This window comes from Ovis aries, chromosome 20 (genome assembly GCF_016772045.2).
Source record: "Ovis aries strain OAR_USU_Benz2616 breed Rambouillet chromosome 20, ARS-UI_Ramb_v3.0, whole genome shotgun sequence".
In the NCBI taxonomy this organism is placed as follows: Eukaryota; Metazoa; Chordata; class Mammalia; order Artiodactyla; family Bovidae; genus Ovis; species Ovis aries.
Genome location: NC_056073.1, coordinates 35,143,981 through 35,205,507, shown reverse-complemented (window position 1 = coordinate 35,205,507; position 61,527 = coordinate 35,143,981). Strand labels below are relative to the sequence as shown.

General features: G+C 37.9%; 1 long non-coding RNA gene across 1 annotated transcript; it reads right to left on the bottom strand.

The window, feature by feature from the left end:
* Positions 1-29,543: 29,543 nt before the first annotated feature.
* LOC132658269 (uncharacterized) lies at positions 29,544-39,235 on the bottom strand. Its single transcript, XR_009597654.1, has 2 exons — positions 39,157-39,235; positions 29,544-29,891 (listed from the first exon to the last, which is right to left on the bottom strand). It is a non-coding gene; the product is annotated as an uncharacterized LOC132658269 (long non-coding RNA).
* Between the last annotated feature and the right edge of the window lie 22,292 nt (positions 39,236-61,527).

Below are 61,527 nucleotides of genomic sequence, written 5' to 3'. Positions count from 1 at the left end.
CACTGCAGATCATAAAGCCTTTGTGGGGCTACAGTGAAACCCGAGACACTTGCTCTTGTTTTGCTATCACCACCTCTGATTTTTGAACCTCTGGGGGTGTCTTATCAACAGAAGTCTCATCTGAAATGGCTGCTGTTAAAATGTCCATGTGTTGCATTTGAAAAGATATTTTTATTATTTGTTACCATAATGGCTGGAATTTTTGACTACTTTTCCTTTCTGTAGGAAGTTTTACATTTTAAAATGTCAGTGTTTGTATTAAAGTTATAGGGACTTTGCATAAGAGTTTTTTAAAATTAATGCTTTGATCAAATTTTGTAACTGGAAAATAGGATTGGGGTGACCTGGTTTCTCTCAGTCCTTTTGCTTGGTTACAGAGTGTGAACCACATCAGACAGTGATCATTCTGCTCCTTATACAATTCCTGGGAAGTCAGTCCACAGTCTCCTTTAATGATTCATCAACCCCAGGACTCAACAACCCAGATTGTTGAAATTTCTTATTATATATACCTTGAAGCTTGAAGTCATTCCATGTTTTTTTTTTTCCATTATCCGTGGAATTTGAAACCTCTTGAGTCTAATAATTCCTAATACACTTTAATGTGATTATTAAATGATCTTGAACATAATTTTCTAAAGGTAAGCCATCTTAAACATTTAGCATTTCTCATGTCTTCCTTTCTACTCTGTCTTTTGTATATTTCAGCATATGAATAAATAATCATGATTGAAATTATTTCAAAGCTTCTTAATTTACAAAGCAATTTTTATATCCATGCTGGTCTTAGTCTCATTGTGATAAACAAGGAGACAAGGGTTTCATGCACTTAGGGAAGAAAGAAACCTGGGAAGTAAGGAAGGAAGTTAAGGTGATATGTAATGAAGGGTTGGATAGAGCAGGAAATGGAGGTAAGAACATGAAATAATGGGATGCTTTCGTATTTCGGTGGCCAAACTATGTAAGATAGATGGGTCTGCCAAGAATAGTTGCCCTTTTCTGATTCACTAATTTTTGTAGCAAAATCAAAGCCTCATATTTTTTGCAGAGTCTTGCCTGATTGAATCCCATCCTGACAAAGTTGGCACACACCTCTGCACACAGGTGTGTACACAGACCTTGACAAGTGAAATGAGCCGATTTGCATTGTGGCTACCAATGGCTCTTTGGTCTGCCCCTCTTTCCCTTCAATTTTCTGTACTCTTCCTGCATGTTCTACCAGGTAGGATGTGGGAAATGGGTAGCTCCAACACACACATTAAAAGTTGTAGGGATAAAGTTGACTCCATTACAAATTAAAGTTATACTGCTAGTTCAGCTGTAAAGAACCCACCTGCCAATGCAGGGGACCTGGGTTCAATTTCCTGAGTAATGAAGATCCCCTGGAGAAGGAAATGGCAACCCATTCCAGTATTCATGCCAGGGAAATCCCATGGACAGAGGAGCCTGGTTGGTTACGGTCCATGGGGTTGCAAAAGAATCAGACACAAATTAGTGACTAAATAGAAAAATCAGGGAAGTCTTTTCCCCATCATTTCCTCCTTCTGATCACTGCTGAATATGATTTAAAAACTGGAGATTTGGAGTTATAATTGAAAATCAGAAATATATATTAATTTTCCAATTGAAGGAGGAATCCGTTAACTCAGTCCATGAATGTTTAAAATCTTAGAACTTCATTAAGTTGTGATGACTACAGTGAGACAGTCAAGGTTGAGAAATAAAAGCTCAGCCTTCTCTCCCCAGCAAGACAGCTGCCAGATGACGCTGTGCTGTGAGCTTGTTCTCTTGGCCTCTGTTCTGCTCGTCTTCTGCATGCAGAGCAAAAAAACTTAAAAAGCTATTAGGGTTTGGGAGGGTCAGATACCCAATGGCAAACATTTACCCCAATCCCACAAAGAAAGCAACCTTTTTTTTTTTGAAATTGGAAACTGTAAGGAAAGATTTATGGACCTTCGGATTTATAAAACCATCTGGTGCTTTGTAGTTTGCAGGCTGGTTGCTTTGAGAGTTCAAAGTTTGGACTGACCACACCACTATTGTTACCACTACCTCCTCCTTCCTGAATAGTTCAATTTCGTTTCTACAATGATACCTAAGAAGCTAGTCTTTTAAACTTATTGGACAACTTGTAAAAATCAGTAGGATTTAGGAGAATGTACCTGTTGCTTTTTAAGGTCATTTTTACTGTTTGTCCCTTGCTGCATTAAAGGAGTCCAGTTGGTGAACTCTGAGTTTCCACTTAGCTTAGCTTCCTTGTGGGAGCACTGCGTAATTTGGGTTTTGTTTTGGCAGTTGATGACCTTTGACCCCTCTCAGTAAAGTGTTTAGGTTGAAGAGGACTGAAAAGAGCTTTCAGATGGGATATTTCCAACCTCTTCCAAGCTAGAGCAATCTTCCCCTCAGGATAGCAAACCCTTATATAGAAATGGTTTTCAGCCTCTACAGTGTTCTGGTGGAGCAAGTCAGATCAAAGGCTTGATATTTGAAAAATGCACATTCACATTGCAGAGCCAAAAGAAAAAATGTTATGCAAGTCAATAATGTCACTTCAAAGTGACTCAAGTGTGTTCTCAATTTCAAAAGAAAATGGAGAAAATGAGAACAGGGTGTATAAGTTTTCTGTGCCTGATTCTGTTTGTAACTGCAGTGAAATCTCAACTATCCCTTTACTGCTAGTGGCAAGTCCTGAAGGACTCTGGGTGTAGGGCAATCTGCTTATTAATTGCCTGTACCTGTGATAATCTTGTACACTTAGATTATAAGGGTGACAAACTTTGATCCACCTCACACTTTTGGAATGCAAATTAGTTACACTTTATTAAAGGAATAGCATTTTAGGGAAGAATATAAAATGAGAAACAGAGATAATGTGGATTAGCCCTTTAAATACCTTTAGTCCCAGAAAATTAGTGGTATTCATACGATTTTTTTTTTCTGTTGTTGTTATAGTATTTGTTGAGTACCCATTTTATGGGTGTCTGTCATTCTCCTAGGTACAATATAATTGTATCCTTAGATTACACAACATTTTAGGGATAGGACTGCTTTTTTTTCTTTGCATGTTCAACATGCTTTATGATAACATTAGAAAAAGTCTTAAGTGTGCATCTATGCATGCAAATGATTTAACGTATTGGTACTTACTTGACATATGTATCTTACATACACTATCTAATTTGCTAGAAACTAAATATTAACCAATTGTGATGAAAATTAACTCTCCTGACAACTCTTTCTTTCCCCATATTCTTTTCTGAAATGATGATGGTGAACTATAATATTGTGGAAGTCTGTGTTCAGAATGTAAAGCTCAAAACATGAGCCTCAGAGATTGAATCTTGAGGTCTGATCTGTTCCTTTACTTTGCTTAACCCATTAGACATTATGTCAGTTGTTAGGCAAGGCAACATTTTTCCTTCCACAACAGTAGCTCTTATTTTGCTTCTCAAACTCTGGTAAATCTACTTGTTTGCATCCTCTTTCCAACACAGTGCTAACATGTCAAAGTTCATATGTAGACTGAGATGAAAACTGAATTGTGGATTTTAAATGATACTACACAGTCACTTGTTTGGAAAATGGGGAGACTCCAGATTGAGCAGATATGATACACAGATATTTGTCTAAACTGGTTCTGGATCTGACTCATCTGTGACTGAATCTTGGTTACCAGACCTGCATTTCATTTCTACTTAAACTCCAAAAGTGCGTCGGAGATTTTGATTAGGTTCTTTTGAATTTACTTTTAGTTACCCCTTAGACACAGTTTTTTTTTTTTAATTTTAGTTTTTTATTTTTTAAATTTTAAAATCTTTAATTCTTACATGCATTCCCAAACATGAACCCCCTCCCACCTCCCTCCCCATAACATCTTTCTGGGTCATCCCCATGCACCAGCCCCAAGCATGCTGCATCCTGCATCAGACATAGACTGGCGATTCAATTCACATGATAGTATAGAGGAAGATGTGTAGACACAGTTTCTAGACTAAGGGGAACCTCCCAACACTTTGCAGAATGAAATTGCATCCCCTAAAATGGTTCCTCCTTGTATTGCTCAGTGACTGATTGGTGTAAGAAAGCAGGCTGACTTGGGCTGTTTTCTTTCCTACTGTTTTGTAGTCAGTATAAAAGCAGAGGGCTCTGTAAGCATAGTTGAGTGAATACACAGCTAGAGGCTCAAGATTTTAGAGTCACCTTTTGCTTACTCACTTCTCCTTTCCTGTCCTCATATTGTATCTGTCATCAGTTTTCTCAGACAGTTCCTCCAGAGAGTGGGCGTTTCTACCTGCCTCTGATGCAAAATGCACTGAAAATAGTTTTGAGCTTTGACAGACATATCAACTTCACTTTTTCTAACTAGCAGCACCAAATACATTCTGACCTGGAGATTACTAACCTCATGTTTGACAACTGGGGTTGATCCATGGTTGCCATCACCATTTAGAAAAGTATATTTGAATATATCACATGATGTGAGTTTCAATTGCAAAGTTTTGGGAGTCTTCAGAATCCATCTGTTGTCATAACTGAGAAATTTAGAAAATGTTTGAAACGGTATATATGCAATTTTATGTACTGTTTTACATATAGGTATAATTTATAAATATAAGCTTAAACATATATGGATGTGAGAGTTGGACTTTAAAGAAAGCTGAGTGCTGAAGAATTGATGCTTTTGAACTGTGGTGTTAGAGAAGACTCTTGAAGGTTCCTTGGACTGCAAGGAGACCCAAACAGTCCATCCTAAAGATCAGTCCTGAGTGTTCATTGGGAGGACTGATGTTGAAGCTGAAACTCCAATACTTTGGCCACCTGATGCGAAGAACTGACTGATTTGAAAAGACCCTGATTCTGGGAAAGAATGAAGGCAGAAGGAGAAGGGGATGGTGACACAGGATGAGATGGTTGGATGGCATCACCAACTCAATGGATATGAGTTTGGATAAACTCTAGGAGTTGGTGATGGACAGGGAGGCCTGGCGTGCTGTAGTCCATGGGGTTGCAAAGAGTCAGACATGATTGAGCATCTGAACTGAACTGATGCACATATATATATATATATATATATATATATATATATATAGCAAAGTTTTTTTGTATTAAATACTTTTTACCTTTATCAAGAAAGGGCAAAACAAATTCAGTCTTTGATGTTATTGTGTTTGGTCTTTCCTCTTAACCTTCTGAATCAAGTTATAGTTTTCACTCTAAATTGAGTGGAATCCACACCAAGTTTGTTTTCTCCCTCAGCTTATTAAATACTTCATCACAGGGTCATCTTCATGTATTTTCTGACCTCTAAATTTCACCAGAGCAAACCCATAGTTTGCCTCAAAACTATCATGAGAGTCTGCCAGCCTTGGCCTCTTGATCATTTGTTTGAGATTTTTATACTAACCACGCATTTCTGGGTAAGTAGACACATATATCCATGCTTTTCTGCAATATTATGGTAAAAGCTGTGGTCATTGGTTTTCACAGGGAGTGGGGAAGCTATATTTTTAGTATTAGAGTGACCCCTGGGGCCTGGGTAAAATGCAGATTGCAGAAAAGAAGACATGACCATTCCAAGAACTTTGGCCTTTGACCCAGAAATATATCCTAATGGGTCTCTGGCTGAATTTCCACAGTGATTCTTAGCACAATAAAACTGACAACCATGAGTTTTTCTGAAATGTTTATACTGTAGTTTCTTAACCACATGTGAACACCATTGAAGCATTTAGAAATATTCTTTGGATTCTCAAAGTTCACAAACATTTGTCTGACCTTGAAAAAGGCCACAGGCAAATTATATGGAATTCGGAATCCAGAATAACTGAATTAAATGAGATAATGTATGTGATAATTCTCTGTGACTTGTAACTACCAGACTGATGTTGATCATTGGTATGTACAGTTTGATTATTTTCTTTAGGTTCCATGGAATAAGAATTAGGTTAGGTCAGATTATTTGGTTTCTGTATGTGTCATAGTGAAACATAAATTGAATTAGGTTCAGATAACTGATTCTGTTCTTGCTTTGTTAAACCAGTTGTCTGTTGGTTCTACAGTCCTTCTGCCCCTATTTCTGGGGAATGTTTCTTTCTTCTGCTTTCTTTCTGTCTCTTTCTCTTAGAAATAATCTATTCCCCACCTGAGTCTATGTTTTAGAGATGGGGCTGACCCTATTTCCTCACTCCAGGGATGGCCAGCTGTTTTGATCTGACCGCTCAGGATTCACTTAATTTGTTCGTGGTGGGCTTGTGAGTAGTGCTAACTTAACTTGCCTCTGGGACTTTGCTAGAACTTTTGGGATGAGTAAAGATACAGCTTCTAGTAGTTGCATTTTCTATTCTGTGGGGACAGCCTGCCTGTCAATCGGGAGCTAAGGAGAGGGTGGAGAAAAGAGACACATTCCTGATAATAAAGGTTGGACTCCGCCTCCTCCCATTCTCCAAGTCAGTCCTACTGAACTCCCTGCTCTGTGGTCCAGAGAACATCTCCATCTTTTCGTCTGTTTAATTTGCTTCAGAGAAGCTTCTGTTCCTGTCAATGGAATGTTCTGGTTTCTTCCCACCATCATTCACTGGCTGCCTAGTGTTTGTGTTACGTGGAACTTGGCAGCCATGTTTCCTCAGGTTCAGTGTTTTCATGTGTAAAAATAAATTGAAGCATTTAGAAATCAAACAAACAGTATACAGAAGTGAAAATATTTCAGGAGTGTTATCAAGTTATGGGAGTTGGGTGCTATAAAATGAGTTGTTATCAGCCTAGATCCAGAGAAATGGGAGAAGGGGACATCCGTGGAACTTAAGCAGAGTCCTGCAGAGGAGGACACTTTGAAGAAACTGTGATTGTATCTGGGAAAATTTAAGAGGAGGGAGCCAGGGGAATAAGTTCACGGATCTTATTCTGTTTCCTTCCATCCATCTCCTGCCAGGGCTTCCCATTTGTTAATCCCAACAGGAAGACAGAAAGTGAGGGGGCCTGTTGATGTGGTCCCTAGGCCATCCCACAGAGGCCATAAACATGGTGGAGAAGGAAGAAAGTATATCCAGAAGGGCAAAGACAAGCTATCTGGCATGGCAGATAATCTTGGACTTTTCTTTCTGTTCTAAAATTAAATGAGAATGAATAAAACTCTAGAAGGACATGAGATTGGGATTCGTTTGAATTAATGTACACATATGAGTGAGAAAAGAGGAGGGAAATCTTACACCCCCCCTTTTTTTCTGCACATTTATTATTCCAGTTCATTAAAAGCATAACTAATTAGGCCAATGATGTTTTACTGTTTCAATGACATGGCAAAAGAGCTAGGTAATTTGTTAGTTAAATTAGATAATAAATTAATTCAAATTATTCTTGAAAGTTGATTTTAAAAATTAGAATAGGACTTTGTTGATTTTGAAAATAGATTTAGAAAAGTACTTTTCTTTTGTATGTAGTAGGGTTGCATATCTTTAACATGTGCTTGAAAAAAAATCAGAAAAAGTAGACTCACAGATGTGGAGAACAAACTAGTGGTTAGTAGCAGGTGGGGGTTTTTTTAGGGATGGGGGGGTTACAAACTATTGGATATAAGGCTGAAGGATGTTTTGCATAACATGGGTAATGTAGCCAACATTTTGTAGTAAATATAAATAGCAACCTTTAAACACTGTATGTATATATATATATATATATATATATATATATATATATATATATATATTTAAAGCAGAAGACATACAAAAATTTATTTTTAAAAAATCACCACTAAATGGAGCCCTAGTGTTTCATCTGGTTTCTTCACTAAAGAGGTAGGAATTTGTCTAAATGCTTCATAAAGCCTGACCATGTTAGGCTTATTGCATGACCACAAAGTACATATAAAACCACAGATACCATTCTTTGTGTGTGATTTAAAGAATGTTCAAGAGTAAGTTTTTCTCCATACAAATTTTCCCCACTTATTTAATTCCTGAATAACATAGAGCTCCACTGTAATGGCACAATAGAATATTTAGAGTTGTTGTTCCATCCTAAATTGTGTCCAACTATTTGCAACTCTACAGACTATAGCATGCAGACTCCCCTGTGTTTCAGAATATTCAGAGAGAATAATTTTGTATAAAGATATGGAGGTCTTACAAATTTAGAAAAAAGCCCATTCAACTCCCGTTCTTTTGTTAGAACTGCATCCTTGTAGATACGAAATCTAAATGTATGCATGTTAACCTATAATACAGAAACACCACCCTCCTCCTTGGTGATAGTGATGGTCTGTGTCTATAGTTAGGGAAGTACAACAGGCTGCTTCGGTTGTGGGATGGTTCTCCTGTGCCTTGCCTACCAAGGCCATCTCCATCTATGCCTTGTACCTTGTACCTTGTCTGTGTGTCAACTGCAATTCTATAGCACCCCCGGAACTTTGTCTTGGCCACTGGAGGTGCAGACTGCAGAGTCTCAAGATTTTATTCCATCCCAAAGAGTTTCATCAGAAAGATATAACCCATAGGAATAAAAACAGACTCCCTGGAAAAGAATACAAACCGTGATCAAGATCATGGTCTTGAACATCTTCATAAATTTAAGAGAAAAATCTCACCAAACTGATTGATATATATTCTCAAATAACATTTTTTATTGGCTGCCAGCATGTACAGGTGGAGCATTCATAATCTGGAGATCACAGTGTAGACTGTTTCCACATACACAGCTTCCTGCCACATTCATTTCTATTTGCATTGGTGAACTGCAGTCTTTGCACCCAATGGTAGAGTGCAAAGAGAAGGGATTTGACCCAGAAAAAAATTCAACCTCACATCACTTGTAAGAAGTGTGAATTGTTATTTCATGCTAAAGGTAGCCATTTTCATTTTTTTGAGTTTCTGCTATGCACTAGGCAATCTGAGAGATGCTAAATGTAGTCTACATTGTCACATTTATATTTTTATTCACACGAGCATACATGGCAGGGGTGATTCTCTAGTTATCTTATAGCTAGAGAACTTCTTTCTCTCTTGCTTTCCTTACCCCTCCTATATATTAGACTTTGTTGTAAGTTCTAAGCATTCTTTTTCTTAAATCTTTTAAAGATTTCTTCTTTTTCTTTCCAGACCTTCTACCACAAACTGCTCCATCAATCTCCTGGGTGATCCCCAGTCCCCGAATTAATATCCCTGGAATCCCCTTCTGCTCCCTCTAATAATGGCTCTGTTCTTCAGTAGGACTTTGTTTTAAGCATAGATGTATAATCGTGTCTGCTCCTAAACCCTTGGAAGGCTACCCTTTTCCCTAGAGAGAGCCTACTTTTATTCCTGCTGTTCCCTGGGTCTCTCTTAGGTCTGGCCTTGCCTGGGCTTCAGTTCCACTCCTGCCCCGTCCTCTCCTCTCTCCAGTCCAGCTACACCAGACCTGACCAGTTCCCTGAACATACCATGGTCCTGCACTGTCTTCCTTGCCTTGATTTGCTCTGTTGAGAATGTTTTTTCCTATAGTTTGTTCAGCTTCCTCCCATGTATCTTTTAGATTGTTAGCTTCTGCTTCAGTTCCTTGGACAGTGACTCCTAACCCATTAGACTAGGAGCCGAGTTCCCTTGCTCTCTGCTCCCACAGTGTGAATCCTTCCTGTTTCCCCATCTCTTCATGTCTGCGATTACTTGTTCAAATACCTGTCTTTTCCACTCGAATATAATCTTAATGAAATCAGTGACCTCATCTGTCCCATTTATCAGAGTATTTTCTTTCTGTAATGTAGAATCTAGTGCTGGGGAAGCATTCAGTAAACAGTTGTCAAATACATAAAGATTTTTTAAGAAAACAGAAGACTGGAGAGGTTGAATCTCCTGCCCTGATTCATATAAGTTATACCTCTGGCCTTACCTGGATTAGAACCCATGTGTGTTTATCAAGAGAGTCCAGCTTTTCTCCATTTGACTGCTACCTCGTGGAAGGGCTGGTGTGACTGGAAAGGTTCATTTATACTGTTTCCTGTTTTCTGCCCTTGGAACAGTACTTTGAATCCAGTTTTATATAATGGAAGGTTCTAAGATTTTTGTGATAATAGAATGTATACTTTAAAATAGTATTTTGAAAATTATAGATGCCTGCTTAGTGATATTTCTACATGTTTTAGAAAGTTATATAATCTAAAACCTTCTTGTGAAATCTATTATTAACTACTTTTAATTTTCATCTTTAATTTTATGTTAAAATTTAAAGTAAGTTTTTTTTTTTTTTAATCATCTTCTCAGGGCTTCCTTGGTGGCTCAGATGTGAAAGAATCTACCTGCAATGAAGGAGACCTGAGTTCTATCCCTGGTTGGGAAGATCTCCTGGAGGAGGGCATGGCAACCCACTCCAGTATTCTTGCCTGGAGAATCCTGATGGACAGAGGAGCCTGGTGGGCTACAGTCCATGGGGTCACAGAGTCAGACATGACTGAGCAACTCAACACAGCACAGCACAATCTTTCTTAAGTACAGTTTTTCCTGAAATATTGCTTATAAATCACAATATTACTTGAGTATTTCCTTTTACATGTGGAATACCAAGTGGAGAGAGGTAAGTTGTTGCCATATAACAGTATTTGTTTTTGTTGATGAGGGGAGAAATTCATTTGTTGACAAGCCTTTGACATGTGGCAGGTAAGTCTGGTTCCTGGTTTGAGTGATCTGTGAAATTTATTAATTCCAAGTCCAAACAATGGTGAGTAATAGCAGTGCAAACCTTGGCTCTGGTTTTGTTTAGCTTATTTCTGCTGATATTTATAAATACCTCTTTGAAAGTGAAAGTCGCTCAGTCGTGTCCAACTCTTTGTGACCGCATGAACTATATAGTCCATGGAATTCTCCAGGCCAGAATACTGGAGTGGGTAGCCTATCCCTTCTCCAGCGGATCTTCCTGACCCAGGAATCAAACTGGGGTCTCCTGCATTGCAGGCAGATTCTTTACCAACTGAGCTATGAGGGAAGATCCAGTCATTAGCAATTTATAGATTACAGATTTCTTGAAACCAAAGAATGTGAGGGATGTGCACACATCCCTTCATTTCTCCTCCAGACTTTATTTTTTCAGGCATCTCTAATAAGATGAGAATTTCCTGAAGACATAGAAGCAAACATCTAAGGCTGGCTCATGGTGGGAGAGTAGGTATTTGTTTGCTTTAAATTTTCAGGAGTCATTGACTTTTGATATGTGCTGCCTGGCGCTTACCTGCTTCTGTTTGGTGCCAGTTCTACTCTGGAGGGAGGTTGCGGACAGAGCGGGTTTTTGAAATCCCATGAACCTAGCTTTCTCATCAGTGAAAGTTTGAAAAACAGTAGCTGTGGAGATCTTCTTTCAAATACAACTGGAATATCAGTGGAATTGTTTTTTCCTGGTAACCAGCATATATTTTGTAACTTTCCTTTGGACACTGTATGGTTTCCAAATTAATTTCATCATCCTCGATGTAGAATTTGTGGTGTTTATTGTGCAACAGTAGCAGTGACAGTCTTTGCATTGTTTGATTTTTGATAGTGAAAAAATTCATCCCAGTGCTACTGCTCTTTGCTCATAAAACTGACCAGTTATGATTGCATTTGTAACCATATGTGAACTTAGAGCTTTCTTCAATCTCTCGCTAACTCTTAAGAAAGAATTTCTTAGGTAAAGACTGCAGAACTAGACATTTGAGAAATGCTGCAGTGTTTCAAATGACTCACAAATGTAGAACATTTTCTGTTGTAGTTCACTTGAAAGATGAACTTGGTTTTGAGTATCAGTAATGGAATTTTAAACCTTTGAGATACTCAATGAGATTCTGTAATTTCTTTCATTAATTCATGTCTTTTGCAGTTTTAGATCTAGGAGGAATAGTCTTCAGAGGGAAAAACCCACTGAAAGTGTCATTTTCACTAAGCAGTGAAGAGTTAGTTTATTTTCAAATAAGTAAAGATGTTGGATGGGATACTCTTTACAAAGACTTTCAGTATGTTTCACAAATCAGTTCTCAAAAATGTGAAATACATATATATTTTTTTGGGGGGGGGAGGTGAAAATTCTAAGTTGTGAATTCCAATTGCCTGGAACAAACTTCCACTGTGTTTCTACTGCAGTGGCATTTTTAGTATTCTTAATTTGTTTGGTGGACCAAATGATTTTACTCATAGGGATAGTCACATGAGTGCTCCCTGTAATAGACAACTTTGTTTTTGAAGCAAATATGCATGTTGTAGAAATCTGACAATGAAGAGACAGAACAAAGCAGATGTGTGAATTGATCATGAAACATAACTAGAACAATGAAGTTATTCACATCATTATTTTTATGACAGCCACTGTAGACAGGTTTTCTCAGGATATTTCCCCTTGAATATAGAAATGAGTGATTTTCATGCTACTATATATGGGGCAACTCTATTGCTTCTTACTATCATTCGAAACAGAAGATCCACAATTCTTGGGTGGGAGACAAGAAAAGTCATGACTAGACTCACGATTATTATTTAGGTTGTAGTTAGATAGCATTTAGTATGGATGAGGCTTTGGGTTACGTTAGATAAATTAGTTTCCTCACTGGGTGCTATGGGTTAAGTTCTTATGTTTTCTGAAAATTCTTACGTTGAAAACCTAATGCCCAAGGTGATGGTTTTAGGAGGTGGAATCATTGGAAAATGATTAGGTTATGAGGGCAGAGCCCCCATGAATGAGATTAGCGTTCTTTTGAAAGAGGCGTGAAATACTCGCTCATCCCTTCTGTCCAGGGGTGGAAAAAATGTCTGTGTCCTTGAAGAGGCTCTCACTTAACCATGCTGGCACCCTGATCTTGGACTTCTAGCCTCCAGAACTGTGATAAATAACTTTGTTTATAACTCCCCCCAGCCTTTGGTATTTTGTAAAAGCAGCCAAAATGGACTAAGACACTAGACATGATTAAATGGGGGGGAAAAAATTGTCAAGCTTGTTTTCTCTTCCATAGTCGTGAAAGTGGAAGAGGTAGCATAGATAGTCAATTCCAGATAAAGTGGCACATGATAACATACTCCATAGAGCTGTAAATTTCCTTTTGTAGTCCTGTGACATGCTCACCTGGGAAGGCATTTTCTTAGATGTAATTGACATTTAAACCAAAAGATTGTGAATAAAACAAATCACCTATAATGTGGGTGGGCTTTATGCAATCAGTTGTGGGCCTTAAGAACAAAGATTGAGGTTTCCCAAAATAAAAGCAACTCAGCCTCAAGAGTGTACCACTAACTGGTACCCAAATCTCCAGCCTAGTCCACAGAGATGGAGCAACTAGACACTAAGGCCTGTCACTGGGCTCTCATCTAAGTCCTAACAGAACTGCTCTTGATTTTAAAAACTTATTTTTACTTCTCTAGGCCTAAGTTTTCTCAGCTACACAGGAAATTAGATTAGAAAATCCTTTACATTTCCAAAGATTATGCAAATATCTGTATAAAACATGATCCCAAGCTGAAGATTTATTTGTGCCTCTCTCGAAAAGAAAATTATTTCTAGTGCAGCTTCCCTGTTAAGAACTCTTACACTCCTTATTATGTGCGCTATCTCATAGTGTATTTCTCTAGCTTAGCTTTAAGAAAATTCCCTTGATAGAAATAATAACTTGATTGTTATGGAATACTATTTTTATCTCTTTGGTCTTCCACTGAAAAGCATGAGTTGTAATTAATGCACTCTAGTGAGAGAAATGGCACCCCACTCCAGTACTCTTGCCTGGAGAATCCCAGGGATGGAGGAGCCTGGAAGGCTGCAGTCTATGGGGTCGCTGAGGGTTGGACACGACTGAGCCACTTCACTTTCACTTTCATGCATTGGAGAAGGAAATGCCAACCCAGTCTAGTGTTCTTGCCTGGAGAATTCCAGGGACAAGGGAGCCTAGTGGGCTGCCATCTCTGGGGTCGCACAGAGTTGGACACGACTGAAGCGACTTAGCAGCAGCAGCAGCAGCAGCAGTGAGATAAATTGGTTGAAAATGTCAGCATGTCAACTTGAAGTTTACTAGTTTAAAAATGGGTCTTGGTGTATACAGAAGAGGTATGATTTGCATAGTTTTGTTTCTTGCAACAGTGTTTTTTTTTCCCAAATAACATATCTGTCCTTTTCTTATTTGCCTGAAGTTATATAGAATACATACTCTTTTTGAAAGGGAAAATTGATAAAAAAGGAACTTTTATCTGGAATAGTAGTTAAGATTTTGTCCAATTGTCATCTAATCCAAAATATAAATCTCACTGTGGGACCATCATCCCTAGGAAGGTGAAATTCCCACATAAATTTTCCCTAACATCAGTTTGGCCATCATTCATTTGATATATGCTCCATTGAAATGCTCATGTTACAGAGGAATATAAAGAATTATGACTTCTTTGAGATTCATATTCCTCATTTCTGAAATGCTTTTAGTTATAATATTTACTTCAGAAAGAACTAAATAAGCTGGTCTGTGAAAAATACCAGTTTCTGGCATGGTTGAGATACTCAGTAAATAGTAATTTCAGTACAGCTGGTGTGGCCTTTGTAGCCCTAAGGGAACTGAACTAAAGTAGTGGGAGTAGGTGTTGTTCAGATCATTAACTGTGATATAAGCCAGAATGTGGTCAGTGAGATAAAAATGATGAGAATGAAATTAGGAAGCCATAAGGAGGGATGGTACTTTTCATCTAGGAAAAGTAGATAACAGTCCATCAAGGAGGTGAATTTCTTTTGGACCGTGGAAGAGAGGTTAGGTGTTTGTGTGCAGTGTAGGAATATTTGATTTGTAGGCTCTCATTAAAGTATTTTTATCAGTCATGATCTGAGAGTACAGCTAAGAAATTGAACTCCTGTGGTAAAGTATAAGAATCCTATGGTAAAAAGTAGATTCAAGTGGCAGATTCAGAGCACTGTCTCTATTCTGTCCTGTTCAGCCTTTTTGACAGTGACTCGATTATCACATTATCTTAGGATGTGAAAGTGGGAAATCTAGTGTATATGAAATGTGGAAGTGAAAGTGTTAGTTGCTCAGTCATGTCCGACCCTTTGCGACCCCATGGACTGTAGTCTGCCAGGTTCCTCTGTCCATGGGATTCTCCAGGCAAGAGTACCAGAGTGAGTAGCCATTCCCTTTTCCAGGGAATCTTCCTGTCCCAGGGATTTGATCCCAGGTCTCCTTCATGCAGACAAATCCTTTACCATTAGAGCCACCAGGTATGTGGAATAAGAGACTGCAAATCCAATGCTTTCCATTTAATAAGGTGACAATTAAAAAAGCAAGTGCATCCACAGTTCTGTAATTATGTCCAAATGATCAGGCTTAATGGTTTGGGTGGGAAAAAAAACCTCACTGATTTTGGTTCACTGTAAGGTATGGGAGGCAGCATCTAAAAATTCAGGGAAATTTTACTCCGAAGGAATAAAATGGATTCATTCAACAAGCGTCTAATGAAGGTCTGCTGAATGCGAAGAATGGACAGCAGTGAAGAGTACGCATGTGGACGCTGTAACTCAGGACTTAAATATTAATAGAAAAGCAGACATGAGATAAACTTCAAACTTAAATGTTGCACCACAATTGGGATAAACACAGAATGCCATATGTTCACATAACAAGGAGACCTGAGCTGTGTCGGAGTCAGGAAAGGAAAGGCTGCTTTGTAGACGTGGTTTTTACTGAGATCTGAAAGATGTCGGGGAAGGAGTCAGGTCAAAGACAGAGGGTCTTCCAAGTAGAGGAAAGGGCATTTATAAAGAGCTTTAGCCATATGTGAAAATATAGAGTGAGAAGAAAAGACACATGAGAATTGAACCTTCAAGTAGTTTAATCTACTTGGTAAAATTTATGATAACTAGACAATGAATACAAGGTGGAATATGGTCAGTACTGTGAAAGAGATAAGAATGAAATTTTTCAGAGCATAGGAGATATTCCATTTGTCTGGGAATTTGGTAGAGATTCAGTTAAACTTAGGCAACTTGGTTTCTGCTTTTGCCATTGAGTTTTATGAGTTTAGAAAAGTGATTTAATCATTCTTGGCTTTATTTATATATCTCTAAAATGGGAGGATTGTCTAGTTGATTTCCAAGGTTTTTCATTTTCTGAATATCCAGTTAATCCCACTGGGCAATTATCTGGAATAAAAGCCCCTTTTACCTGCCAAGAGTAATGACTGATGTAGCTAAAAAAAGAAATTATATAAAAAAGTATTGAAATCATTGATTTTTTTTTCTTTTTTCAATTTCATTGAAATATAATGAACAAACTTGCAGGATATTTAAAGTATACATGATGATTTAAGCATGTATATATTATTAAAGAATTCCCCCATCAGGTTAATTACACATCTATTAATATCACCTCACATATTTACCTTTTTGAGATCTTTCTTGGTGAGAACATTAAAGTTTTACTTTCTTGCATGCCTGCTAAGTCACTTCAGTGTTGTCTGGCTCTTTATGACCCCGTGGACTGCCTGCCAGTCACCTCTGTCCATGGAAATTCTCCAGGCAAGAATACTGGAGTGGGTTGCCATGCCCTCCTCCAGGGGATCTTCCAAACTCATGCATCAAACACATTACTTTTATGTGTCCTGCATTGGCAGATGGGTTCTTTACCCATAGCACAACCTGGAAAGCCCTTTACTCTTTCAACAAATGTCAATAATACATTACAAACCATAGTCACTATGTAATACACTAGATCCTCAGACCTTATTCATCTTAGAGGTTAAAGTTTGTACTCTTTTATTAAATTCTTTCCTTTCTCATTGATTTTTTAGCATTTATTTTTATGTGATCTGAGACATATTCTTGTTTATGGTTTTGAGTTCAGGAAAAAGGATATTCCCTTGCTGTTGTAAACACTTTAGTGATAGGTCCTTAAGGAACCATCTTTATCTAGCAACTCCACGATCACTTGTATTATTGTCTGAAAACAAGATGATTTACACAGGTAAGGAAAATAAAGAGAGCTTAGTGAACTTAAGCAGTTATTGGAAGTTGTATCAGAGTTAAGGATAACTGAAAAGGAATAGCAAAAACTTGCAAGAACAGGGAGCGATGAACACATTTATGCCCACAGGGCAAAGGAAGAGAGTGGACCTTGCAACCTCTAGAGAGACTTGTATATAGCTGCAGCTGAAGGCGAGAGCCTCTGACCAGAGCTCTGGGCTTTGGTGAAGAAACTTGGTCACCTCCCAGCAGAAAAGGAGTCAGAGGAAACAATCAAATAACTAATCTCTTTCTCCACTGATTCTCCAATCTCTTGCTAGTGTCTCTCCTTGGCCAAACTCAAGGTGAAGTCAGAGCCCAGGAAAGCCAGAGGGATGCAGTCTGGTCTGGTCAATCTCCAAAGGTTCATAACATGAATGAAAAGGATCAAGGGTGGTTCTAGAGGGGCATATAAGGAGTATCCAATGTACCCATCATTTCTACATGGTATAAATGTTTTCATTATCCTATAAATGTAGTTGTAGTTCTTCATAGACATTTAGAATGGCTCTTGGCATTATTAACTTAAGGGTTAATAACCCTTAACTTTAAGGGTTAACTTAACTGTTAACTTTAACAGTCAGTTTCTGATCTGACCTAAATTTGGACATTTGCCACAATAGTGCTGTTAACATAACGCTGTTACTAGGACCCCAACTGACTGTAATGCTGATTTACTTAAACCCTTTGAAAAAAATAGGTAGTGTAACCTGACTTAGGAAGGGACTAGAAGCTATCAAGATGTGTTTTTATACACTGTTGGCTTCATTTGGCTGACTTACATGTGTGAGAGTGAGGACTTTTAAGCCCAAGTTTGTGAGTTACTGATCTGTAATTTTCTGTTTTCATGCTGCCTTTGTCTTGTTTTGGTGCAGGGCAATACTGGCCCCACGGAATTATTTTAGAAGGGTTTCCTCCCTTTTGTTTTCTCTAACAGATTATGTCAGCTTGGTCTTAATTTTTAAAATGCTTGTTAGAATTCTCCAGTAAAACCATCTTGGATTAAAGATTTCTTTTTTGAAATTTTTTATGTTACAGTTTCAGTGTCATTAAAGGTTATAGGACTATTCAGATGATCTACTTGGATGGGTTGTGATAATTTATGAATTTTGAGTAACTGTTCATTTCTTCTAACTTGTCACCCCCATGAATATAAAATTATTTATAATATTCTCTTGCTAAAATTCTTAACTTTTGTAAGATCTATATGATATCCCCTGTTTCCTTCCTAATATTAGCTGTTTGTGTAGTCTTTCTTTTTGTCAGTTTTGCTAGAATTTTATTAATTTCATTTTTTCAAAGAAGCAGCTTTTTGTTTTATTGACTTTTTTTTTGTTTTCTTGTTTTCAGTTTCATTAATTTTTACTTTTTTGTTATTTCCTTCTTTGTGATTGTGTTCAGTTCAGTTCAGTTCAGTCACTCAGTCATGTCCGACTCTTTGCGATTATGTTGGGTTTATTTAACTCTTCTTTTTTAGTTTCTTGAGGTGTGAAATTTTATTATTAATTTCAAACCCGATTTCTTATGGATGTAACCATTTAGTGCTAAAAACTTTCTCAGTGCTGCTTTAGCTACATTTCACATATGTTGATATGTTGTGTTTTTGTTTTCATTAAAGCTCTGTGTATTGCTGAATTCTATTGATATTTTCTTTTTGACCAGTGGATTTTTAGAAATCTGTTGTTTAATTTACACGTTTAGAGATTTTCTTATTGTCCTTACATTATTGATTTTTTCCCCATATCATACTTAGAATACATTGTTTTATTTCAACACTTTAAAATCTGTTGAGCTTTGTTTTGTAGCTCAGAATATGGTCTATCTTGGTGAATGTTTCTTGAGTAAAAGCTTGTATTTTGCCAATGTTGGGGAGAGCATTATATGTATGTGTGTGTGTTCATGTTTATATATACGTGTATGTGTCATTTAGGTCCTGTTTCCTTGTGACCTTCAGATCTTCAATATCCTTGCTGATTTTCTGTTTAGTAGTTCTCTATTCTCTTAGTTTCTGAGAGGAATGTTAATGTTCTGAATTATAATTACAGATTTACTTATTTCTCTTTTGAGTTCTATCCATATTTGCTCATTTATTTTAAGACTGTGTTGTTTGATGCATACATAGGATTATTATGTATGCCTGTTGGATTGAGTCTTTTATCCTTATGTAATTCCTTTGTGTTCCTCTTTGTCTCTAGGAATTGTCTTTGCTTTGAAGTCTACTTTATCTGATATTAATCTATCCTTTTTATCCTTTTATTTTCAGCATATCCATGTCATTAGTGAGTTTCTTTGAAACAGTATGCAGGGCCTCATGTTCTTCTTTTATTCACTCTGCCAACTCTATCTTTTGATCAGTATGTTTAGACCACTTATATGTTAGGTGATTAATGATATGTTATTGCTTAAGTCTGACATTTTATTATTTGGTTTTGTTTGTTCTTCTGGTTCTTGTTTCTCTGTTTATATTTTATTCAGTTTCTGTGTTACTTGAACCCTTTTTAAGATTTTAATTTATTTCTGTGCTTTTGAGTGTCTCTCTGTTCTACGGGTCTATTTCTCTGTCAATCTTTCAATCGTATCTATGATTTATCATAGCCTGTTGGTATCAGTATTTTACATTCCTTGATGAGGAATGGAGACTTCCTTCCATTTAGGGCCTTCCTTACTTTTAAATACCATTCTTGTGAGTTACAGATGATATAATTTTTGCTGCAGTCCTTAAGTATGATTAACAAATATGAGGAAAAGGACAGTCTATTGTATATACTCAGTTCTTTCCATTGTCCTCTTCTCCCAGTGTTCTGAGAGTCTTTCTTTTGCTTTTCCCTTTCTCTGTGAAGACTTTCTTTAGCCACTTTTAAGGGTAGAGATGCTAGTGACAAATTCTTTTAGTTTTTTTCTTTATTTGAGAATGCTTTTATTTCTCCTTCATTCCTAATGGATAATTTAGCCATGTAAAGAACTTGTAATCGACAGTTCTTTTCTTTAAGGACTTATGACTTTCATAAGGCATCCAGAGTTCATAAGAGACATTCACTGATATAGGAGTTGATGTTTCCCTACAGGTAATACATAATTTCTCCTTGGCTGCTTTCAAGATTGTTCCTTTGTCTTTGATTTTCTGAAATATAGTTAGGCTGTGCCTTGGTGTGGGTTCCTTTGGGTTTATCCTATTTTGAGTTGCTGTGCTTTTTAAATCTGCATGTTTGTATCTTTTCCACATTAAGAACATTTTCAGCCATTATTTCTTTTTGTAATCTTCAGACCTGCTTTCTTTCAATTTTTTTTTTTATTCTGGGAATGTGATGAGATGAGTTTTGGATTTTTTATTGTTATCTGACAGATCACTATTTTAAAGATGCTTATTCCTTGGAAAGAAAGTTATGACCAACCTAGTCAGCATATTAAAAAGCAGAGACATTACTTTGCCAACCAAAGTCCATCTAGTCAAGGTGTGGTTTTTCCGGTAGTCATGTATGGATGTGAGCATTGGACTATAAAGAAAGCTGAGCGCTGAAGAATTGAGGACTCTTGAGAGTCCTTGGACTGCAAGGAGATCTAACCAGTCCATCCTAAAGGAAATGAGTCCTGAATATTTATTGGAAGGACTGATGTTGAAATGCAACTCCAATACTTTGGCCACCTGATGCGAAGAGCTGCCTCATTGCTGCCTCATTGGAAAAGACCCTGATGTTGGGAAAGATTAAAGGCAGGAGGAGAAGGGGACGACAGAGGATGAGATGGTTGGATGGCATCACCGACTCAATGGATATGAGTTTGAGTAAACTCCAGGAGTTGGTAATGGACAGGGAGGCCTGGCATGCTGCAGTCCATGGGTTCACAAAGAGTCGGACACGACTGAATGACTGAACTGACAGGTCACTAGGGTTCTATTCTTTTTTTTTTTTTTCAGTCTGTATTCTATTTATTATTCAGATTATATGAATTCTATTAATCTATCCTGAAATTCAGTGATTCTTACCTTTAGTCATCGCCATTCTGCAAATTTTTTTTAACGCATATATATGGAATTTATTTTTTTATTTAAATTTTATTTTTTTTACTTTACAATACTGTATTGGTTTTGCCATACATTGACATGAATCCGCCACAGGTGTACATTAGTTCCCAACCCTGAACCTCCCTCCTACCACCCTCCCCATATCATCTCTCTGGGTCATCCCAGTGCACCAGCCTCAAGCATCCTATATCCTGTATCGAACCTAGACTAGCAATTAGTTTCTTAATGATAGTATACATGTTTCAATGCCATTCTCCCAAATCATCCCCCCCTCCCTCTCCCACAAAGTCCAACATTGTAACTTTTATGTATGTAATTTTCATTTCTTTTTTATAACTTCTGTTTCTTTGATAAGATTTTTTTCTCATTATTTGAAGAGAATTTGTAATTTATCTTGTGTGTATTAATGATAACTGCTTTAAGACTTTTATCAGATAATTATATCTGATTAATTTCAGTGTTGATGTTGGTTGGTTGTCTTTTCTCAGTCCAGTTTTCAGTTTCTTGATTCTTGATATGACAAGTCATTTTCAGTTTTTGCTTTGATATTTTGTCCTATGTTAGATGAATCTGGGATCCTATTTAAATCTTGTTTTACCATCCTGTTTAGGTTTATTGTGGCTTTCCAAACTTAGTTTGAGGGGTCTGTTTCTATAAACTTTTTTTTTTTTTAAAGCCTTTGCCATGTTATTTTGATTCGTTTAACTAATCTAATGCTGCTTGGATGTGTCTGAGGAAGAAAAATGGGTTTCCCCAGTCTAGGCCATTGGGTTTCTCTAGATGAAACAAGGCAGTTCAGGGTATTTAGGGAAAAAGGGACTTCTTGGGCCAGACTTGTTGGTGCAGGATCTCCCCTCCTAGTGCCTCCTAGTTGCTCAATGTTTCTGGACAGAGGCAGGAACTTTTAGGCTCTTGAAAACAAAGATTTTCCATGCGCTCTGCCTGTATGGTTGAGTCCCTCCTGCTGGTTCTACACACCCTCTCTTGTATTTCCAGTGCAAAAGGGAGTTTCAATCTCGTGGAGGCTTCCCTGGCCAGGTACATGTTCTAACAGAATCGCCCCTGCTCTGGGGGACCACAAGTGCTTCTGAGGCTGGTCTGTGGTTTGTGATGTTGTCACATTAAAGGTGCTCTCTGGGGGGGGGGGGTGGGCTTCCCTGGTGGCTCAGACGGTTAAGCATCTGTCTACAATGAGGGAGACCCGGGTTCGATCCCTGGGTCGGGAAGATCCCCTGGAGAAGGAAATGGCAATCCACTCCAGTACTGTTGCCTGGAAAATCCCATGGACAGAGGAGCCTGGTAGGCTACAGTCCATGGGGTCGCAAAGAGTCGGACACGACTGAGCGACTTCACTCACTGGAGGGGGCACACAGGCAATGGGGGCAAAAAGGCTTCCAAAACCTGGTTGCTTTATCATGTCTCTTGCCGTGCTGCATGGCAGCCTTGAATGGAATGCTCCCCCAGGACACTACTCCCTATCCATCCTTCTGATGACTTGGCCCAACCCATCTGGTATTCCTTCACGTTCATTCCTGGGGAGGAAGGGCCCTTCTCAGGCTGCCTTCTGATGCTAGGTTGGAGGTCAGGAATGCAGGGTCCGGGTTGCTTTCTTCTGTTGGGTGCTGCTGTGTTGCTCTTGTCCTCAGGCTCTAATAAACTAGTTTACCCTCTTCTTACTAACTATCAAAGGTCTCCTTTAGTGGCCTCTTGTTATTTCTGGAACAAATAGAGGAGTGGGCACAGAGAGATCAAGTCCATCATGTCTGAACCAGAAACACAAGGTCTGTTTTCAAACCCAGGGAAGAGATTTCAGTGAGGGAAGTTGTGGAGGAAAGTGGAAGAGAAGTCCACAGTAGGCAGGAGATGAAAGTCACGTCGCCCTTTTCTTTGGAAGTCACAGGAAGCTCAGAAAGTATTTACTCTAGGTGATATGTACATTCGATTCTGAGTACACTTTCTGTTTCAGCGAACTGTGAGTCTTCTTTATTTTTTCATTAATTTTCCTTACAAATGGGTATGTATAATGATACCCATACTACATTTATTCTTCTAGGTCAATTGTTCAAATTATGACTTGAGACTTAAACCCATGAAAAAAAAGAAATCCATTTGGATTATTTAGCAATAGATGAATTGATGGAATGATAAATGACCAATGATGATTACTTGAGCTTACAAAATTTCATATATGCATATGAAGAGAGATGGGCTTTCTTGGTAGCTCAGATACTAAAGAATCTTCCTGCCATGCAGGACACCTGGCTTCAGTCCCCAAGTCAGGAAGATTTCCTGGAGAAGGTAATAGCTACCCATTCCAGTATTCTTGCCCAGAGAATTCCATGGACAGAGGAGCCTGGCGAGCTACAGTCCATGGGGTTGCAAAGAGTTGGACACAGGTGAGCAACAAACTCTAACATGAAGAGAAATATTCACAGATAATTTCATTCCTGGTCCCTTGTGGTATTCTGAGAGCTTTGAAGTAAATGATATGTAAAATAAATTGTTTTATTATGATAAGCTACTGTGGTATAACTATGTCTGTACATTCAGAATCCATTATTCCAGTGGCCTTAAAAATGAGTGTCCTTATTCTTTTGGGAAGGAAATGTTAGCATTGCTATTTATTTTTAGCTCACTGTCATTAACTTATATTTTATGTATATTTTTAAATGTCATAATATATTAGAAGAACAATGCATATATAATATTTCTACATAGTATAATTTGGGGCACTGATAGTGTATTGTCAGTAAACAGAAAATTATCAAAATTTGCTACATTAAATGTTACTTAATTTGAGGGAATTTATCCCAAATCATTTGTGAAATTGGTTCAACTGAAGGGAGGCAGAATGTTCAGAATATTCATGTTTGTATGAGTTTTCATAGAGCCTGAGAGATGGAAACATTTTTGAATTTGGGCAGAAGAGCAAGAGATCTGACTGGACAGGGGAAACCTTGGATTTGGGATGCAAGAAAGCACGTTTGCTACACTCAGGAGGCTCTAACATGTTAGGTGATCTTTAAATCACCTCTTTTTCTTCACCTTTACTCCCTAAACCCCTTGCTCTGCTTTACCATTTCTTTTCCCATAATACCGATCACCTGTTAACATACCATATAATGTTAACATACCATATAATTTGATTTATGTTTGTTGTGGATTATCTGTCTCCCCCCACCTAGAATATAAGTTCCATGAGGACAAGTGTCTGCCTGCTTTGTTTACTGATGTAAACCAAGGACCTGTAAGAGTTCCTGAGTCAAGGAGGAATTAAGTGAATATTTGTTAAATGACCAACAATGGCAGAGTACCTTGTTGACATGTAGGTTTCAGAATTTAGTGGTTTTTATTATGGCACCCCACTCCAGTACTCTTGCCTGGAAAATCTATGGATGGAGGAGCCTGGTAGGCTACAGTCCATGGGGTCGCTAAGAGTCGGACATGACTGAGCGACTTCACTTTCACTTTTCACTTTCATGCACTGGAGAAGGAAATGGCAACCCACTCCAGTGTTCTTGCCTGGAGAATCCCAGGGATGGGGGAGCCTGGTGGGCTGCCATCTCTGGGGTCGCACAGAGTTGGACACGACTGAAGTGACTTAGCAGCAGCAGCAGCATTAGCTATTGTAACTAAACTGTTCTGCAGTTAATATTACAAGGTTAGGATGCTTTTCCATTTTTATATCAGCATAAAGTACATTTGGAGGTAAAGATAAACATGAAGATGCTTAGTAGAACGTACCTTTGAAAATAAAGCCAGTAACTTTTAGTTGATTTGCTTTCTTTATCCAAAATATTAGTATATTCCTTAAAAAAAAACTCCATATATATGTGTATGTATATATATTTGTTTATGTGTAACTTAGGCTTCCCTGATGGCTCAGAGGCTGAAGCGTCTGCCTACAATGTGGGAGACCTGGGTTCAATCCCCAGGTTGGGAAGATCCCCTGGAGAAGAAAATGGCAACCCACTCCAGTACTCTTGCCTAGAGAATCCCATGGACAGAGGAGCCTGGTAGGCTACAGTCCATGGGGTCCCAACTTAGCGACTTCACTTTCACTTTCACATTATATATTATATATATAAAACATAACGGTAATGTGCCCATTATACATATATAACATTGACATATAACATGTTACATATAACGGGTGTACAGCATATATGTATATATTGTATGTATATATTGCAAAATGATCACCACAGTAAGTCTGGTTACCATCCATCACTATACATTTATAATCTTTTTTTTTCTTCTGATGAGAACTTTTAAGATTCTTAGCAACATTCAAATAGGTGATAAGCATTTTCCTTTTTTGACTTAGTGTAGTTAAATGGGACAAGTGGCTCTGAATCTTAGCACTGAAGAATCATGTTTAAACTATAAAGCTGAATAAGACTTCTCAGTGCCAGTTCATATAGAGCTTCTTGAAAATCCACTCCCTACTGGTTCCACCTAGCTGCCATCACACTTGGTCTGGTGTGCAGGCAGAGATTTGTGTTTAAAACATTCATTCCCCCCCACTCCCCACTTGTCCATGCATTTCTTCCTCAACATCTTGCATTGCCTCATTTGTCTTTCCTGTCTTCACTACCAAATAGGTTATAATTACGGCAGACGTCTAAGTAGCTAGAGTCGCTTCTGCTGCCTACTGGGCATTTTGGAAAGAGGCTCGGGAGGAGTCCTTTCAATATTAGAGTTTTACTTTTAGGGGATTAGAAAGCTTTTCAGTTTCAAGAGTCCATCAGTATGAAAATTATCTTAGGACTGAACAGTTTTTAATTATTTATTTGATTAGTGATTAGCTGACCTGCTGAGAATAAGACAATGAAGGGGTAGTAAACAAGGGTGGATTCTAGCAAAAGGAATGAGAAACTCTTGGAGGAAGTGGACACATGTTTAAGGAAACATTACTTATGTTTTGTTTAGGTTTGGCGGTCAGGCTGGCTCCATAATGGAATGGGTTGTTTTCATTTTATTCCCATTCATCCTGTATGCTTTACAATGTATGTCTTATTTAAGTGTTGAAAAGGACCAGTGACTTACTGCTTGTTATCGCTGGGTAGTCCTGCTTTGGTTCTGGTTTTCGGTAGAGTCTAGCAGAGACTTGAGTGTACTTATTGCTGTGATTTGCTGCAGTGACTTAACATTTTTTGATGATTTCTGGTACAAAGTCAATGAAATACGGGAAAACAAGTTCGGATGCTTTTGGACACAACCTTAATTATCCCCTCCCTTTTCTCTGACTTTGCAGTCATTTATTTACTCATCTAGGCCCATGTTCTTGAATGCCGTTTTGACTCTTACGTCTGCCTCATTCCTTCTGTGTGGTCAAGGCCTAATTCTTTTCCTGTATCTCTACACCCTTTGCTTCTTTCCCTTGGCAGAGCCCTTTTCGATTTTCTTTTAGTGTCATAATATTCCCAGCTGTTTCTAGGCTGCTTCTTTTTCTTACCAGCCCCAACACCCACAACCCCTCAATCCAGGGTAAGATTTCTCTTATCTGATTCTGAACATACTGCTCTCTTGCACTAAAATGTCCTGGTTCCCTGTTGCCTTTAGAATAAATGTAAACTCTCCAAATTGGCATAAATTATCCCCCCTAATGTAATGCATGAGTAATCTGTACAAGATTTTCTCCATTCTAACCCTACAGTAATGTATATAGCGTATCATGGGAGTATAATCATGAGAGATACTACATGTTTATTAGAAAAATGAACATTTATTGTGTTTTAGTCAAACTTGAATATTCACTGATATTTTATAATGCTATATGTATTAATATCTCAGTTCCCTTGGTCCAGGATGTAGGCAATACATACATCATAAGATGATCCTAAATGAATTGACAGACATGCTGTCTTCCTCCTTTTGCATATTAATATCCTATCAGCCTTTCAAAACTCCATCAACAAGCCAATGCAGTTGTGTAACTCCAAAAAAATCCTTGTTCTTACATCCAGATGGCTTCTAACTGAACTTCAATGCACTGTAGCACCTTCTTTGGCTTCACCTCTTAATCGATGGCACCCCACTCCAGTGCTCTTGCTTGGAGGATCCCATGGACGGAGGAGCCTGGTAGGCTGCAGTCCATGGGGTCGCGAAGAGTTGGACACGACTAAGCGACTTCACTTTCACTTTTCACTTTCATGCATAGGAGAGGGAAATGGCAACCCACTGCAGTGTTCTTGCCTGGAGAATCCCAAGGATGGGGGAGCCAAGTGGGCTGCCGTCTATGGGGTCACACAGAGTCAGACACAACTGAAGTAACTTAGCAGCAGCAGCAGCTTAATCCTTACTTTGCTCTACCTTATAATATAGTAATTTGTGTGATTAAGTCATCCTCTCTTTCTCCAAAAATTGAGAACCAACTTCTGGAAAATAGAGATTTACTTAAACCTCAAATGTAAGTTGATGTTTCTCTGAAACATGATTTACTAATCTATGAGGTCAGTGAACTTCAAGGGTTTTTCATTTGTTTGTTTCCATTCGGTAACCACTGTTACTATTCTTGCTATAGCAGAGCCATTTCTTCAAATGTAATCTTATGAAAATCTGAGGAAGAGGATAAAATAATGCACTCTGGATGAAAAGGGAGTGATTGTTAAAAGTTCCATGAATATCTTCTTTTCAGCTACTCCTTGCTGAATCTACAGAACACCTGTGACTCAGCTCAGTATTTTCAGAAATCTCTCGTATTTTGTTTATATGTCATGGTCAAGCACAGAGAGGTCTTTCAATATCACTACCTCTGTCCTTGATCTAAAGCTTTAAGTTTGTGCTTCAAATAAACTTTATATCAGACAAATACATGAAGATGAGTGTGGGCTAATGGTGAGTGTATGTTTCCTACAATTGCCTTGTCCCTCTTTTTGCCTAATTTCCTCTCTAATAAATACCATCCTCTCTGCTGGAAATATCTAGACATTGGTAAGCAGGTAACAGAGTAGAATTAGATGTTTTCAACAGTAAATGATTTGGAAAGAAAGTGCATGCAGGTTTTCCCATGGTCTTCAGCCTTTTAAAAGAAGAAAGTGAAAAATAGGAGAAAGCTGACATTTTGCGTGCATGCAGGGGCCAAAGGGGAGATTGATAGATTGGTTTGGGGCAGAGTATTCTGTCATGTTCTGAAAGGTTTGGGTCATCACAGCTAGGGGCAGGAGCAGGACTCAGGCAAAAATAACCCTGGGAAGATCTCCTGGAGAAGGAAATGGTAACCCATTCCAGTGTTCTTGCCTGGAAAATCCCATGGATGGAGGAGCCTGGTAGGCTACAGTCCATGGGGTCGCAAAGAGTTGGACATAACTGAGCGACTTCACTTTCTTTCACTTTATGAAGGAAGAGGATTGTTTTGCTGGACAGTGTTCCTCTATGAGTGTGAAAGGTTTCTTTGCATGACAGAAGAAAATTACCCTGGATTCTGAGCTAAAGAGGTGCCAACTTGTGAATATCCCTGGGAAATCCAAGGGTACCCCACATGAGAGACACTTGTCCATCAGGGGGAATTCCAGATAAGTCCCTCTTGGTCATGAAAAGGCTCCAGTAGCACCATGTAAGTTAGTGATGTCAGAATTCTTCCATCTTTTCACCCTCTATCCTGCTTCCAATGTGGCCGGAGGAATGAAGATCCAGAGAGGGAGGTGGAAAGAGCCTTGCAGAAATGGACATATCTGCTTTCCCTGGTAGGTTCCCTGGGGCTCAGTAGGGGAGAGGGAAACATTAGGCTGAATACGAGATGGGGTTGATACCTTACTGAGTGGGCCTTGTTGAACCCAGAGAGACAGAAAGTATGGAATGGTTGCGAGGTGAAGCAGAAGATGAAGATGCAGTGGAGTGTGGCTGAAGGCAGCCACTGGAGGAGGATGAGCCAGTTCATGTTTGTGTCTGCTATGGTCTCAACCTTTGTGTCCGCCAGAAATTTCATATGATGAAATCCTGATTCCTGTGGTTATGGTATCTGTAGGTGGGGCATTTGGGGGGTGATAGACTTATAAGGATGGAGCTTCCTGAATGAGATGACTGCTTTTATATGTAAGACACACGCAGAGTTCCCTAGCCCTCCCCACATGTGAAGATACGATGAGAAGTGTGTGACCAGAAAGGGCCCTGCCTGATCACGCTGTGGAAATCTATTTCCATTGTTTATAAGTCTGCGATCTTTTGTTATAGCAGCCCAGAAGGACTAAGACACCATCCTGACAATCTTTAGACAGTTCAGTAAACTTCATGCTATTTGGGTATACTCGTTGGAAAGCATTTATACTGTCTGGTGTAACACTGTGATAGTTGGCTGATAGTTCGTGACTGGCTTTCATAAAGAATCTTGAGAATTCAGTCTTCTTGGTAGTGTAACTAGCATGAAGACTAATTATCTAATTCTTTGATTCTAATAACTTGACCCAGAATAATTGACTGTGATTCTAATGTAAGCTGTTAATGGTCTTCTTTGTAATGCCAGCTTCTGCTATTTGTGACAAATTTTAATAAGAATTTCTTTCTCTCAATGGTAGGAAGGGGTTTTCTTTTGAATTTATATTAAAGGAAGATAAGAAACATTGACAAATTGTTCTTAGATTTTGACATCGCTACAAAGTCTGTTTGTTTTTATTAAAATGAGATCCATTACACCCAGGCATGCATTAAAAAGCTATAAAGCTCAATGAAGCTTACAGTGGGATGGATCACTAGAACCATCTCAGAAATGAATGGGATGGATGTGGGCCTAGCACTTTTTGTTGTAGACTCAGCACACCAGGAGCTTGGTATAAATGTCAATTTTATGTGAATCCCTGTGCAGGCAGTGGAACAGAATAAAAATGCACAATGATGTGTCTCTTCATTGTCCGTCTGCAGGCATGGGGGTCCTGACCCACACAAAGTCAGGGTAGATCTTGTTTGTCTTGATTTCAGGATGAACCTAAACACCCAAAAGACAATGACTTCTTATGAGTTTTATTAGTATTTGTTCTTCTTTGTTCCTTCTAATTATCAAATTAAGTTTTGAGGAATACATATGAATATAAAGCTCTCTAGATATAGATTTTGTAGTTAGCCTAAAAGAAACCTGTTAGGAACCTAAAAACTATAAACATAACTCCATTTTGGTTTTGACTTTCTCTTTTCTTTCTTCGAACTCTCATCCTTTGTTTTCAGGAGGACAGAAAGGATATGAGTGGAATTTTACTAGTGAATGTACTGGGATATACTTTGAAGAAAGTGCTCATCTTGGAAATTCTATTCTGTAGTTCTCTCACCCTTGAAAATGTTTCAACCACCTGTGCCCAGGAAGAGAAAAGCTTTTGGTGGAATTGTGTGCAATGCAGGGAAGGCTGCACATGTCAAATATTGCAGCAGAATTCTGATCCACTTACAGTAGAATCTATCAGTGTGAATGACTAGGCTCTTGCTTTATGTAATAGCAGTCTAGGATATAGGAGGCTGTAATTTTGTTCTGACAAAGTGAGATATTTCAAAACCCATTCCTCATTGCAGAGTTCACCTCTTTCATTCAGGAGAAAAGCAAGGAAGCCCTCAGCAGGGTGCTCACCTTGCAGACTGCCCTCTTTATGACTGCTTCAAGTTCTTTCAGTTTTTTTGCATTCTCCCTGGCCCTTGATAGGATAGCGTCTGAGATATTTTATACTCCACACGTCCGTGACTAGGTGATGCAAAGGGTCATTTCAGGAACACACTATAACATGAGTATCAAACTCTTAAGGACTTCATGCTGAGCAACCATAGGAAATAATCTCATTAAAATCAGCATAATTCAGTGCATTTGGTAATATGTGATTTTTGCTCAGAGTTCAGTTCAGTTCAGTTCAGTCACTCAGTTGTGTCCGACTCTTTGCGACCCCATGAATCGCAGCATGCCAGGCCTCCCTGTCCATCACCAACTCCCGGAGTTCACTCAGACTCACGTCCATCGAGTTAGTGATGCCATCCAGCCATCTCATCCTCTGTCGTCCCCTTCTCCTCCTGCCCCCAATCCCTCCCAGCATCAAAGTCTTTTCCAATGAGTCAACTCTTCGCATGAGGTGGCCAAAGTAGCTGGCCTCAAAAATTCCTGGCTATTCATTTGTGTATGCAATTATTTTTGAAGGTGGTAAAAGTTGCAAAGTTACAGAATGTAGACTACTGTTTATACTTTGTGAATTATTAAAAAAAATCTGGCATATTTAATAACTAATCCTTCTGATGGGTTCTAATTTAACATGAAGAATTTTATTTATCCCTCTGAAATGTGGCCATTTACTCAGTGAGTTATTTTATATTTGAATGCTTTGCTTGCCCAGGGAAAGAAATCTAAGTATTTTGTTGGAACTCAGTATGTGCCTGGAGAACCTGACCCAGGAAAGACGGTTTCCACTTGTGCCTCATTATTTTCACCCAATGTTTCATTCATATTAATGAATCAGATCAGTCATCAATGTGTTCAGTTTTGAATAGTAGTTTGTTTTATGATATTAGAACAAAGCAGCAATGAAGAAGTCATGAGACTCCTAAACATGCTTTCCTCAATCCATCCCAATAGCATCCCCCAAGCTGATATCAGAGCAGTCTATTTTGTTGACATGTGTCTGGGCAGAAAATGGCACAGCGTTGTCTTTAGTAATAGCATCAGTGGGATTCACAATGGAGGGTTTTGCCCCCTAGTTCACTGCTACGACCATTAGGCATTAAACTCCCAGCAGCTGAGCCTCTCTAATTAAAATACTTGCTTTCTTGAAGTCTATGAACTAGTCTAGTGGTAAAGGAAATGAAGAATGCAGAAGAGGTGGATAGACATTGCAAAAGAAATCGGATGGGACATGAGAGTAAGGAGCTGTAAAGAAAGTCAGACTGTATAGTGAGTGGCAGCATCGTTTTCTTGGGGGCATTGTAGCTTAACAGTTAATAGTGAGAGCTCTGAGTTAGATGAGACTCAGACTCAGTGCTTACTACCTGTGTGACTGGTGTAAATTCCATCACTTCTATGAGCCTTGGTTTCCTTATCTCAGGATTGAATATAGTATTTCACATAAAGTGCTTTGCAAATTGTGTGGCACTGTAATAGCTCTCAATAAATTTTAAATTTATTTTAAATTCATTAAAATAAGTCCTCTGCCTCCTCCTTCCTTCCTTTTATCATCCTCATTATTAATGAGCTTAGCAGAGGAAAAGAATGCTGGTATCATTAACCAAGTTGTAGGCAGAGAACAGATTGTGTCTGAGGGGAGATACATGTGAAAATATTTTAAGTAATATTAGGACTGTGGTTAGCATAAGGAATCAGAAGGGAAAGATTATAATGATAAAAAGTTGGAGCTGGGATAAATGATTGAGACTTGATATGTAGACTATGTTGTCATCCCAACAGAGGCAATCATTGCAACCTTGAGGTGCAAAACATAATATTTTGTAGGACGTTTTAGAAAGGAAATTTATTATTAAGAGTATGAGGTGACAGAGGAGTCATTGAAAAATGAAGAATAAGTAGTTTCAGAGAAGTAGGAGCAGAATCAGGTGAGCCTTGAAAGTTAGAAGCGATGGCTCAAGTGGTGGCATGTAGATGTGATGCCCAGGTAGGAGTCTCCAGTAACAGGGATTACTCAAAACTGGGGTGTTTCTTACATATCCATGAATTTTGCAATCCTCATTGTTTTCCAGATAGAGATTCCATTGAGTCCATGCCTTCATACAGTAAAATAGCTGCCATCCTGGGTCTAATGCATTGCTTGCACTAAGGTTGTCTGCATGGACAATTTATAGATCTGTTACTGATTTTTGCTGCTACAAATCTTTAGTCATCCCTTGATTTTACTCATACTTCATCAGCTACATAATGTAATTTCTCTTCAGTTGCTTACTGTTCATCTGCCTTTCTCTGCATGTGTGGTTACCATTACTCTAATAATCTGAAGTCAGATCACACAAGTGTGATATCTCAGTTACTCGGGTGAAAAACCCGGATGAAAAGCTCCCGTGGGTGTGTTTCACTTGTTCTTTTTCTTCAAGGATAGAGAGGCCGGAGTTGTGGCAGCTGTTGGTGGCATTGATATAGTACACTTTGCCCTGGGCACACTGTTTATTCTTGAAGTGATCAAACAAATTCAGAATTAGACTTATTTGGACATTCAATAAATGTATGCATTACCAGAATATTAACATGTTTGATAGATATATAATTTTTTTTAATGAGGGTCATGTAAAAATGGAGTCATTCTTTTTCTGACTTTTTCCTTCCATGATCTCTAGGAACAAAGTTTTCTCATCCAACTTTTCTAAGTTCAACCTCTTCCCTTCTTTGCTCTTCTCTTTCTCTTCCCTTCCCACAAGTTATTATTTGGATAGCAAACACTGAAAATGCCCCAAATATGAACTATTAAAGTGTTTTATGTATTTTTTAGAATTAATTTGTTTATTTTAATTGGAGGCTAATTACTTTACAATATTGTAGTGGTTCTTGCCATACATTGACATGAATCAGCCATGGGTGTACATCCTGAACCCCACCTCCCACCTCCCTCCCCATCCCATCCCTAAGTGTTTTATTATGTCATCTCTTTTGGTTTTGAAACCAAATATAGCACATATATTTACCTATATTAGGCCATTTAATTTCTTTTTTTTAAATTTTATTTTATTATTTTTTTAATTTTTATTTTTACTTTATTTTACTTTATAATACTGTATTGGTTTTGCCATACATTGACATGAATCCAACACGGGTGTACATGCGATCCCAAACATGAAGCCCCCCATTTAATTTCTTATTGTGGATTGGAACCAATATATTCCCTAAATAGGAGTTATAAGCTTATAACTTTTCTTTGACTAATCTCTTAATCCACTCGCTTATAACTTAGTGTTCATCATGAATGCAGAGTACAATGTTGTTGATGCTTATAAAATGGTAAGTCAGAAAAACTTGGCATAAATTCTGCAAAATACTAAGCAATGGACTGAGAATAAGAGTAGGAAAATCTAGATAATGCATTGATAAAGAAAACTAGTTTTAGCAAACGTTGTGAACATTTAAAGCTTATTTGGAACTTTTGGGAAAAAGAGGAATAGTTAAAATGGAGGATGAAAGAAAAACTAGTGAGTAAAAAGAACTACATGAATTTAATAGAAACACTGAGCACCATTTTTCATCAGTTGGCTGCTCTATTGTGGGCTCCTTGATTGACCTAGAAGTATTAACATACAACTTTCAATGTACCTTCATCAGAAAGAGAATAAATGCTTCCAATTCTAAACCAACCATTCTCTGGTAGTTCTAAACCTAAATCTTAGGACAATAATTTGTAGCATTTAAAAACTATCATTATTTGTTTTTGTGTCATGGAATCAATTTTGTTTAACATATTCCATCCACCTAGTTCAGAACTGAGGCGTAGTTCTTATTTATTGACTATTTACTGTGGGCTGGGTGAAAAATGCCCAGAAAGACATTGAAGGACCAAAATATCAAACATGCTTCGTTTTCCCCATTCCACCTAAGAGTGCTTTATGTCAGGTAGTTTATGGACTAAATGTGTCTTTCTCAGATTCAAGTGCTAAAGCCTCAATCCCGAACATTCTGTGTTTGGAAGCTGTTCTTTATGGGGGTTCTTGTTGTTGGTCAGTCGCTAGGCTGCCTCCGAATCTTTGTGACCCCATGGACTGCAGCATGCCAGGCTTCCCTGTCCTTCACTATCTCCTGGTGTTTGCAAGTTCATGTCTTTTGAGTCAGTGATACTGTCCAACAATTTCATCCTCTGTTGCCCCCTTCTCCTCCTTCCTTCAATCTTTTCCTGCATCAGAGTCTTTTCTAGTGAGTTGGCTCTTTGCATCAGGTGGCCAAAATATTGGAGCTTCAGCTTCAGCATCAGTCCTTCCATTGAATATTTAGGGTTGATTTCCTTTAGGATAGACAAATTTGATCTCCCTGCTGTCCCAATGACTTTAAGAATCTTCTCAGGCACCGCAATTCAAAAACATCAATTCTTCAGCACTTAGCCTTCTATATGGTCCAGCTTTCACTCCTGAAAAAACCATAGCTTTGACTCTACGGACCTTTGTCAGCAAGGTGATGTCTCTGCTTTTTACTATGCTGTCTAAGTTTGTCATAGCTTTTCTTCTAAGGTGCAAGCATCTTTTAATTTCACAGCTGTAGTCACCATCAGCAGTGACTTTGGAGCCCATGAAAATAAAGTCTATCACTGTTTTCATTGTTTGCCTATCTATTTGCCATGAAGTGATGGGACCAGATGGCATGATCTTAGCTTTTTGAATGTTGAGTTTTAAGCCAGCTTTTCACTCTCCTCTTTCTCTCTCATCAAGAGTCTCTTTAGTTCTTCTTTGCTTTCTACCATTAGAATAGTGTCATCTGCTTATTTGAGGTCATTCATGTTTCTCCCAGAAGTCTTGATTCCAGCTTGTGATTCATCCAGCCCAGCATTTCACATGTGTGCTCTGCATGTAAGTTATATCAGCAGGGTGACAATATGCAGCCTTGATGTACTCCTTTCCCAATTTTGAACTAGTTTATTGTTCCACGTCTGGTTCGAACTGTTACTTCTTGACCTGCGTAGGGGTTTCTCAGGAGACAGCTGAGAAACGTGGTCTGGTATTCCCATCTCCTTAAGAATTTTCTACAGTTTGTTGTGATCAACACAAAGGCTTTACCATAGTCAATGAAGCAGAATTAGCTGTTTTTCTGGAATTCTCTTGCTTTATGATCCAGTGGATTTTTGCAATTTTACGTCTGGTTCCTCTTCCTTTTCTAAATACAGCTTATACATCTGGAAGTTTTCGGTTCATGTATTGCTTAAGCCTAGCTTGAAGGATTATGGAGGTAATTAAGGTTAAATAAGTTCAGCGTGGAACACTGATCCAGTAGGATTAGTGTCTTTATGAGGAGAAACACCAGAGTTTTCTCTTTGTCTCTGTGTCTTTCCATCTGTTTCTCTTCCCCATGCCCCACTCTGTGAAGCCAAGCTGGGAAGAGAGAGTTCTTACCAAAACCTGACCTTGCCAGTACCCTGATCTGGAACCTCTAGCCCCCAGAACTGTGAGGAAATAAATTTCTGTTTTTTAATTCACCGAGTCTATTGTATTCTATTACAGTGCTCTAGGTTGACAAATACAGGTGCTTAACATTTGTTTTGGAGATTTAAAAAAGAAAATTGAAAAGCTATTGCACACTTTAATAATCTTTGAGATTTCCCTAAAACTGAACCTTTCTTTTATTTCTGTATCTCGTATGCTGACACCTTCTTTGATCTAGAAAGTGTATTATTTGAAGTTTGGCTGATACAGCCTTGTTTTTTAAAGGATAGTATAGCCCAGTCACTTATATGAAGGTTCCTTCTGGAAATAAACAAGATGTACAGTACTTAAAAATTTGAGGAACATTTCCCTGGAGTGCCTATAGGCATTGTGGGACAGTCTGACAGCTTAGGAAAACCGGTCTCAAAGGGACTTCAGGCAGTTGTCATCCCTGCTAGGAGAGACAGGCGTGGAGACCACGTCCTGGTACAAGAGCAGATTTGACACCACCAGGAGCAGGAGCAGACGGGACCCTGCTCAAATACAAGCACGAGCCACTTTGGGATGTTCTGTTCACCCGAAGTTATCTAAAGCTATCTGGTCCAGGGAAGCCTTATTTCTCCTTATTGCCCTGAGCAGGATTTGGTGTTGTAGTAGCTGGGGTGGGGAAGAAGCAACATCTTCCACTGTGTAAATTTAGATGGATGATTGTATTTTCACAAATATAGTTGGAGAGCTAGGTTACTCCCTGCATTTTTGTATTGTTCCCAGAAGTGCTTCTGTGTTCTGCAAACATTTGGAGCTTAAATTAATTTTGAGCCAGAGTGTTTAGGTCCTTCTTTTAAGATAGTTTAATGTTGAGACTCTGCAGATTCTCAGCAATGAGGCTCTCTAGGAGTCTGCAAATTTTTCACTCTACATTGATTAATGCTTCAATTTTAGACACCAAAACGACCAGAAAGGTACAGTGGATCTGTGTGGTTGAGGGATTGATCGCTACTGTTGATAAAAAGAGAATACTAAGAGAAAAAGGATACCGTAGCTTGGATCTGCTAACTCACCTTAATAACCCCATGCATTTCCTTGATACTTTGCCAAAAGCTTTAAAACATTTAAAAAATTTGTGTTTCATAATGACCCTATGAGATAGACTTGACCTTCAGTGTTGTCAAGAGGGTGAATGATATTCCCCTAGTCCCCTTATTAGCAGATGGAGGTGACTGGGTGCTAGTACTGTCATCTTTTCACTCCACTATGTCACACCACACATACACGTGGGCTCTTAGTCTTCATGTGTGTTATAGGGCCCACATCAGTAGCTGTGATGACTCCATGCTTACAGAGGTCATTGCCATTACTAGCAGAAAAAAAAAAAAGTGTGTCTTTTATTGCATGACAACAGTGACTCTAGAAAGTTGAGTTTATCCACTTGCTCTCCTCTATCTATAAAATATTCACTTTTGAAATCTTTTGCAATTATCAGAGATGACATAGTCACCAATTTACTGTCTCAGCAGATGGACAGATAAGAACCATTAACAAATCAATAATTTATACTTACAAAAGGAAGAAACAATAATTAAAATAACTTTCATCACTTTTACTGCTCCAAAAGAACAGAAGGAATATAAAATATTAAAAGGTGTTTATGAAAAAACTCATTTCCTATGGGATCTTCAATAAATATAATTGTCCAATTGAAAACTAGGCAAGTACTAAAGATTTATAGCAAAAACATACTTAACCCCAAGTACCTGAAAATATGTACAAGACTCTTCAGCATTAAATGTAACTAACAAAGGTTTTAGCAGCAAAATAAGATGATTCATGTAGCAGACTTTCAATTATTCAAAAACATGTTTCCAAAGAGTTTATTTTAGGTCCTTTATAGTCATGTAACATAGCTGATTAGATGTTTTATCTCCAAGTATAAATAAAAAGTACTCTGCAGATAAAGAAATTGGGATATCTGTATCTTTATCATCTGAAGGGCTTTTCACAGCTTAAGATGAGATAAAAGAGAAATGTTTTTGTTGTTTCATAAAATTGTTTTAATACTTTCTTTGTCTTGCAGTTTTTTCCTTTTTATTAATGTATATTGGACTGGAGTTGCTTTACAATTTTGTGTTAGTTTCTGCTGTACATCAAAGTGAATCAGATATATGTGTGTAAATATATAGAAAGGTAGATAGATAGATGGATGGATGGATAAACTCCCCTCTTTGGGGGATTTCCTTTCCATTTAGGTCACCACATAGCATTAATTAGAGTTCTGTGTGTTATACAGTAAGTTCTCATTGTTGTTTAGTCACTAAGTCATGTCAGACCCTTTTATGACCCCCTAGACTGTAACCCACCAGTCTGCTCTGTTCATTTCATTTCCCAGCCAAGAATACTGAAGTGGGTTGCCTTTTCCTTCCCCAGGACACTATCTCAATCCAGGGATCAAACTTGTGTCTCCTGAGTCTCCTACACTGCAGATGGATTCTTTACCACTGAGTCACCTGAGAACCTCCCAAGTTCTCATGCATTATCTGCAATTTCTTTTTCTTGGAAATGTCAACTGAGAAAGTAAAGGCAATTAGCTATTACGAGCCTGTTTTTACTTGTAAGATGTCATTTGGCCTCAACCCAGTTGACAAAGTGTTGTAGGAGACAACCCGACTGTCATTGTCTGTATTATGGCTTCAGAGTTAAAAGTTTCATCAGATTGACTCTTCTTGGCCACACCACATAAGAGACGAGCGAACTAGAAAATGTTTGTTTCTACTTTCTGTTGTTGTGATGAATTGGACTCAAGAGACACTTTTGGTCTTATTTTTGACCAAGGTTTTTCAGCTTTGGCATGGCTGGCATTTTGAGCTGGATAAGTATTTGTTCTGGGGGCTGACTTGTGCATTAGATGTTTAGCAACATCTCTGTTCTCTGCCCACTGGGTACCACTAGCACCCCTGCCCCATATTAAGACAACCAAAGCCATCTCCAGACATTAACCAATTGTCTCTGGAAGACATTCCTCCATTTGAGAACCACTGTCTAATTGTACATAGAACCACTGTCTTATACAGTTGACTTCTAGAGCAGCGATTAGCTAGTTCTTCCAAACTCTGTAATCTTGAAACTTCTGGCTAAGAGAATATTTCCTAAAATTTCTAATTAGCACATACCATTCTGTGACGAACCTTTGTTGTCCATGGTGGCGATGATTTGGAGAAACACACTTCACCAGAGAAGATCTCGTCCTACATCTTTCTCTTCCCCAGATACTGGCTTTATAAGGCTTTGACATCTGCATGAATATATTTAACAGGCATTCCCTTCCCTTTTGCCAGTCATCCATTTCCATCATTGAGATTACCCCCATAATTTCAAACATCGAATGCTATTCTATTTCTTATTCATATTCAGGAAGACATACTGGCCAGACATGAATACCTAGGAAGGATTTTGATTAATTAGACCAAAAGGAAATGAGAGATAATGAAGCTGAGATCTGGAGTCTAGTTTGGGTTAGAGGGCCTATAAAATTAGAGCAGTCATTTACTGTAACATTTACCTTCATTTCTCTGTGGTTTCTTAGATATAACATTATCTTTCATGTAGATGTTTCATGTATTATCAAAGTATTTTTTTCTCTTTCAGAATTGCTGGGTGAGGTTAAGATTTGAAAACTTATGTGCTACATACCAAGAAATATAGAATAATGATGAGGAAGAAAGATTTTCAATTCATGTTATTCTCTTAATACATTTCCCTCATTTTTTCTTGATTTTTACACATTCAGTTTTGTCCTTTTAAAATGATGTATCTTGGCAGCAAAATGTACATTTTCATTTGTCGCTTTTGATTTTAACATGTATGTAAATTTATATTTTCATCCCCAGTTTACAGATCGAAAAACAAAGGATTGGAGAGATTCAATGTCAAGGATATAGAGGAAGTAATTAGTCAAGATAGATACTGAAAGGTTTATCATTTCAAGAGGAATCAGGAGGGATGTGAAGAGAGCTGGAAAATGAATCCTTTAACATACATTGCCCCATTTTCTATGATGCACAAAATAGTCACCCCTAACCTAGCAATCTCTTCAAGAAAATTAGAGATACCATGGGAACATGTCATGAAAAGATGGGCACAACAAAGGACAGAAACAGTATGGACCTAACAGAAGCAGAAGATATTAAGGAGAGGTGGCAAGAATACACAGAAGAACTGTACAAAAAAGATCTTCATGACCCAGATAACCGTGATGGTGTGATCACTCACCTAGAGCCAGACGTCCTGAAATGTGAAGTCAAGTGGGCCTTAGGAAGCATCACTACAGACAAAGCTAGTGGAGGTAATGGAATTCCAACTGAACTATTTTGAATCCTAAAAGATGATACTGTTAAAGTAGTGCACTCAATATACAAGCAGATTTGGAAAACTCAGCAGTGTTTTCAGCAGGCCACGGGACTGGAAAAGGTCAGTTTTCATTCCAATCCCAAAGAAGGGCAGTGCCAAAGAATGTTGAAATTACTGCACAATTGCACTCATTTCCCATGCTAGGAAAGTAATGCTCAGAATTCTCTAAGCTAGGCTTCAATAGTATGTGAACTGAGAACTCCCAGATGCTCAAACTAGATTTAGAAAAGGCAGAGAAACCAGAGATCAAATTGCCAACATCTGTTGAATCATAGAAAAAGCAAGAAAATTCCAGAAAAACATCCGCTTCTGCTTTATTGATTATGCTAAAGCCTTTGACTGTATGGCACAACAGACTGTGGAAAATTCTTTAAGAGATGGAAATACCAGACCACCTTACTTGTCTTCTGTATGCAAGTCAAGAGGCAACAGTTCGAATTGGACATGGAAAGGCAGACTGGTTCAAAATTGGGAATGGAATATGTCAAGGCTGTATATTGTCACCCTGCATATTCAACTTAAATACAAGTACACCATGAGAAATGCCAGATTGAATGAAGCACAAGCTGGAATCAAGATTGTCAGGAGAAATATCAATAATCTCAGATATGCAGATGACACCATCCTTATGGCAGAAAGCAAAGAGGAACTAAAGAACCTCTTGATGAAGGTGAAAGAGGAGAGTGAAAAAGGTGGCTTAAAACTCAACATTCAAAAAATAAAGATCATGGCATCCAGTCCCATCACTTCATAGAAAATAGATGGGGAAATAATAGAAACAGTGACTGACTTTATTTTTGGGGCTCTAAAATCACTGCAGATGGAGAATGAAGACAATAAAAGATGCTTGCTCCTTGGAAGAAAAGCCATGACCAGCCTGCTGCTGCTGCTGCTGCTGCTAAGTCGCTTCAGTCGTGTCCGACTCTGTGCGACCCCATAGACAGCTCCTACCAGGCTCCTCTGTCCCTGGGATTCTCCAGGCAAGAACGCTGGAGTGGGTTGCCATTTCCTTCTCCAATGCATGAAAGTGAAAAGTGAAAGTGAAGTTGCTCAGTCGTATCCGACTCTTAGCGACCTCATAGACTGCAGCCTACCAGGCTCCTTCATCCATGGGATTTTCCAGGCAAGAGTACTGGAATGGGTTGCCATTGCCTTCTCCATGACCAACCTAGATAGCATATTAAAAAGCAGAGAAATCACTTGGCTGACAAAGGTCCGTCTAGTCAAAGCTATGGTTTTTCCAGTAGTCATGTATGGATACGAGAGTTGGACTATAAAGAAAGCTGAGTGCCGAAGAATTGATGCTTCTGAACGGTGGTGTTGGAAAGGACTCTTGAGAGTCCCTTGGATTGCAAGGAGATCAAACAAGTCCATCCTGAAGGAAATTAGTCCTGAATATTCTTTGGAAGGACTGATGATGAAGCTGAAGCTCCAGTACTTTGGCCACCAGGTGCGTAGAGCTGATTCATTAGAAAAGACCCTGATTCTGGGAAAGATTAAAGACAGGAGGAGAAGGGGATGACAGAGGGCGAGGTGGTTGGGTGGCATCACCTACTTGATGGACATGAATTTGAGCAAGCTCTGGGAGCTGGTGAAGGACTGGGATGCCTGGCATGTTGCAGTCCACAGGGTTGCAAAGAGCCAGACATGTCTGAGTGGCTGAACAACAGCTGTAGGGAGTTTACTCTGATGAAGAGACACAGTAGTTTTCAACAACAGACATATAGACACACACACACACACACACACACACACACACACACACACACACACACACCCTGGTTTATAAAGCAGTAGAACAAAATTCTAGACAGTCGTGTCCACTTTCCTCAAGAACAAGGGTGCACAAACTATTATCAACTTATGATAGCTTTAATTCTCTGACCTCAAGCCACTTTAGGGCCAAGGTGACAAAAATCCATCTTTCATGGCTCAAAATTTCCACTTGCCTTTTAGAGATTTCCTGAATGAAATGACTGTCATGAATATAAACCAAGTTGTGATGACTTTCTTTAATTTTTAAGTCTGTGCATCTAAAGCAGCCTGTGACCTTTAGTTTCAATTTTACCACATGTTCGCAGAGTAAATTGACAGGTGAGGTGATTTTTTAAAAATTATGTCTTTCTATGGCATTCACTTTTTCTGTAGTTGCTCCTGCTATACTTATGCTTTAGCAGTTTTCTAACTAAATGCTCTTAGGGGACTTAGAAATCTTGACAAAGACTAACATCACTTAAAAACTATCTCCCTGATTGCCTTAGCTTTGCAAGACTAGATTTTGAATCAAATGAATCAAGTATGAGCGACTCATTTAATTCAAAATCTAGTATTGCAAAGCTAAGCAATGAGGAAAATGCTATATGATGAAACTATATGATGCTATATAGGCTCATACTTCATTCATGTGATTCAATATATAGTATCGTACTTGATTTACGTGCTTGTCAGGATTTTCTTCACTCATGCTCAGCATCCAGTTTTTTCCCCCAGACAGTGAAAATCTGAGTTGTTGCAAACAGTTCCATGTGGTAAAGAAGTTAACGCTGCCCCAACTGTCCCTCCTCTTCTGGAAACTTACAAGTAGGTGAATCTGCCCTAAGAACTGACAACTTAATCTTAAAATTTAAAGGTGTTGCCCTTTTTGTAGATAGCCAGGAAAAGAGTAATCTAAAAAAGCGTAAGTTGTGTTTATTCAGTGGGGGCCAACTAATTTATTTGACTCCAAAGAAGTACTTGTGTCTCTGTAAAATTTCTTGTGTGCATTCTTGCTGCTTCACAGCCCCATGTTTCTTGTTAAAGGGATATTGCAATATCTAAATAACCCTAAAGGCATATTTTATGTAAGAAATCATGGCTATCTTTCTTTCCCATATGTCACCTCCTTTCCACCTTAAATTTTGTTTGTGCTCTTTTGCAAACTTTTCTCTATATCAAAACCTGCCCTTACTTTAGAGCAGTCAAGAAGTTTAGTAAGAATGGACTTGTCTGTTTCTACTTAAAAAATTCATTCATTGCCATTTTTGGTCTGAGGGTTTAGGATTAAACCTGAAGACTGATTTCTGTCAAAAGCTACATAAATAGATCAAATGATGTTCAACGCTTCATGATATTTTTAGTACCTGAAACTAATAGACAATTTTGCCTTTTTTTTCTAAATGACTCTAATTTTTAATACTAAGGAGTATCATATTGGATTTCATATGCAAGTAGAAAGGGAGCTTGTATATTCTTTATATTTTCTTTTGTTCATCATTTTTAAAGTTTGGAATAATATTTTTCTCCTGTCCTTAATGATGTAAAAGTATTTAAAATACTTTACATAACTTGAAGGTTGTCTGCCACTGGATATAGTGGGAATATTGAAGAGCTAAAGAAATTAAGGTTTTAAATCACTGGAATAAATGGATCAAAAGGATGTTTCAACTTAGATCAGTAATGAATTTTTTTATTACTACTTTTTGGTTTGAATATAGTTGATGTACAAAATTACTTTCAGGGGTACAACATAGTGATTAGATTTTTTAAGTTATGCACCATACAAAAAATTATTATATTATTGCTATAGTCCCTGTGCTATGTGTTACATCCTTGTGACTTATTTACTTTATACTGAAATAAATAATATTTGGAGTTTGTACCTCTGAATCCCCTTCACCAGTTTTGCTTATTCCCCCAACCCCTCCTCTCTGGCAACTATTAGTTTGTTCTCTGCGTCTGTGAATCTGTTTCTGTTTTGCTATATTTGCTCTATATGTTTTCACTTATATGTGGAGTGATGGTTTTTAGTAAAGTTAAATTTGGAACTGACTACAGGCATAGTGTTTATGGATTTATAAATTTCAAAACTTGGACTAAAAGATCAGACAGGAAATCCAATCTGGACTCTGTTCGTTGTAGTGCATTAGCAAGTTAGTGACACGCCCGCCAGCACCGTGTCAGTGCTGAGGCCAACCATCAAAGGCCGGAAGTGGGCAGTGGCCCAGTTCCTGGAAGTCTGTCCCTTCTCCCAAATGCTTAGAATAATCCTCCCACTCTTTATCCTATGAAATTACCTAGACCATAAAATCTAACCAGTCCCTATATCTGAGCATCCCACCTTCTGAGATGGTCCGCTGTGTGGATTGTATTTCTCCCTAAGTCAATCCAGTTCTTACCTTAAAGAAAAATCAGATATATGTTGTTTGAGTTTGTTCCCTCCCCAACTTTTTTTTTTTTTTTTTTTTACGATTTTTGTTATTGTTGATTTACAATGTTGTGTTTCAGGTGTACAGCAAAGTGAATCAGTTACCCATAAACAGATGTCCAGTCTTTTTTTTTAGATTCTTTTCCTATATAGCATTGCAGAGTATTGAGTAGAGTTTCCCTGTGTGGTTTCTGATTTGAAATATCAGAAAATATAAAGGGTACACTGGAGAAAAGATGGACGTGATGGGGCTTTCTTGAATTACACTGTTTTCCGAATAAACAAAAGTAATTATTTGATTACATCCTGCTATTTACATTACCTTCTCTTTTGTTAAGACATACCTTGCTTAACTCTTTGTTAGGGCTTTGCAAATCATCACCCTCCCTAAATAACTCTAGAACCCAAGTTCTTAATCTCAACAGCGTCTTGAGGGCATTTGCTCCTTAATATCAGAAAGCAGTAGTAGTAGCATTTGAAAATTTCCTCTGTAATTCCTGTTTTTCTCTTTCTCACTGACAGAATATTCATATCTTCTGAGCGGGATCCCTGAGTTCTTTGTATTACTTATTCTATGAGTTTCTTATCACGTTTGTTTTGAAGCATCTATACTTTTGGATTTCCCTGATAGTTCAGCTGGTAAAGAATCCTCCGGCAATGCTGGAGATCTGGGTTTGATCCCTGGGTTGGCAAGGTCCCCAGGAGATGGTATAGCAAACCACTCCAGTATTCTTGCCTGGAGAATCTCCATGGACAGAGGTGTCTGGCGGGCTACAGTCCATGGGGTTGCAAAGAGTTGGACACGACTGAATGCCTAAGCACAACATACTTCTGGACAAATTTTAATGCCTGATATAAACACAATGCCAGATCCAAGGGTGATGTGGCTAGAGACTTCACAGAGTCTCTTCTTAAGATTAAATTTTTTTTCCAGTAAAAGCATCACATATTTGGCTGAATGCTAATGTTATGTGGGACAGATAATTACCTTGTAAACCATTCCTCACTAGATATTGTGTGCATGTATTCCTTGTTTATTGGCAAGTGGATTTGAAGCATGCCTACTTCCAGTGAGAGAGAGAGGGAAAGAAAGAGATTGTGTAATAGGAAATGGGACTCTGAGCCATGTCTTTTCCAAGGATAATTTAAAATTTTATAATTAGTCTGGGTACCACCAAACAGAACAGGAAGCTATAGCAATAGACCTGGGTCCTTGAGGCTCCCTCATCTGATGTATTTCATTTCTTTAATTGTTCCATTGTGGTGAGACAGTGGGGGTTCAGAGGAGGGGCTGAAACCATCAAGAGTAGTCAGAGTGCTTGGGAAGTGAGGGCAACAAATTTCTCCCCAATTCTAATAAAGTGAGCAATGAAACAAACTTTATTTAAAAAGCTAGCAAAATTGCACATCTGTCAAAGGTGAAAAGAGGTATGAACATGTTACTCTTTTCAAGGTTCAGAGCAGGGAATCAATATATACAGTCAAGCTGATTTTTAAAAAAGAAAAGATGTCAACGAATGATGTAAAGTTATCATCACAATCACTGGAAAACGGAGAACAGATTATAAACCATTTAGTTTCTCAGAAAAAAGGAACTATCACACACACACACAAACACATGGCACACACAAAATATATTTTCCATTTGACAAAAGATAGAAAAATAAGCCAAAACCCCCATAAAATTAGAGATCAGAGTAGAATCAAAGATACAATACCTTATGGGATAAGTTTACATATTAAAGGAAAAAAAACCCATGAATTTAGGGGTTGATTTTGGCCTCTTCCCGTAGAGGACATTCACCTGTGTTTGGACATTTCTGATTCTTGCAACTGAAGATGGCAGTGCTCCTGGCATCTACTGGGTGGAGGCCAGAGATGCTACTAAATATCCCACAACACACCACAAAGTCCCCAGATCCAATCACTATGCCATCCAAAATGTCAGTAGCTCCAATGTTGAGAAACCTAACATTAAGATCTAAAATGAAATGGCTAAGAAAAGTTAAAATGTAAGTACCAAAAGCCGCAGCGAGCAGATTATTTAAAATTGCTGGACAGCATTCCCAGTGCTCTACAGTAGAGCACTTCTTGTTGGTTCTTTTAAATATAGCAATGTGTATCTGTCAATCTCAAGCTTCTTATACTTTTATCATAGCTTGACACTTCTTTATATTAAAGTTCTGTTTGATCCACAAAAATGAAAATAAAATTGCTGGAGTAATAAACTGACTAACAGGCAAGGTTAAATGTAAGGCAAAACACGTTACAGCAAAGGGGCATACTTTGTGATGTTTTGAGTACAGTCTGCAATGGAGACAAAAGCTGTCAACTGCCTTTATGCATTTTATGGCAGGATCTGTACCCATGGCTGATTCATGTACATGTATGGTAAAAATCACTTCAATATTGTAATTAGCCTCCAATTAAAATAAATAAATAAAAAATAAATAAAAGCATATACTAAGAAAGTGTGAGGGAAATGAACAAAGATTTAGGAGCAGGAGCTGATATGTGTGTATGTAGTTCAAACAGCTATGAAACATATATGATAAATGACATTATTCTTGGCCATAATGAAAATGTTACAGTTTTCTAAAAGTTAGAATGTAGGACAGAATATATAAGTAGTTGAGGGTTTTTTTTGTTTTGTGTTTCCTTACTAGTCACCTGTGATTTTTAAACTGCTGAATCTAAATAACCTGAGTCCTTTGCAATGTAAACCTTTGCTTGGCCCTCAATCCTGCCACTGGCATTCTCCCCACTGGCTGGCACGTTCAGTGTCATGAGTTTACCTGTCATATCCATGAAGATGATCCAAACTCTATTTTTCTTTTCCTGACTCTCTTCTGAGCTGCCATCTACTTGTGAGACATTTCAACCTATATGTCTTCAATCAAGATATGCTGAATTATTGAAAGAAAACCTTTAAATCTGTTAAACTACCCTCGTCTCAGTCACCTACACTGAACATCTCAGAGTTGTGTCTCTTCCCTTTTCTTTCTCTTTCCTGTCTCTCTTGACTCACATTCAACCAGTTGGTATGTTGCAATTCTTCCTCCCTAACATCCATAGCATTTTCTTTTCTCTTCTCTCTAGGTTATCTTGACCTGAATATTTATAATAGCTTCTCTTCCATTTTCTCCTGATTATGTCCATTTCAATTTCAGTCTGTTTATCCATCAGGAAGACTAATCATCCTGAAGGACAACTTCTGAACAATCTGTAATTTGTCTAAATCATAGTATTTGAGATCAGAGGACCCATAGAGTTCATCTAACCAAATATCTCATTTTGCAGGTGAAGAAAATGTGTTGACCATATGTAGTTATTAACAGAACTGGCACAGGAACCCTAGTTTTTTTTCTGGTCATACCATTAATATTTTTTTTCCTTCTATAATCATACCTGTACCCACTGAGCTTCTTATGTAGCTGATGGTGAGTCTTGCTGAAGAGATATAGATGTGACATTAAAGGCAAATTAAGAAACACATTACTTCAAGGGAAAATGCCAAGGTAACTGGGTTCCCAAAGAGGAGAGAGAAATAGCATGTTGACACTTTGGAGTCACTAAGGAAACGTTACCACTGCCAAGGAGAATTTGAGAATGATTCTAAATTATATTATAAAACAATCCATTTGTTTGAATATGTCTTAATGAGTTATGTAGATAAGAGATGAAAAGCTAGTGATTTTATTTCTTCTTCAAATTGGCCTTTGGTTTATCTGCCATTTTGGTCTCTATTATTCTTTTATTAATGCAAGTCTTGCATATGTCATAAAACCTTCATTTAACTTTTTCATTTGACAATTCTACATCATTAGTACGGTGAAAGTCAGAGAATTCTTAAAAAAAAAATAGAAGGTTATCTGTCGGCCACTTGACAGAAGCAATAGTATTATTGCCATTATAGGTGATGTGGCATTTGAATGTCCTCTTTTTTACTGGCCATTTTGTACTCATATCTTATAAATTAACTTAGTTGAAGAAAAATAGGATGTTTCTTCCAGAAAGGGAGTTTCACTTCCTAGAGAAAGATAGAAAATGAGTATAAGCTATAAGTTTCTTTTAGTAACTGCAGAATAACAGCTCGACTTTACTTTCAGCTGTACCTGACAAAAGGGATCATGTTCATTTGTATCAGTAGAAAATCATGGATGCATATGTGGGCAACAGTTATGAAACTGTGAAAATGTTTTCAAGTTTGGTTTATACAAAGTGTTCTCATTCTGGGTCCCATAAAGCATATAGGAACACGTATTTTATCATTTAAGAATATTTTTTGAAGATAATTCTATGAAATAGTTACATCTTCTAAACACTTATGTGCATAAGTGAAGTTTCAAAAATTAAATAAGGTTCATATGGGTCCATCTAAAGAGAACTTTAATCTCAAATATCCAGACAGAGAGTTTGCCCTTGTTATTTTTTTCAAGCCATCTCAAAAAGTACAGTCATCCTTCGTTATGCAGGGGGCACTGGTTTTAGGACCTAATGGATAGAAGATCCACAGGTGGTCACATCCCTGTGTAAAATGGTGTTGAAATAGAGTTGGCCCTGCAAATCTGCAGATTCTGCATCCCCAGCTGTGGAGGGCCAATTGAATTTGTTGCATGTGCTTGTCTAGACCTGTATCTTATTTTTGTGCAGAAACTTTAAAATTTTTGTTTACTTTACACATGAGCAAATTAAATAGTTAAAACAGCCAATCAAACGCTTGGTGGGCTTTGTAGCTTCTAAGCAACTGTTAGTGAAATCACTAATAATTTTGACTTTTCAAATACCTTGATTACCCAAACGATGATTAAAAGAGTGAAACCATCTTTTTTTCTTCCAAGGAGCGAGAGTCTTTTAATTTCATGGCTGCAGTCACCATCTGCAGTGATTTTGGAGCCCCCAAAAATAAAGCCTGTCACTGTTTCCGTTGTTTCCCCATCTATTTGCCATGAAGTGGGGACCAGATGCCATGATCTTAGTTTTCTGAATGTTGAGTTTTATGACCAACTAGACAGCAGAAGGAAATGGCAACCCACTCCAGTGTTCTTGCCTGGAGAATCCCAGGGATGGGGGAGCCTGGTGGGCTGCCATCTATGGGGTCGCACAGAGTCGGACATGACTGAAGCGACTTAGCAGTAGCAGCAGCAGACAGCATATTAAAAAGCAGAGACATTACTTTGCCAACAAAGGTCCATTTAGTCAAAGCTGTGGTTTTTCCAGTAGTCATGTATGGATGTGAGAGTTGGACTATAAAGAAAGCTGAGCACCAAAGAATTGATACTTTTGAACTGTGGTATTGGAGAAGACTCTTGAGCGTCCCTTGGACAGCAAGGAGATCCAACCAGTCCATCCTAAAGGAAATCAGTCCTGAATATTCACTGGAAGGACTGTTGCTGAAGTTGAAACTCCAATACTTTGGGCCACCTGATGCGAAGAACTGACTCGTTGGAAAAGACCCTGATGCTGTGAAGGATTGAAGGCAGGAGGAGAAGGGGATGACAGAGGATGAGATGGTTGGATCGCATCACCAACTCAATGGACATGAGTTAAGCTCCAGGAGTTGGTGATGAACAGGGAGGCCTGGTGTGCTGCAGTCCATAGGGTTGCAAGGAGTTGGACACGACTGAGCGAGTGAACTCACTCACTCACTCACCAGCTTTTTTAGTGCTCTGATCAACATCCTATAGTATACACCCATAGGGTAGATTTTGTCAATGTTATTTGAGTATTTTAACATTAAAAATTCAGTAATACACCTTTATTCACTGTATTTAGGGGGTGAGCCATTGATGCTTGTGCATGTCTGTTCTGAATTACTCAGATAATTGTCATCATCTGACCGTGTACCACAAGAATATATTACGTGAAAAATGTATTTTAATTCCTCATCAGTGTTTTAAAGTTTTTTTAGAAAAATGTGTCTTTAAAAGTACATGTAGCATTTTCATCATACGGAAGCATTTCTAGCAACACAACTCAAAACCATAAACATGGTGCCTTTGGAGCTTTCAGTGACTCTGCAGAAAAAATCAAAGATATGAAAGGAGAAATGAGGTAGCTTTTGATGGATTTAAAATTTTATATAACATGTATGCAAGATAAAAGATGAAAACTTAGATCTAGATAACATCTAATCACCCCAGGCCCATAACCAGTGATAACCACTGCTTCCTTTAAAGGCTAATTAAATTATAAACGCACACCTGCAGAATATTTGTGTGTTTAAAAAATTCATTAAAAGTGAAATATACCTTCCTGTTTGGCCAATTCCTTTATGAATATATTTGCATTTAATAATAGGAGCCCACCTTTAGAGCTTTCTTGCTCATTTTCTCTGCCTTTATCCTGAGCAGCCAGATTTCTAAGGTTAAGACCAAAGGCTTTGTGAAAATGTCATGTTTGTCCTCGTCAAAAAAAAAACAACAACAAAAAAGTCTTTTCTTGAAGTTTACATCGCTGTCATTCCAAGCACAGGAAATTTCATCATCCCAAATATAAATCAAATATATTTTTATAATGTTATGAAAGAATGTATATATATTCTTCATTTTGGCTGACACATTTTAGCACAGGTAACAAAAAATGACAATCAAGCTGTTTTACTTTCATTACAAACACGAATTACACGTGTGTATCTTAAGCCTTATTTTTTAGAAACGGTTATGTCAGACCAAACTCCAACATTCAAGATGAAAAATTACGCTTATTCTTTGGACCACATTGTTTGTGATTCTTAAGAAACAGACTTATGCATAAATCATTGAACACAAAAGGGGAATTTTGAATTATACTGTCGATCCATTTCTGGCTTACTGAGTCTGTAGCCTCACTGCCTTCATGGTCACCAACATACCCAAATGCCCATCTATCAGTGAGAGGGATGTCAACAGATCATTAAAAGAAAACTGTGTGGAATGGAAAATTCTGTCATACTTACCTTGGAAAACATAATCTATGATAATCATTATACTCTTGTACTGATGCTATGTTTATTTCATAAGTTATTCTCCAAAGGATCTTAGATATCTACCTATAATTAATATTTTTTTACAACTAGCAGTACATTTTCCCATATTCTACTTCAGGGGTTGGCAAACAATGATTTCTCCTTCATTTCCCTAAACTGTTTCTGTAACATTTTCTTATAACCTGAGATACAAGCCATAAAATGGAAAGAATATCAGAAATGTTATTTTTTGTCTGATCTAGATAGGGAGTTGGCAAACAGTTTCTTAAAGATCGTGATTGTAAATATTTTAGGCTCTACTAGCCAAGAGGCCGTATGAAGGATGCTATGTGAAGCGAAGCCGCTCAGTCGTGTCCGACTCTTTGCAACCCCGTGGACTGTAGCCTACCAGGCTCTTCTGTCCATGGAATTTTCCAGGCAGTAGTCCTGGAGTGGATTGCTATTTCCTTCTCCAGGGGATCTTCCCAACCCAGAGATTGATCCTGGGTCTCCCGCATTGTAGACAGATGTTTTACCGTAAATTGTAAATATTTTAGGCTCTGCTAGCCAAGAGGCAGTATGCAGGATGCTATGTAGGTACTTACAAATCGATTTTAAAATGTAAATGATATTCTTAGCTCAATGAGCAGTACAAAAACAGCTTGTTCTCTTGGAGTTGGTATGCAAGCTATTGTCTGGCCTAGATCATTAGACAGTGGTACACATCAAAACAAACCAAATTAGTTTCCGTTTGCTTTTAAGAGTGTATAGATGTTAAAAATCTGACTTTATGTCTACAGTGGTCACTGCAAATGTTCTGCCTAATACTTTTAATTGCTAAGAATTACTGTAACAGTAGTTTGATGGGTCTTTCATAAAACCTGTCCACCAGTTTAAGTTATAAAACAAGTGTGAAACTGAATCATAACTGTCCCAAGCAGAAAAATAAAGAGAGAAAAAAACAAGCGATATTCAGAAAACCCAGTTTCCTTTCCTTTTTCTTTCCTCTTTCAGATGGACCTTAGTTAGGTACAAAGGGGGAGTTATTCATTCTCTTCATTTTATTACACATTATCATTATTGCTCAGTGAATAGCTCCTCTCATTACTTTTAATCTATCAATCAATCTTTCCTTCCTTCCATCCATTCATCCATCCAGCCACCTATTATCTATCATTTCTTATCCTCTTCTGTACTCTTTTCTTTCCATTACTTTCTCAAGAAACAATCATTCTAACATGTTTATAAGAATTATTTTGTATTTGTTCCTGGAGATGTGCAGGGTTGTTGAGAAAGCATGCATTTTTAACTTACCTAAAATGTATGGTTTTAGAGATTTCAATCTGATCTTTGCTTGGTTTTTATTTACTCAGTTATGTTTCGAAGATACATTCATGTTTCTTTCTTTCTTTTTTTTTAACTTTATTTTACTTTACAACTCTGTATTGGTTTTGCCATACATCAACATGAATCCGCCACAGGTGTACATGTGTTCCCAATCTTGAACTCCCCTCCCTCCTCCCTCCCCATACCATCTCTCTGGGTCATCCCAGTGCACCAGCCCCAAGCATCCTGTATCTTGCATCGAACCTAGACTGGCGATTCGTTTCTTATATGATATTATTCATGTTTCAATGACATTCATGTTTCTATGTGTACATCTACTCTGTAACTCTTTTATAATACTTCATTGACTGCTTCCATCTTTGACTTACCCAATTTACCAGATTCCATTTACTCCCCCTTCCTCTATAAGACAAGTACCATGATAAATATTTGCCTTTAAATGCCTTTACATGAACTAGTGATAGGAAATTCTCTTCCCGATACAATTGGAATTAGGAACCTAATTATTGTTGTGAGTAAATCAGTGCTTTACATTTTCTTTTAAACTATTATAATTCTGTCATACCACACAATTGTAACACTCACGGAATAGTTTGGAAAGAAACAATGCAATAAAAAGTTTCATTTAGAATTATAATGCTAATTCTTGGTGGCCACAGTGGTGGAATAGGAAGACCCTGAGCTCATATCTTCCCATGGGGATCACCAAAATTACAGCTATTTATAAAGTATCTATCTGTGAAATCGACCTGAGGACTAGCAGGAAAAAAATTCTCAAGATGCAAAGAAGGCTCTGCAATAAGACGTGAAGTAGGGTCAGGCTGTGTATAGTCAAGACTGACACTCCTGGGTAGGTGACCCATAGATGGGAGGATAAACACAGTTATATTACAGAGGCCCTCACCAAGGAAGGAGTCTGAGCCCCACCTTAGGCTCCCCAGCTCCAGGTCATGCACTGAGAAGACAAGCCCCCAGAATGGCTTTGAAGATCAGAAGGGCTTGCCTGTCGGAGAGCCAGAGGGCTGTAGGAGACAGAAAGTCCACTCTCAAAGGACATGCGTGCTATCTCACATGCTCTGAGACCCAGTGTGGGGGGAAATCATTTGAAAGAATCCTGGTCAAACCCACTTGCTGATCTTGGAGAGCCCCCTGAAGAGACATGAGCTAATAGAGACACACCCTGGGGACATAGATGCTGGTAACAATCTAACACTTTAGGGATTTTGTTCTACCACAAGGACTCTGTGCCAACAGGCACTGTTTAGGAATTCTCTCTTTAGCCTATCAGAGCTGGGGGCCTACCTAATCACCAGCAGGGTCACACCAGTCCTGGGACCTCTTCTACCCTGCAGTCAGCAACTGGAGTCAGTATGATGACAGATGGTAACTAGATTACTGTGGTTATTATTTTGTAATATATAAAATAATGAATCATTATGTTGTACACCTGAAACTAATATAATATTAATATAATATAATTATAGGTGAATTACACTTCAATTAAAAAGTACGATGCCGATGATTATTCTACTGGAATTAAATTTGTTTATTTCCTTGGATTTGATCGAGGCGATAGTCACTGTCTTGAAAATGGGTTATTATGATATCTGAGTTCTTTTAATATTTTAGTAGTTGCTCTAGAGAGTATAATAAATACCTATAGCTTTTAACAAAACTAGGTGGATTAGCAATGTTTTAGTTCACATAAAATATAGAAACCTTATAACCACATAAGTTCATTTCTTCCCTCTCCATCTTTTATGCTATAGTTGTCATCTGTGTTACATGCCGATACATTATACAACTCAAAAAACAATGTTATAAATTTTGCTTTAAATGGTTACATGTATTACACAGATATTAGGAAAGAATACATTATTCTATGTTTATCAGGAAACTTACCATTTCTGGTGTTCTCCCTTGCTTCCTAGAAGTCCAGGTTTACCTCTGGTATTGTTTTCCATTAGATTGGAAAGTTTCTCTACCATTTTTTATATTATATCTTTCCTCATGACAAATTCTCTCATTAAAAAATCTAAAATATCTCTCTTTTGCATTTATTTTTGAGGAATAGCTATGCTTAATATAAAATTCTTAGTTTTTATTTAATTTTTTTAATTTTGTTTTCTCTTCAGGAGTTTGAATATGCATTTGAATGTTTTCTGGCATTCATAATTATAATTGGGAAGTCACTTGTTAGCTAATCACTATTCTGCTGTGTTTAATGTGTATTTGTTTTCTTGTTGCTTTCAGGGATTTTTCTCTTTAGGGTTTAAGATAGTTGGACTATACTATGCTTAGATATGATATGAATTTGTACTCCATGTATATCATTCAGATTCTTATATTTGTATGCTTATTATTTTCACCAATTTGGAAGCATTTTGGCTGCCATTTATTCAGGTACTTTTGCCCCATATTCTCTCTTTCTGAGATACCAGCTAAATGTAAATATTAATTAATATTTATATTGAATATTAAAATGTAAATTTAAAAATTTTGCCGTATGCACCTGAGGCTCTGTTTATTTTTCTTTTATGTTTTCATTGTTCTTCAGATTAGATAATTTCTAGTATTTATCCTTCAAGGTCACTGACTCTGTCAACTCCAATGTGTGATTTTTTTTTTTTTTATTTAGGTATTGTACTTTTCTGGAAATTTTTGTTTGGTTCTTTTTCTTTCAGTTTCTCTGCCGAGAGTCCTTCCTTTTACTTATTATTAACATACTTATTTTCATATCATTGATCCTTGTTAAAAGAATTGTTTTAAAATTCTTGTTTGCTCAAATACGTCAGTCAGTCTTAAGGTAGAACTTTGCTAATTGTCTTTTGAAAAGATAATCAGTTATATTTTCCTGTTTCCTCATATGGCAACTAATTTTGTACTACACCCTTGTCATTGTAAATGATATATTGTGTTTAGGAATGACACACTTGAATATTTTAGTATTTCATAACTTTCCCTTTTGGCCCTTTTTTCCTCTGTTTACCTCATAATGCTTCTTTATTTTGCGGATCTAAGTATACTTCCTGTGCCTTAAGCATAAGACATAAATATCTCCTTATTTGCTGGAGTGAAATCTGAGAAATGCCTGAATAATGGGCAGAGTAGTAGGCATGTCATGTCAAAAGCTTGGCTTTGAGTGCATGAAGTTGTCCAGAGAGCACCTGAAGGTTAATTGTTCCCTACAGTCCATTTTGCCTGGAGCATTGGTGTGTAGTTGGGGTATGTAAAATAATTTAAAGTCAAATTGTCAAGGGATTTGTGTGATGTGTTGATAAATTTGGATTGTATTCTTAAGGAATGTTAACTTTGAGGAGGTGTGAAGTTAGAGAAGACTTCTAGGAAGAATATGAAAGCAAAAGATTTTTGTTCCTAACGTATCTACCAGGTAAGGATAGTCTAACATGTCATCTACAAACCATGAATTTTTTGGTTGTAAAGCAGACATCTAATCTACTGCTGCCTTGAAGTGAAGTGGCGTGAAAGTTGCTCAGTTGTGTCCAACTCTTTGCAACCCTATGGACTATACAGTCCATGGAATTCTCCAGGCCAGAATACTGGAGTGAGTAGCAGTTCCCTTCTCCAGGGGATCTTCCCAACTCAGGGATGGAACCCAGGTCTCCCTCACTGCAGGCAGATTCTTTAGCAGCTGAGCCACAAAGGAAGGCTGCTGCCTCAGGTATAACTAAAGTGCCTGCTAAGAATACACAAGAGGGAAAGAAAACTGTGTATAGCTCCTCTCATATTTTAATTGTTCATTTTAAAAGTAAAGCAGCTAACTTGAAGTGGTACATTTGGAGAGAAGCTTCACTGAGGCAGATTGTTATGCTCTGAGATATTTCTCCTGTTCTGAAAGGTTTCTGTTGCTTTTTCTGCAAGAGAGACCAAGAGAATATTGAGAAGCTTAAGAAAAGGCAAGTTTAAAACAGGCTGTTAAGTGGGTTTGAGATATCAGCTTGGTCAGAAAGGTCGTTTGGGTTTTTATAAGATTGTGCAGAAAAACCAGAACGAACTTTTTGGTCAACCTAATATGACCTGGAGAAAGACGAAGCCAGGGAGAGACCAGGAGGTGGCTTGCAGTGCCAGCATGGGGGGTCAGGCAGGCTGGAGTGAGGGACCAGTACCAGGGGGCCATGTGGAGAGGTTGAAAGATGTCAGGGAGGACGGACAGACTTGGATGATTGTAAACTGATTCCAGTGTTTGATTCAGGCAACAAACTGGATGGTTAGAGGAGACGACTAGTCAGATGAGAGAGAAGTGAGGTCAGTGGCTTGAAAGTAGAAAGTTTGGGTTTGTGCTTCCAGACTGAGGAGTCTAAAACCTTTCTCTGTCATTCTGAGAGTGTTTGAGAGTTTCAAAGGGGGAAAACATCTCCATACATAGCAAGACCCATGGGCCTAGCTTCATGCAGAAGCTGCCTAATGAGAGTTTTAGCGCAGTACATGCCAACAAATGAGTGAGTGCTGTCTTCCACTGTTGTTTGGCCGAGGTAAAGCAACCCAGGAGTATCCTTGTGTTTTTTTTTTGTAATATGTTGGGTTGTTTATTGGTATTTGTTTTTTTGGTGGATTTTAGTATATGTAGTATAATATAGGAAATGTGATTACCCTATTGGTGTTTTCAAATCCATATAGTAATATGCTAGTATATTGTGTTTTTCCAAAGAAAGTAATTTTCTTTTCCAAAGAAAGTATGTTTCCAAAGAATGTACCTCATTCTGTCTTTCTTACAAAGGCAAATTTCCATGCCTCACTGTAAGAAATGATTTTCTGAAAAATGTTGAAGACATATGGCTATATATTTGGTTGTGAGTGATGTAAAAAGTGAAGTTAGTAAATATCCATTATATCATCTACCAGAAATTTGACATTCATTGTAAATTGGGCAATATTATTATACATTATTATTGGAATGAAACATTTGAAATGAATGAGTTGTATTTATAAAGCACAGCCACTTTGTGGGGGATATATTTATAACAGTGCTTTCTTATGTGTTTCCTGATGGGAGGGAAATATAAATTGAGACATAGTGTTCTGAGGTGATGTAAATTTCAGAAGGATAAATGAAATGCAATTTTTCATCAAGATGAATACATTAAATGGGGTGCTTTTACGTTTGAAGTTTCTTTATGCATAGACTTCATAATAGGGCTTCAAATACATAAAAGGGAACCACTCAATAAGCTAGAGTTAGAAATTCATTTTAAATACTTAATAATTTAATTAAATTTTATTAGTGTGATATTCTTTGCCAACTAAATTGGCAAAGGGTCTCATCTTTTTCCATTTTGGATAGTATCTCAGCTAGATTTATTTGTTCTATATTTTTATAAACAGTGATAAATATATTCCAAGGGTTTTTCTTCTTTTTTTTTTTTTTTACCAATTACTATGTTTCTTTTCATAATCATGATTTATGTCTCAAAGTATTCTTTATTGTAGAAAATGACTCAAATTTACAACGAATCGACTGTATTTGCTAAGAAATCCTGTGGCTAATGACACAATTTTTGTTGTTCTTTAGTCGTTTTGTCCAGCTTTTGTGACCCCGTCTCTGTACCCTGCCAGGCTCCTCTGTCCATGGGGATTTCTCAGGCAAGAATACTAGAGTGGGTTTCTCTTTCCTTCTCCAAGGGATCTTTGCAACCTAGAGACTGGACACATTTCTCTTGCTTGGCAGGCAGATTCTTTACCGCTGAGCCATCTTGGAAGCTACAATGACACAATAAGGGAATAGAATGAAAAAACAAAAACAAGGTGGGTAAAACTGGGACTGGAGGAAAAGAAATTTAAGAAAGAAATTTAAGAAATTTAAGAAAAAGGAATTTAAAAATGAGCACTGAATGAAGTGCTCAGTGGTAGGTGTGAATGGTCTGGTGCCTCTCTATGAACAGTAGCCATATAGGGACACCTCATATTAAGACAGAGTACCAATTTTTCTATAAAGCTTCTGCTTCCTGAGGACAGTGAGTATTAAGAAAGTAAAAATTAGCACAAAATTAGGAAATTTAGTGAAGAAATACACTGGGGTGTGGTAAGGAAAACTTTTCTCAGTAAAAGACATTTCAATCTTATCTAATAAATTAGACAATTTATTCTACAATAATCAAAGTTATTAAAAAACAGGCCATTGTACTATCTTTTAAAGACAAAATGAAGTTAAACACAAAAAGAATTTAACTGATCAACAGAGATTCAAAGCTTTCGTTTTAGGTAGATGAAACATCCAGATATCATATAAAAACCAGCTTTGTTTAATTGGCCAGCTATTTTGGCAAAATATGTAAAAGTCTTAATTCTACAGAGAATAAGTAAGATGTCAGATGTTTTCTACTGTTGAATGCTACCTAGATGACTGACTGAATGTGCTTCCTTGGTAGCTCAGCTGGTAAAGAGTCTGCCTGCAATGCAGGAGACCTGGGTTTGATCCCTGGGTTGAGAAGATCCCCTGGAGAAGGGAAAGGCTACCCACTCCAGTATTCTGGCCTGGAGAACTCCATGGACTATCCATGGGGTCACAAAGCAACTTTTGCTTTCACTTTGAAAAAGTAGTGATTTTGGTTTTCAAATATACAGAAAATTTAAATTGTTTTCTATTCGAGTCAATCTGGTTTTGTGTGTGTGTGTGAGCGTCTTTTAAGTTGAGCCTCACAGCTTGTGGCATCTTAGTTCCCCAACCAGGGATTGAACCTGGGTCCTCCACGGTGAACAAGCAGGGTCCTAACCCCTGGACCACTAAGGAATTCCCAGGGGTCAGTCTGTTTTTAATTTGTTTGGTGATATTACATAAAAACTAAAAATATAACAATAATAATTATAATAATCCTTAGATCCCAGGTGGAGCTAAGTGGTAAAGAACCCACTTGCCAGTGCAGGAGACCTAAGAGATGCTGGTTCCATCCCTGGGTTGGGAAAATCCCCTGGAGGAGAGTATGGCAACCCACTCTAGTATTCTTGCCTGGAGAACCCCATGGACAGAGGAACCTGATGGGCTATAGTCTATAGGGTCACAAAGAGTCAGACACGACTAAAGCAACTTAACAGGTACAGAGGGGGAAAAAAAAGGCTACCCAGACAAGAGAGATTTCTCTAGCAATATGGTAATACTTAACAATTATGGAGTTCTTTGCATTTTTCAAAGCTTCCATATATATTTTCTCATTTAAATCCAACTTTTTAAAGAAATTCACATTATTATGTTCTCCAATTTAGGGATGAAGAAAATGAGTCCCTGAGAGTTTAACTGGTAGATGGTTACAATAATACCCCTTTCCTCCTGCTGTTGTTCAAATCTCCTCGTTTTATTCCCTATGCATCCCCTTCTGCTCTGACTGAGCTTACTCATATGATTGCTTTCACTGATCAAACAGCAGCTAATGTGGTGCTAACAGATCCCTGCTAAGTGCTGTGCATTGCGCTTGCCCTTTCTACCTGCTGGATATCTATCTGCTGTGGGGTGATGAGTCCTGGGCTGGACTCCTGGAAGCCCAGGTGAGGCCTGAGACATGTGATGAGGTCATTCTACATCAGTCAGTCCCAGCAAGCCAGTCCAGGGGGTAGAACCACCAGATAACTCATAGAATTGTGCACCAATCAGCGATTGTTGTTTTAAGGCGCTGTGTTTTGGGGTGATTTGTTAAACAGCAAATGCCAACTTATAAACCTAGCATTGGAAGGTGGTAGACTCAGGACCAAAACCCAGATCTTTGTGGTTCAATTTCTGCACTGCTTGGGAAATGCTGGGGAGGAGTGAGTGTTTTACTCAGATGTTGAAGAAAATTGGTCTAAAGGATTTTAAAAATTGAAGAGGGAGAAATCAAATCCTTTTAGAGTACTATCAGAGGCCTTACTTTTAGTTGACTTTTACAAAGTTATTTTTTCAGCTAAATAGCTGTGATCTACACACATCTTTTTTTTTTTTTTTAGCCTACATTTATAGTTGTCATGCAGTATCTGGTATCATAGTATATACTTGTTACTATGAGTTAAGTTTTCTAGTAAAAATGTAAGAGATAATCATTCAGATGTATTCATCCGTTGTCTTGACATATTTATTAATAGGCATATGTATTGTAACTTCTGCAGTCCTATGCAGTTGAATAAAATAACCAAGGGTAGTGTAAAGTAACATCTTTTATTTTCAAACCTTCTTTTGCCATGGTTTAAGACTCACATCAGTCATTCACAACTGCCCAAGAAGAAAACATTATTGTTGCTGATGTTGTTTTACATGACATCAAGCTCTTTCTTGTACAATGCAGAGTATCCCATTTTTTCAGTATTTATTGTCTTGGTAGTTACTTTGGTGAATTTCCTTCAACTCTTCATCAAATTTTTCTTTTTTTTTTTTGTACAAAGATTGATCATTTTCTGGCCCAAAATGAGTTTTTAAAAATTGAGATTTCATTCCAGTGGGAATGGGGGAGGGCTAACACAATGGCTTTTCCAGTGAAGCTGGCAGAAACTTTGAAGTCCAGAGCTGTAGCCATGGCTTCAGAATGACCCACTGGAAAGAAAAAAATCCCACAGAAAAGTAAACATTTTGACAAGGATCTAGACATCAACTGGAGCTTATCCAGTATTAAACAGAAACACATGTTTTGTTCAAGGCATTTATAGAAACAAAACCATCCTGCCTTCTTTAATTATTAT